We start from the raw sequence: 72,089 nt of genomic DNA, 5'->3' as shown, positions 1-72,089 counted from the left end.
CCTCACCTCGGAGCTCCTTTTCCCCCAGATTCCTCTTCTCCCCATCACTGTCTCATTTGAGCAGTTTGAAGAGGCTGCCAGTTCAATTTAGAATCTTAGGCTTGTTACCATCATTATGGAAACTCCAGGCCCTGTGGCCTGAGGGCACTCAGCCGGGCGGGCATCCCCTGAAGACTTCTGCTTTTTCCCCAGGCCCCTGCGACTTCCAGGGCTCTGGGGTCTTGGGGATACAGTGGGGCTCTTGGGGAGCAGGGTGCTTGGGAAGCTCACAAAAAAGGCATCCAGCTATAGAGTGAGGAGGGTGGCGATGGGGAAGGTGTTGCAACAATGACTAAGGGCTAAGGGTGGGGAATTGGCCCGGCAGGCACAGGGACAGACAGAGAGCAAGCTGCCAGAGATCCGAGATGTAACAGAAAAATCTTGGTCTGCAGACTTGGGTTTTCCCAGGGCTGCCAAGCATGCAGGCAGCTGGGGAATCCGACGGTGCCACTCCCAGCGAAGTACCCAGCCTGCTTTCCCTTCCAGAAGGACACCAACTCCAGCTCTGTCCATCTGGACTGGCTTCCCCATGGAGGGGACGTTATGGACATCAGTCACTTCTTCACCTTGATTCCTGTTGTGTCTAACCCTAAAGAGGCAGGAGGCATGTCACGTGCATGCCTATGTGTTTCTGTGGACACTCAACCTACCAGAGTCAACTCTGAAATTTGTGGTTTTAAAAAATGACCTTGACCACTAAGGAAGGTCACCTGGACTTGGAGCCTAGGGAGGAAGTGCCTGTTCCCAGCAGCTGCTGAGTTATGAATAGTTATGGAGCTAGACTGTGATTAGAAATTGAATGCTCTTCAATGATTTTGGCTAATATCTTTGTAAGCAGACGACGGTGGCCCTGGGGTCGGGAGAGACTGGAGCCTAATCCCGCTTCTCTGCTCTGTGACCCTGTGCAGAGCCGGGCACTGATAACTGAGGGCTAATCTGGCTCTAATGACATCATTCTTCTCATTAGTGCCAGGTTTCTCCAGCCACCTCCACGTTCAGAGAAAGACTCGGCATCAGCGGAACCTCTTCTCAAAATACCTTCACTCCCACAGAGAGTGTTAGATCTGTGAATTAGTGTCAGGGGAGCTGCAAAGTCGACCCCTACGGCCTGGGCAGGGCAGCGGTCAGCACAGGTATCAGGCCCGGCCCTCCATCACGCAGGATGGGGGAGTCACAGTCTGGAGCCCAGCCCAGTCATCGGTTCCGACCTCTGTCCAGACCTCTGTTTCCTTCTGGTCAGAGATGGGTCTTTCCCACCATAAACCACAGAGCATGCCAGGAACCTGGGTGCTCCCAGGAGATTTTGGCTTGAAAAGCAGGGGGTATGAACTAGAGTGGGAGAGTGGGAAAGTGTATGGACCAGACCCCCTGGGCCTGCCTGAGGCTAAAGGTCATAAATTTGGTCATGGGGAGTGGAGGAGTGGTTTCTCCAGCCACCTCCAGCTATGCTCCTGGAGAGGGGAGCGGGCTAAGTGCTGATCTTGACCAGGGTTACCGCTTGCTGGGGGAGCCCAAGGAGGGGAGCTGTGGTGTGTGCCCAAGGCTGCTTGTAACAACTGCAACACGTCACCTGGAGAGGAAAGGGGGTGAGGATGAACCGAGATTGGATTTAACCACACCCAAGCTGTGTGACCTTAGGAAAAAATCACTTAACCTCTCCAACCTGTTCTTTCCTCTTTTACAAAATGGGCATCCAAGGGCCTGTTTCCATGAGGCCATGAGCACTGAAGGGGGACACATGTTCTGGCCGATCAGGGGCCCTGGACACAGTGGGTGAAAGCGTTGCGTTACAGATGGTCCACGTGCACAAATGTGGACTGAGCGTCCCCGGGAAGCACCTGCCAGTGTGAAGCTGAGCCAAGCACTGACGGTCACCCTGCTTCCCCCAGCCCATCTCCTCCTGCAGAGCCACGGGCAGATACCTCCTTTTCCCTCGGGGCTCCCGTGAATGTGTCAGAGGCTCCCATAAACAGGCCTTCTCTCGCTGAACTTGGCTGCTGGCCTGTGGGACCCTCCAGACACTCCTCTGCCTTTCTCATCTCTAGGGCTGTGATCAGAACTGGACTCGAGGCCCCTCAGGTTGACGTCTCTCCCCAGCAGCTCCTTACAGTCCCGCGAAAGGACAGCTCAAACCAAGTGGGCAAGACGCCTGTCTGGGCTGTCCCGCCATCTCTCCCGTATACCTCAGCTCACGCCCTTGAAACACAGGGTGCTTGCCTCAGCCTTTCCTTTATCTGTGCTCGGCCAAGCCTCAGCCTCCTGCCAATTTCCTCCCCTGCACCCGAGCTGCAAGTCCTGTGGACAAAAACAGTCAAAGATTATGTTCTTCTGCCCGCCCGGAGTGGCCATCTCCCAGCCCAGCCCAGCCCACTGCACTGCTTGGCTAAGCCTCCCCAGGTTTCCCTGCTCTCTCTTCTCCTGCCACAGGTGGAAGCTGCCCACAAATTCCTCCTTCCTGACCCCTCCCTCCCGCTCTTGACTTAGACCTCATTTCTGTGCCATGACCTCTTGGGTGACCCCAGCATCATGCGCTTCACCAGTCACAGCAGTCTACCCTCAGGGACTGAAGAGCCTATGAAGATAGAACCTCTGATTCGTTAAATCTCCGGTGCTCACAGTTCGTGGAGAGCCTGGTGGGATGGGGGTGTGGATGGACAGAGTACATGTTGGTCTGGCCCCCAGCCAGGACCCAGTTGGCTCTCTGTTTCCTAAACCCACTCCACGCCTAAGCCCTGACTTCAATGCTGAGGTTTCCAGCCAGGTGTGTCCTTACTGGCCTCCCACACCTGTGTCTCTGTCTCAAGGTGGAGTTCAGCCTGTCCCCACGCAGAGCCAACAGAGGTGCCGCTTTGACTCTTTTGGTAGAGCAATACCTCCCTTTTCTTCCTTGTTCAAAACTAAGCTCCTGCAGCAGTGGCCCCAATTCCAGTCTTTCCCACACCCAAAGGGCCTTTCTCCTTCAAGGACACCTCCAGCCTCTCCAGGACCTCCGTCTTCATTTCCTCTTGACTTGATAACCAGTCCTGTGTCCCTGCTCTGAATAAACTCTCAAGGGACCCTCTCCACCCTCCAGCTGTTGCCTCCTTCCTCATTTCATTCTTGGCCAAAGTTCTCCGATGAGGGACCTGCATCCACCATCTGTCTCCTCTCTCCAGCTCTGATCCAGACACCCGGCTGTAGCCTCACGCTGCTCTGGACACCCCGCTCCTTCCCCTCCCACTCTGGAGCGCCCCTGCCTTCTCGGGAGGCTCCTCCAGGGCAGTGTGGGCACCTGGGCCGCAGGACTGGATAGACATGGATCAGAATTCCATCTCCACACATCTGTTCAGCTGTGCAAACTGGTGCCACTCAATTCCTACCTGTGAGCCTCAGTTTCCTCATCTGTAAACTTGAGCTGATTACAGTTCTTAATGAAATAACTCACTCACGAGCTCATCCTGACCCCATTCTCCTCCAAACACCCTCCTCCCCAGAACTCCAGTGATATTTCAGCCCTTAGTTCTGCTTTCAGCCTGACACTTTTTCCCTCCTAATGCACCTGAAGCTGGCTAGCATCAGCTGAATATTGTGTCCCAAGCCATGTTCCCCACATCTCACTTTCTCAGTATGTGTAGCCTTCATGTAGATACTACAAAAGAACTCATTTAACAGATGGAGGTATTAAGGTACAGAGAAGGTAATAACGACCCAAGAAGATACAGCCAACAGGGGGCAGGACCAGTGCTCAGATCCAGGCCACCCGTCTGGCTATAAGCTCCTTGCTTTTCAGCAGGAGTCCATTCTGCTGCGATTCTGAGTGCTCTGGCCTGGGGCTGGGACTCCTTGCTCCTCCTCAAAGCAGCTCTCCCTTTCCCTGCTTCATTTACCCTCAGAGCTTTGTGTATTTATTCTCACATCTCAGTTCCCAGCCCACCTCCCTCTGGGCTTGCCGGACACCTCCTCCTGGTGGCCTGCGGTCATCTCAGGATCAGAGAACCCCATACTTACTTCAGATCCCTTCTTCTGGCATTGAACAATGTGATCTTGCAGCAGACCAGTGACTTTCTTTCATTCAGCCTTGCAGACTAGCTTCCGGCGAGCTTGCCTGTCTCTTGTACCGGCTGTGAGCTGCCGAAAAGCCGAACTCGGTCCCCTGAAGGCCTCTCTCTGCCTCACATACCCCGGAGGCTGATTCAACTCTCTCTCAGGTCAGATCCGCTCCCAATTTCCCTCATTCTGCTCAGGGATCTGTTACTTATCATTTCTTCCTGCTTCTGAAATGTTGCTCCTGCCCCACCCCTCGCCTCTGTCACCCACATCCCACCACCCAGGTCAGGGCTGCCTTCCAACGGTCTCTCAGGTTCCTCACGGCCGCCTCATTCCAACTGCCCGACTGTCATCCCACCAGACCTTCACCTCCTGGCCATCCCAATGGCTTCCCGGCCCTTTCCCTTGTTTAAATGTTGAGTCTAATAACCTAAAACATGGTAATGTTTAAAAAAAAACAAAAACAGTTACCCTGAATATAGCTGTGGGTCAACAGTTTACTACCTGCGATTTACAGGTGAATAGCTGGAGCTGGCAGGAGGAAGGTCTTTTTTGTTTGGGTTTTTTTTTTTTTTTTTTTTTTGGCTGTGCTGTGGTTTGTAGGATCTTAGTTCCCTGACCGGGGACTGAAACCGTGCCCTTGGCAGTGAAAGCTTGGAGTCCTAGCCACTGGACTGCCAGGGAATGCCATTGCCACCCTTGCATAAGGAGAAAGGTCCTGATGAAAGAGCTTCTATCAAGACCTCAGGCTCCAGAATGGCCCCCAGTCCAGGGTCACTGCCCTCCGGGTTTTCTGGGTTTTGTGCCCTTGTGTAGCTTCCTTCCACTTTGTCTCAAGGTTGGGCTGTATGATTGGAGAATATGGCAGAGGTGATGGCTTGTCATCTTTGAGGTGAGGTTATACATGTCCTTGGGACAGCTCTCTGTCTCTCTGTGTGTTAGCTTGCTCTGAGGGGTATAGGACACTCAAGGCAGCCCATGAGGCAAGGACCCCAGGACTTCTACCAAAAGCTACATCACACGAGTGATCCATCTCAGAAGCAGATCCTCAGCCCCCTCAAGCCTTCAGATGACTGCAGCCCTGACTGACAGCTTGACTGGACCTCATGAGAGACTCTGAGCTAGAAGGCTGCCCTCAGATTCTTGTGCATAGAAACTATGTGAGATAATGAATATCTGTTATTTCAAGCTAATAAACTGGGGAGTACTGTGTTACACAATAGGGGGAGTCCTCAGTGGCTCAGTGGTAAAGAAGCCACCTGCAGTGCAAGAGATTCAGGAGACTTGGGTTCAATCCCTGGGTTGGGAAGATCCCCTGGAGGAGGGCATGGCCCACTCCAGTATTCTTGCTGGAGAATCCCATGGACTGAGGAGCCTGGGGAGCTATGGTCCGCGGGGTTGCAAAGAGTCAGACATGACTGCAGGAACTGAGCATGCACGCATGTTGCACAATAGATAACCCACACAGAGAATGGGATCCACTGGTTCACTTCATCATTTCATACATTTCTTTTGAGCTGCTACTATGGGTACTGGGTGTATAGCAGTGAAAAAAAAAATTAGCCAAAATCTTTACTATCAGAGTTTTTACTCTAGTCAGGGGAGTGACATAATTAAAGGAAAGAAAGTGAAAGTTGCTCAGTCGTGTCCCGCTCTTTGCCACCCCTTGGGCTGTCTATGGAATTCAGTCCCTGGAACTCTCCAGGCCAAAATACTGGAGTTGGTAGCCTTTCCCTTCTCCAGGGGATCTTCACAACCCAGGGATCAAACCCAGGTCTCCTACACTGCAGGCAGATTCTTTACCAACTGAACCATCAGGGAAGCTCTAAAGGAAAGAAAGAGCCATGTCAGATGGTGCTAAATGCTGCGGAGAAAAATTAGTGTGAGGATGAAATGTAGGGCACATATAGGCATGGTGTTGCTATTTTATACCAGTTGTTCAACAGAATCCTCCCTGATTAAAGTGCTATTTCAGCAGAGACCTGAAGAGGATGAGCAAGCAGATATATAGGGAAGAGCACTCAAGGCAAAGGGAACAGCAGGTACAGATGGCTCAGCATCCACCCACTTCTTACCATTTCAGTGCTCATCCCCAGCACAGACTACCTCCCATCAGGCATAAATTGCTAGACTATCCTCCTACCTGTCTCTGATACCAAGTCCAAGCTCGTTCTGCACAACACATGAACAAATCAGGAGACAAGTTGTTGGGGCAAGGAATAATGACTTTATTCAGAAAGCCATCAGACTAAGATGGCAGATTAGTGTCTCAAAAAAAAGCCAACCTCCCCCCCAGCCCAAATTTGGGCTTCTTTTATACAAGAAGCAGGAGCGGGTACAGGGTGTGACTGGTTGTTGTAACCTTGGTGACTGCGGGGACCACTGCGAGGCTGCCCATTGGTGGAGAAGGACAGCCAATGGCTGCCTCACCCTTAATACATTTCCACACTGTCAATATCCATTCTGGAGAAGGCAATAGCAACCCACTCCTGTACTCTTACCTGGAAAATCCCATGGACGGAGGAGCCTGGTGGGCTGCAGTCCATGGGGTCGCTAAGAGTCGGACACGACTGAGCAACTTCACTTTCACTTTTCACTTTCATGTATTGGAGAAGGAAATGGCAACCCACTCCAGTGTTCTTGCCTAGAGAATCCCAGGGATGGGGGAGCCTGGTGGGCTGCCATCTGTGGGGTCGCACACAGTCGGACACGACTGAAGCGACTTAGCAGTAGCAACAGCAGTAATGTCCATTCCACAGTCTTGTGGAAAAAGGGGGTGATGATCACCGTGGCCACTTTCAGCTGAACAGGGGCCACGAGGGGGTGATCATGGAATGGAATCGCTCAGCCTTGGGGCAAGAATATTCTTTAAAATTGTTAGTAATACAATTATTTGTCTATAACTATTTGAACCTATTGAAATCTCTTCTACAATGAGATTTTAATCTCAATGCTTATCTTTTTTGAAGAGCAACCTTAAATCTTCTGAGGGTTCACAAACCCATGGCTCTCTAGGCCTCTCAGGAGTTGGGTCATGTTCTAATGACAGTGGGGCTCCCTTAACTCAAATGGGATGAATCCATGGCTTTCCTGAAGCTAACTTAACAGATGACCATGTGGTAGGTAATGCCACGTGCCGTCCTGTCCATTATGCAGCCAGCTGGTGCTCAGGCCCTTGCTCTCTCCAGGTTTTAAGCAGGACTCAGTCCCCAGGTCAGAAAGGATGTAAGGCTACTTCAGTTGTTGGATATGCACACCTGCTGGAGGTAAACTCATGAACAGAGGTTAACATGATACACACAGTTTAAACATAATTGGTGACTGATGGGTCTTTCAGAGCATTTATAGATTCGCCCACCCAGGCAGACACTGAGAAAGGCCTTCAAAGGGGCTTAATTTAAGCCTGCTTCTGGGAGCCTCTCTGATCTGTAGTAGGGCCTTATTCCAAGTTAAATGGACATATTTTAGCAATGCTCCTTTTTAATGTTATATTCATTTTCTCTGTTTTTCCTGCTGACTGTGGTCTCCAGGATGTACGTAGCTTCCAATTAATTCATAGTGCTTTGGACACCTGTTGGAGAGACAAAAGTAGGCCCATTATCACTTTGAAGAGAGGTAGGCAGTCCAAATTGGGGGATAATATCTTTAAGGACTTTTAACCACTTCGAAGGCTTTTTCTGTTCAGGTGGTATATGCCCCCACCCATCGTGAAAGAGCGTCCTCACAGAGTACAGGTATCTGAAATTTCCTGTGTCCTGGGGCGCTTGAGGCAAGTCTATTTGCCAGTTGTGGATGGGGCAGGTTCCTCTGTGTTGGGTCACCATCTGGGGAGGTCTGACAACAGTCTTCGGGTTATTTTTAGCACAAATCACATAATTTTCAGTGACTTGCTGAAGATGGTCCTTTGTAGGTTACATCCCATTATATATTTTTAAATACTTTGTCAGGTGGCCTCTCTCCCATAATGGGTACTATTATGAATGGTCTGCAGCACAGTGTCCAAGAAGTAAACAAAACAATTCCTTGTGCATGACATTTCCAGCCAGGTGAGGTGTGGTTAAGAGTGAATCCCCAGCTGATGTTTTGACAGGTCAGTCTGCAGGAGTTGATTGACTCAACAATCCCCTTCCTTTGCTGCCTTCTTTGCAGCTTGGTCGGCCAACTGGTTGCCCTTTATTATTAAGAGTTTTGGTCTTCTAGTGGGCTGGGTAGTGCACTGTGGCCACCTGTGAGGGCTTATGGACTGCTTCTAATAGAGACGGCATTTCAGAAGCGTGTTTTATGCCTGTATTGTGGCAAATGAGGTGCTCCCTTTCTTTCCAGATTTCCCTGTCAGCATGCAGCATAGAGAACGCATAGCGAGAATTAGTATATATATTTACTCCCTTCCCTTCAGTGAGTAGTAGGGCTCTTGTCAGAGCAATGATTTCTGCCCTCTGGGCTGAGCTCCCTGGGGGCAGGGCTTCAACAATTCTTTTGAGAGTTATCACTGTGTATCCAGTGCATTACCTACCTACCCTGGCCCATGAAGCTGTTTCCAACTGTAAACGATTCCATATCTGGCTCAGCCAAGGGTTGGCCAGTTAAGTCCAGTCTGCTAGAGTACACCACCTCCATGACGTGTAGACAGCAGTGCTCTGGGGATGGTATAGAATCAACCGGGAACAATATGGCTGGATTTAGGGCTGCTGCCGCTGCTGCTAAGTCGCTTCAGTTGTGTCCGACTCTGTGCGACCCCATAGACGGCAGCCCACCAGGCTCCTGCGTCCCTGGGATTCTCCAGGCAAGAATATTGGAGTGGGTTGCCATTTCCTTCTCCAATGCATGAAAGTGAAAAGTGAAAGTGAAATCGCTCAGTCATGTCCAACTCTTAGCGACCCCATGGACTGCAGCCTACCAGGCTCCTCCATCCATGGATTTTCCAGGCAAGAGTGCTGGAGTAGGGTGCCATTGCCTTCTCCAGGATTTAGGGCTAAGTGACCTGAAATCTGGGAGAAGGAAATAGCAACCCACTCTAGTATTCTTGTCTAGAGAATCCCAGGGATGGGGGAGCCTGGTGGGCTGCCGTCTATGGGGTCACACAGAGTCAGACACGACTGAAGCGACTTAGCAGCAGCAGCAGCAGACCTGAAGTCTTACATTGGGAGGGTCTAAGAGGATGGCTTAGTACTTGTCCATTCTCCCAGAAGTCAGTCAACGGCCCCTGTTTTGTTCCAGTAAAGAAAGGACATAGTTCATCCAGTTCACTAGAATGGAGATGAAGACATAGAGAACAGACTTACAGACACAGGTAGTGGGGAGAAAGGAGAGCGTGAGAAAAATGGAGAGAGCAGCACGGAAGCATATATATTACCATATGCTGTATGGTAGTATATACATACCAATTTGCTGTATGACTCGGGGAACTCAAACTGGGGCTCTGTAACAACCTAGAGGGGTGGGAAAGGGTGGGAAGTAAGAGGGAGGGGACATGTATATAACCTATGGCTAATTCATGTTGATGTATGGCAGAGACCAAAGCAATATTGTAAAGCAATTATCCTTCGGTTAAAAATGTCTTTTTTTTTTTTTAAAGAAAGGACATGGTAAGGGAAAAACACAGTGGTAGATTGGCCCTGGGTACACTTCTTAGCTTCCTGAAGTCTGTCACAAGTAGCTACTACAGCTTGAAGGCAAGATGACCATCCCTTAACAGTCTGTTCAAGTTGTTCTGTGAAGTAGGCAACAGGTGGAGGGACATTCCCCAGAGTTTGAATTAATGCTTGCAGACTCATGTTTTGTCTCTCATGGACGTATAATCTGAAAGGTTTCTTTAAGCCTGGTAGTCCCGAAGCTGGGGCTGAGACTAACTTTGTTCTTGTTGTTTCAAAGACTGGCACTCTAGTCCAAGTAAGGGGCTAAAAATCATGTCTCTTTAAAGCCTCCCAGGCTGGTCTGCTCCCCACCCGTAACTTCTGCATTTGTCTTCTGATCATCTCAACTCAAATCATCAGGCAAACCAGCAGCAGCATCCGCAGTAACACTGACAGTATTGCTCTTAGGGTCACCCTGAAATTGGACTTGACATCGCGCTAATCCCACCTAACCCACAGACTCCTATTCTGAGACCCTCCCTGCCCCTACTCCTACCAGGGGAGAGCCCACTTCGGGATACCCCTGCTTCCTCACAGAACATCACAGGAAGCCATAGAGGTTCCCTGTAGTGGTTGGTCCCCACTTCTGCCCAATGCGGGTGGGGGCTCTGCTGGTCCCCCGGGGCAGGATGGTCCCTGACTCTTGCAGTGTTCTGGCTCAGACACTCTTCGTCCCAATGCCAGGTCAGTGTCACCATCTGGGGATGGAGTGGAAGATCAGCTGGGAGAACTAGCCCATCAGACCCTCCTGATGGTTACAGTCGCTGATGGAGGCACCAGGGTGAAACAGCACGGAAAAAAGCATCAGCTGAAACTGGTTTTGCCTCCTTAAATAGGTTGATTGATTAATGAAACCTTGATTCTATTTTAAAGAAACAGCACTGTGCCCGGTGCAAGACGGGATGCCTGTCTTCAGGATGACCCTGAAACCAAGCATCTTCAGTCTACAGTGCTCAAAGAATAGATAGGATGCCACCAGAGCCCTTTAAAAAGCGAGACGTCCTTCAGTAAGGAAAATCTGGCTTCTAGCAACAGGAATAGCTTATAGGGACTCCTCCAAGAGCAGCCAATCAGCTTTCAAGTTTGAAATTCCCCTAACCTCTTACATTTTGCCCTGAAGCCTGGATTAAGGAGACAGGTTTGAGAGCTTTGCCTCCTGTCCTCTTGCGGGTGGCTCTCCCCCCAGTAAAGCTCTTTTCTCAAAAGATGGATTGGTAGCTGGATAACAAGGGCAAAATCCAGTTAGTCGGCAGGACAGGGCCTTCTCTTCCCACCTTGAGGGCACAGAGCAGGACAATACAGGGCTCTCAACCTCAAGGCTGAAGCCTGAGTCCTGCAGGGTAAGGGTGTGAACTACCGCACAGAGCGGGGAGTGCACCCCTACTTGGAGCCTACACTCCAAGGCTCCTGGGCACGCTGCAGCCCCCAGAGCCCAAAAGCCTTTCTCCAAATCCTCCAGGGCTAGCGTCAGGTTGCCCCGTCCTCATGCTGCATCTTGCAGAGAACAAGTCCCTCTAAGTTCCACCTGGAAATACAACTTCCCTGAAACAGTGCGGAGAGGGCTTCCCTGGTGGCTCAGAGTGTAAAGAATCCATCTGCTAATGCAGGAGACTGTAGATTCGATCCCTGGGTTGGGAAGATCCCCTGGAGAAGGGAATTGCTACTCACTCCAGTATTCTTGCCTGGAGAAGCCCATGGACAGATAAGTGGGCAGGCTAGAGTCCATGAGGTCCACAAAGGGTTGGACACGATTGAACGACTAACACAGGCTTCAGGGGCTCGCTGGATCCTACGCTGTCCCCTTTGAGCTGAAGGATCCCAGAGTAGCCACAGGGCAAAAACTGACCCCTGGGACCCGGTGAGGTGCTGAAGAGGCATCTGGGCAGGAGGGAGAGGTGGGAGGGGGAGTCATGCCTAGGTTTGGGTGCCACTCCCCAGCATCATCTAAAATCACCATCCCTCTTCCCAATCTACTTCCTTACTGCTGCCACCCCCGCGCCTTCCCGTCCCTGTTTCATTCCTCCCCTTCCCCAGGAAAAAGTGACCAGTGACATCCCAAAGATGGAGCTGGCCACACTCAGAGACCTGGGCACCGTCTTGGCCCGGTTCTGCCTGCCCAGCGTCACCACTGTTGGTGGGCGTTGGTAACCCGTGGGCTCCCCTTCCCACGCTACGCACCTGGGGACCCTGAGCTTAAAATGCTGGCGAGGTTATCTTCCGTCTTGTCTCTGAATGGGGGGTGGCTCAGAGGGAAACCCAGAAACAAGGCATCACAGGGTGGGGGAGGGCAGCCTTGCCTGCTTGGTCCTGGAGCGAGGTCCATGGCCCTCCCACCCGGGGTGACCCCAACACCTGGCCCCTCGGACACCTGGGCGGAAACCCAGCCCCAGTGAGGGAACTGCGCCCATGGAAGATCACCTGGTTTTCTCCTCCTTTCATTTTGGCATCGTTTCCCAGAGGTCCACCAAGAGACTCCAGGCCTTTCCAGCAGCGCCACTGGGTTAACTGGGGGAGATTCAGGACTTGGGTCCTATAGGAATGTTGACAAGGAAGGACACTACCTCGTGGTCAGGGTGAAGGTTATTGGAAAGACCTCAAGGGAAAGCTAGGAACCATCCTCCCCACACTAGAAACACCTACCCCTTTTACAGGGACACCCCACCTTCACCCCCAGTTCCATCCTGTACCTGGAGGGGGCCCCAAAGTGCACACAGGGACACTTCAGCCCCCAGTCTGTCCCTATGCTTGCAAATTGTGGTCCCTCGGCCCCCTCTGACCCCAGGGGTGTGCTCACCAGTGCCCATCTGTAGCCTCCAGACATCATGACCAGGGGAGGGCAGCACCCGGGGTTCCTGGGGGTAGGAATTCCTGGGGGCAGGGAATTTCAGAGTCCTCAGCTGCCAAAAGGGGGTTGCCCAGGAGACACATCCCATAGTCCCCAGGATTTCTTACCTGGTTGGGAGAGTGGTGAGTCTAGCGAAGAACCATAACACAGCCAGGCTCTCTGACGTGTGGGTCTTTTGTGGTTGTTCACTTGCTAAGTGGTATCCGATCTACTCTTTGCAACCCCTCAGACTGCATGGCACCGGGCTTCCCTATCCTTCACTATCTCCTGGAGTTTGCTCAAACTCATGTCCATTGAGTCAGTGATGCCATCCAACCATCTCATCCTCTGTCACCCCCTTCTTCTCCTGCCCTCAATCTTTCCCAGCATCAGGGTCTTTTTCCAATGAGTCAACTCTCTGCATCAGGTGGCCAAAGTACTGGCGCTTCAGCATCAGTGGACCTCTTGCTCTGATTTAAAGGTGGCAGTGCCTCTTCCCATCTGTTTCACTTACTTGGGTGTCTCCTCTGCCCTACCCTAGTCCCACCCTAGATGTTATCTTTTTCTCATTCCTCCATCCTTCTCGGTGGCCTTCATTTTTGGGGACCCATTCCTGTCTATCTCATTCCTGCCTCCTTGCCTATCTCCCAGGTGGCCTCCATCTCTTCTCTCCCTTTAGTCCCATTGAGCATGTCCTTAATAATGTTAAAATTCCAAGCTGACTTAATATCTGTGAGCCAAAGACTGCTGTGAGTGCTTTATACATGTTAACTGATTCAATTCCTATAAGAACCTATGCTGCAGGCCCTAGTTTCACCCTTGTTTTTAAGATGCGGAAACCAAGGCTGCTAGAGACTAAATCTTTGCCAAAGACTACGCAACTATTTAGAACTGGGACATAAACCCAGGTCATCTGACTCCTGGGTTTGGCCCCTTAACCGCGACACCCTGCTGCTCCTCTGCTGGGTTTCTTTTCCATTTAGGGGCTTGACTGAGGCAGCAGAAACTTCATACAGAGTTCTACACACAATCTTGGAGCAAGTTTCACTTCTCTGGATCCCATGATTTCTATAGCTCCGTGGGCCTATTTATAACCCATGTTCTTTGAGTTTGTATTTCACTTCAGCATTTGCTAAAGTCCCATTTGAACTTTCTAGTCTTGTCTCAGACAACTTACAAGGAATGAAGAGAGTAGCGAGGGTGAGCATGTCCCTGTGCAGCCCGAAAGTTGGTGGCAGGAAAAGCAGGGTCCCCCGAAGAACAGGCGAGTGGGAGGCCACCAGCTCTGACCTTCCCTCTGCATGCTTGTCCTTCAGTTCCCACCGCAGAGTCTGGAGTCAATTTCATTTCAGAAGAGGGCTCTTTGTCATTACTTCCTATCCAGCACTTGCCAACTTCTTGAGGACTGGAGCCTCACCGGTGAGTCTGTTGTAGCCCCAGATCAACAGTTCCTTCAGGGAGACAGGTTCTCAGGCAAGATCAGGGCCTATTTGCTGAATTCAAAGAGGTTCTTACTCAACCCTTCCTGCGCGGGAGACATGGACCCTGGGAAGCAGCCTCAGGAAGGAAGTTTGATGATGTGTTGGCTGGTCATGCTCTTCTCTGGCTGTCTCTGCAAGAGGAAGAGGGTCTGTCCTTGGACAGCTGAGTTCTGCCATCATCTCCCCTCAGCACAACCCACCAGAAATCATAAGTGGCAGGGAGGCTCTGGAGGCCAGAATCCCCCCAAATGCTGGACTTTCCAACTTCCACCTCCAGCCCATCAGACTGATTTGGGTTGAATTATCTTTTGGAATTTCAGAGGCTGGCACAATGCTTCCTGCGGCACTTGGGGCTAACCTGAAGTGGGCTCTCCTCTGGCAAAGTTACAGGGCATGGATAGGGTCAGGATAGAAGTCTTGTGGGCTTAGATGAGTCCAGCTTAAAAGCAGGTCCCATTTCAAGGTGATCGCAGGGCTACTGGACTCCAGCAGAAGCCCTTGCCTTTTTTGTTGCTGTTGCCTTTGTCATCATGATGATTCAAGTTTAGAAAAGGGGCGGAGTAGCTGCTAATGGTCCGCGTGGGTGGCAGAGCTGAGGTGGCGCCAGGACTGTTAGGTCCCCTGCCCCACACTGATCTCTCTGCTTGGCTACCCCGCGGTGACGTTTCCTATTTTCAATATCAACCCCAGCCGTTACCTTGAGCCTGTTCCCTTTGTGTCCATTAGTACTGCCATCAGTAGTTCCCGCGTCCTCTTACGTATCCAATCTCTCCCTCTTAAGTGGCTCCCCTTGGCATAAAAATGCTTCTTTGGTCTGAAAATCCCTTTCCATGGATCCCGCCACTCAAGCTACCATCCTATGTCTCTCTTTTACCATCTCCTTTTACTTCTTTAAAAAACAAAAAGTAGCTCTAAAAACTAATCTATACTGTTAGGAGTCAGGAAAATTATTTGTCGAGCTGTGGACTATGTACATTTTGCTATATATGAATACACTTGCTATATATGTATCAGGAAAATATTTTAATATAAATACATATATGCATAAAAGAACGTAATTTGAGTATGTGTTTTACATATTAATTCAATGAATATATGTAAATTCTATTTTAATAATGTATAATAATAAACATGCGTGGGTGCTCAATCGCATCCAACTCTTTGTGACCCCATGTGCTTTAGCCTGCCAGGCTTCTCTGTCCATGGGAGTCTCCAGGCAAGAATACCAGAGTGGGTTGCCATTTCCTCCTCAAGGGCACCTTCCCTACCTAGGGATCAAACTGCCTCTCTTGCGAATCCTGCATTGGCAGGCAGATTCTTTACCGCTGCACCACCTGAGAAGCCCGAACATATGATCATATGTTACTTTATTAAAAAGTTCACCAAAAAAGAAAGTAGCCTAACTCTCTTTTCACTCCCCCTTCCTCCCTCTCTCACTCACTCATTATCCTTCCCAGCAATCTGGCTGTCACACCCACCTTCAAAGGTCACCAGGCGCAGCGACCCTTGCCAGACCCTTCTTCCTCACTAGACGCTGTCACTGAGCTCTCCTGTCCTGCTTTTTTGTCCCAGATTGACTGAATGATGCTCCACCTTCTCCTCCAATTTCTCAGGTCTTGTTGCTACCATTGACTCTTCCTGGGATTCCTTTTCTCTCCATCTCTGCCTATCAAGGTTCTGCTTTATGGTGCTGAACTCAAAGAACACCACCTCCTGGAGGCCTTCCCTAGTTCTCCCAATTCTACGTTCTCTATGCTCACTTGGTACTTTTGGGGTTGCTCTGAAATAGAACTCTTCTCATTCATTCAACACTTGCGATGGGTCAGGAACGTGGTACTTTCTGCCCTGTATTAGTTATTGGTACTATTTGTCTTTATTTATTTTGGCTGCACTGGATCTGCGTTGCTGTGCAAAGGCTTTCTCTAGTTGTGGCGGATAGGAGTCACTCTTCTTTGAGGTGCACAGGCTTCTGGCAGTGGTTTCTCTTATTCGTGTTCTGGAGCACAGGCTTAGTCGCTGTGGTGCACGAGCTTCGTTGTTCCATGGCACGTGGGATCTTCCTAGACTGGGGATTGAATCCTGCACTGGCAGGTGGACTCTTAACCACTGGACCACCAGGGAAGTCCAGGTGTTGTTAATACTAACTTTTGCTATTTGAATGCAAGGACCATAGACTAGCTCAATATTTTACCCCAAATACACCGATATTAAGTCATCGGAATTTCTTTTTTAAAAAAATATTTTACAGGATTGATTTTTGTTTTACAAAACTGGACTCATACTAATGGGAATTTCTCATTACCTTGCCATCTAACAATTTGTCTTCTTCTGAGAATAGAAAATAGTATTGGATTTATGACCATAGTTTCTGAGCCAAGTATGCCAAAGCTTATGTTATCCCTTTCTAGTAGATACTTGTGAGTTTGCATCTCCCTACCCCCTCTCACTCCCACTCAAAGTTCTTTTGTTCAGGGATCCTGCTGGCTCACCTATAGTTTTAGGCAGATGTGTTTTTCCTTTGACAATTTAGCCTGGACCCTCTGCCTCCTCAGCTCCCACTTCCTGCAGGGTCAATGGCTTTAGCCCAGAGGAGACAGGACAGCTCAGCCCAATGTCCTGGGCCTGGTGATGAAAGTCCTGAACAACCAATCTTCTCTGCTGGAGTAACCTTTCTTTAGAAGCTGAATTGTCGGTTGTACCCCACTCCCCTGTTTTTCTACCCAAAATAGAAATGAACAACATCAGACTGGACCCCAAGAATGTCTTAACAATGGGAATTTTTCTCCTTTGGCAGAAGATTGAAAGCAACAATATAAAATTTAGATGCAGTTGGGATTGGAGCTGCCACTTAGGGTTATTTCAGTTAAGCACTGCGTGCTGCTCTTTATCTAAAAGGGCACCCTTTACTTCATAGACACCTTTATTATCCTCAAAATGTTTGTGTGTTTATTATTATTGTTTATCACAAAGATATGTGGTCTGTATATTTATTATGACTTCCTGGCAGATGGCAGTAAAGTGTCTTATTTTAAGAGGTTTAGTATATTTTATTCTGCTTCCACGCACAAAGGAAAAATGAGTCAATAATCAAAACCAATAACTGGTCTAACATCATCTAAAATATTTTTGCTTCTGAACAAGAAACTGTTTTCCTATTGATATACTGATTGCTGAGTATTTCAAAAATTAAAAGAAGTCATCATTGTTAGTGTACAGCTAATTTAATGTTTCATGATGCATCACATCATCTCCTGTTTATTTCCTGTATTCAAAAGGTATTGCTGACTTCCCAACATAAATCTATAAGAAGTTTCATTATTCTCTGAGTCACCATCAAACTACATATGCTCAAATGGTCTATAAAATAAATTATATGCACATAAATTAGAGATCACCATTTAATGACCTAGAAATTACATAATAGCAATTACTTATTATGGATATTCTGTTAGTGAGAGTATTAACACTTGACAATATTTATCATCTTGTTGAGTATATATTTTGTATGGTATATACATGTAGGATTCTAAGATAAAATACTAATTGATTTTTAATCAGATTCTATGAAAGCATTTTAAAAATTGATTTCAGAATCAGAAAACAGAAGAAAATGAAAAAGAAAAATTTAGATCATTAAATACATTTTGGAGAAAATGGAATGAGGGGTCAGTCTACTGGATTAGGAAGGATATAGAAGAGAAAACATTGAACTGGAGATCTATCTATCCACATATAGGTATATGTATATTCTTCCTATCCAGGTATCAGGCTATGTAATCTGAATATTTAACAATTTGAATATTAACAACACTCCAGCTGAAATTTGTCTATCTTACGTAAGAAATTATGTAACTTTTTATTAAGTTTATTTTCATCAAAGTTTATCAAATTTAACTATCATCAGTGCAGGTGAGAATTTTTCAGAAGTTGTATATTCATAAATTCTTCCTAATGACCAAAAACCCTACAGTATGCTACCTCTAGGATTTCTGTGTTTTATCTATATTAAAAATTCTTTGGGGATAGAGGAAAGTTATCAACTGAAATGAGAAAACATAAGGAAGGGGGCAGTATGCATCACACACTACTAACGAGCTGATAAATGCTACGACAGTGTTAAGAACTTAAAAGTTGAAATATGTATTTGAACACTACATATTGAGAGAGATGCAGACAAAGGGACCTTGAAAATGAGAAACAACACTGGGGGCACATAGCCTAATTCAACTTTTGGCCAGGCCGCATCTAGGGAGATTACCCAGGAGGCCTCAAGTACGGAGATGAAAATGGCCTTTCTTTGGCAGAAACTAAAAATTCGATAACATAATGGCACATTGATTAAAAATAATGTTATACATTTTTAAAGGCACAAACTATCAAACCAGATCATTAAAATTGTAGTAGATGTGGGGACTTCCCTGGCAGTCCAGTGGTTAAAATTATATGAATTAATGAATTTTGAAAAAGGTAAGAAATGAAATTATTATTGGATTGTTTTGGAAACAACCTCTGGTATAAACCTTTTAGAACATGTCATGTTAGATTTGTGGATTTCCAACCAGCAAGCATTTCATATGTGAATGTCTAACAGAGGAGGTTGACCAGTAGATGACAAGACAAAAGAAAGCATATACATTTTTCCAAGGCAACTTACAAAAAGTGAATCTAAAGAAATATTGGATTCAGCAATGCCACACGTATGTGTAGAGAATGTAATGAATTGCTACAGAAGATTCTCAAAAAACAAACAAACAAAAAAACCCTAGGGCATTCTGTATTTTTTGTTTTGCATATTCTTTACATTTGGCATTGAATGATGTGGCAAAAAGATATTCTGACAGAACGGAATTTTTTATATCATCCAAGAAATTGTATAACTGCTCTTTTTGCTTCAATCAAATGTTGAAGTATATTGAACATGCGTTTATGGGACATAAAATTTTAAATCATTGTTGAATAGGAGATGGGAAAATTGAGTAAATGCCATCTTGCTACTAAAACTTAATTAGAGGGGGTATGCAGTGCTTATTGATGTTACAGATAAAAACAGATTCTCAAATACAAGTCAAAGTACACTTTCGAAAACACTCTCTTTAAAAAGCATTGCTCAGTGTTAACTGAAATGAAGGAAAAATTAATGTTGTAAACAAAATTAGATGGGAACTGAAAGTCAACATCTATTATGCCCTCAAAAGCATAGAATGGGCTAAGAAAATCTTTCAAGAAAAATGAATTTATGATAATTACAAAATATTGCTATTTAACAAGTTGCAAAACTCCAGTACTTTGGCCACCCCTTGCAAAGAGTTGACTCATTGGAAAAGACTCTGATGCTGGGAGGGATTGGGGGCAGGAGAAGGGGACGACAGAGGATGAGATGGCTGGATGGCATCACGGACTCGATGGACGTGAGTCTGAGTGAACTCTGGGAGTTGATGGACAGGGAGGCCTGGCGTGCTGCGATTCATGGGGTCGCAGAGTCGGACACGACTGAGCGACTGAACAGAACAGAACAGAACAAGTTGCAACTTCTTGACATTGATTCCAACTTATTTAATATAGAAACATCGGGGGGGGATTCATTTCAAATATTATTTCCACAATCAATATCTACCTCTGATTCAAACTGATTTCTATTTTTTCTGTAATGGTAACAATATTTCTTTCAAAGAAAGGTTTACCTATGTAAAATAGATGCCAATGGGAATTTGCTGTCTGTCTCAGGGAACTGGAACCAGGGGCGTTGTATCAACCTAGAAAGGTGGGATGAGGAGGGAGATGGGAAGGAGGTTCAAAAGAGGGGGCACTTATGTATACCTATGGTTGATTCATGTTGAGGTTTGACAGAACACAGCAAAATTCTGTAAAGCAATTATAGAAAACAACAAAATTCTCTAAAGCAATTATCCTTCAATTAAAAATAAAAAATTTAAAAAGTTTATATTGCTGAAATAATATAATAGCCTTTACAGTAGCCTAGATCAGTACTTCTCAAATTTTCATGTGTATACAGAATGCCTGGGATCTTTGTTCAGTCACTACGTAATGTCCAACTCTTTGCTACCCCATGGACCACAGCATGCCAGGCCTCCTTGTCCCTCACTATCTTCTGGAGTTTGCCCAAGTTCATTCCATTGAGTCAGTGATGCTATCCAACTATCCCTGCCTGGGATCTTATGAAAATGCAAATTCTGATTTGGTAATTCTGGGATGGTACCTGAGAGTCTACATTTCTAACAAGCTCCTGGTGATGCCCTGATTCTGCACAATTGAAGTAGGTGAGTTCTAGATATCTTGCGTTATTTGAAGAACTGCTATCAATGTGAAGTACCAAAGCTGGGTGGAAATGTATGACTGAAATTGACTGATGAGCATATTGAGTTTTATGCATCATTCATCAATGTACAAAGAACTAAAACTCCAAATTTATCTTTTTATAATCAAATATTCTCCCACCAAAATATTATGTTTTTATGACAATAAGTTACCAGCTTCATTTCCAAATAATTTTGAAACTTTCAAGTTATGACTAATTTTGTCAATATCAATATCAGTGAAGAATGTGGCATCTCAAAATTAAATACGCTAAAAACAATGTTAAGTCTACAGTGTTATAAGAAAGACTGCCAATCTGGTGAACAGTTCTATAAAATATGAACTATATTAAAAAGTAAGCACAAAAACTTACTTTTTTCTGCTTACTGTCACAAAGAATTATTTCTTCCCGGGTATGATGTCTGTCAATTTTATAATAAATTATTAGATCCAAGTGACTTAAATTTCTAATATGATCAATAAACATTTGAATTTTCTCTCATTTTATGTTAGATCACTTAGCTGTGCAACTCATAAAATTACTGTTTTTCTTTAGCAACTATTGAGAAAAAATTACTATTTTCTTTAGCAATTATTGAGAAATAATTAACTTTTTTAATTTGAGGAAGGGGTGGCTTTTTCAAATTCGTATAAAACGCCACATGGTCTGGTGGTAGCCCTGGTCTAGGTAGCAGTAGTAGCAGTGGTGTCAGTCACTAAGTCATGTCTGACTCTTTGCGACCCCATGGACTGTAGCCCACCAGGCTGCTCTGTCCATGGGATTCTCCAGGCAAGAATACTGGAGTGGGTTGCCATGCTCTTCTCCAGGGGATCTTCCCGACTCAGGGATTGAACCTGGGTCTCCCGCATTGCAGGTGGACGCTTTATCCTCTAAGCTACCAGGGAAGCCCTGTAATGTACATAATAAGAAATAAATAAGGTTTGGGGAAGTGTACATAATAAGGAATAAAATGACCTATGAAATCCATTTAGCTGGTCTCAGGGTTTTGGTACCTTTAAATTCCTGTCATGTGATTAAAAGAGTCACACAGTGTAATCTGGCCTCCAAATAGATTGTTGGAAGGATATTGATGGTACTAAGGAGAATAGTATTCTTGGCTCTAGGTCCATCTGCCAGATACCCAGAAAGACCAACCACCAAGACCTTGCGGGAAAAAGAGGTGCTCTGGTCCTGCGTGGCAAACTAGTCCAGGGTGTGAGGCAGCTCAAACTAAAAAGTCCGTTTCTTCTGTCCTCAGCAGTCCACACTCCAGCCACACAAGCGTGACCCATTCTTGCCCCGCCTCCTTCCTTGTTCCCTTCTGCCTTTGCTACTGTCTCTATGTGGGTCAATTCGAGAGAATCTGATTGGGCTAATGCAGTCACTTTCAGTCCTGCTGGACAAAACTCCTCACCTAGAACCCCCTTGCTAACGGGGTGCTAAGAGGACCCCACCGTGGCAGTTCTTCTAAGAAGAGGCCAGTGCATAATAACCCCTTGCTTTCAGAATGGGGATATCTGGGCTGCCTGTGTAGTGAACCTTTTGAAAACAGTCCTGTTGTTTTAAAAATACCTTGATGGAAAAAAATTTTTTATAGAGGGGATCTATTTCCCTGAATATAATAGTGATGCCTGCCTATTTTAGAAAATATAACAAAAGATAAAGAAAAACTAAAACAATCACTTATGATGTATTTTTTCTAGTTAGATATGTATATGTAAGTGTGTGCTTATGTGCTAAGTCCGACTCTGTGTGACCCTATGGACTGTAGCCTGCCAGTCTCCTCTCTCCATGGGGTTCCCCAGGCAAGAATACTGGAGTGGCTTGCCGTTTCCTACTCCAAGGGATGTTCTGGACTCAGTACAGAATCTGCATCTCTTAAGTCTCCTGCATTCTCAGGCGGGTTCTTTACTATGGCACCACCTGGGAAGCCCATATGTAAGTATACCTACATGAATATAGAAAACCTTTATAAAATTTGAGATTACACTTTTTTTTTTCATTTATATTGTGAGAGTTTTTCCTAGGTCATTAAAGAAAAGTCTTCCAAGACACCCTTGCTAACGGTTCCCTTATACTTCAAGAGATGGGCCATTATTAGCTGCTTCACTATTGCAGAACAGATGTTAATTTTTAAGCGGACTTCATCTGTATGAAAATGTTGGAGGGGTGGCTGTGGGGACAATTCAGTGTGTCATGCTTTGGGGCTTTCATCTCTAGGCCAGACTGAGGCAAAATATCTCTGACTTGGGCCTCCAGATCAGTTTTGGCAGCTCAACCTCCATCTGCACCCGTGGAAGCTCAAAGAGGAGGAGGACCTAGCCTGGGGATTTTCTGCACATTATTTCTGGAAAGGAGTTGGTGGTAAAGGGTTACAGGATTAGAGAGCTAAGCTGAAGGGCTGCACCTGGAGGCCGTCCTGCATGCTGAATTTACAACAGGAACCTGGGAGTCGTATAAATGAGTAATGCTTCATGATGCTCTTTTCCAAGCGAGCTGCAGAAATTGGCAGGGCCCTTCAGTGTGTTTTCGATGTGTCTGGAATTCAAATAATTTGATTCTGAGATACCATGACAATGGGAAGGAAGGCATTACCTTGAGAGAATGATGGCAGAGACAGCTGCTACAACCAATATTCATGGAAGATGTGGCACTAACAACTGTTCTCCATCCACTGTCCTCCCGAAATTTCTATCCTGTCTCCTTCCAGTTGCCCTTATGCAAGGGCATTAAATTAAAAAGTAACATCACTGGTAATTCTTCTTTATTTTTTCCTCTAGTCCAGGCAGTGAAGAATGGGGAAGGTGAAATAAAAGCCTTGACTGAAACTGATATGTCTCTTTAAAAAAATGATACTGACATTAGACACAGTTCAGAAGAGTGCATTTGAATATCGGGTAGCATTGCAACGTGTAACATCACTTGCTGCTTCTTTTAAATTTGTCTTTGTTGACTGAACGCGTTAATATTTTTCCAAGGTGTAATGGTTGGGAGGGTTCTATCAGTAATAACAGGAGATCTGGTGAGCTTGTTATCTCTCGAATCACAGGGATTTTGCTTGTGCTGGTTGTTGCTTCTATTAGGGGAGCCGATAACCAGATCCAGATTTTATTTGCCCAAATATATTGCTCATGCTACCTCTTATTTGTAGAGTGTTTAGCTTTTCTGAAGCACTTCTTTTAAGAAGGCTTTTTATCCATGGTGTAGCACTCTGGAGAAGAACTGTGGGCTGTGAGCTGTTGGTCACAGGCTTGCCACTGTGACTTTCTTTCTGTATATCTCCTTTTCTCCATCTAAACATGGAAAGTGTTGGCCTTTTCCTCCACGTCCCCAATTCCCTGACTCTATTAACTCGTTTGACAATTTATTGCTAGTGGTAGCATTGACAAAATTCCCAGGTACCTTGACTCCATATTTCCTACAAAAGTCACTTTTCTAGACAATCCTGGTGGTCCAGTGGTTAAGACTGTGCTTCCACGACAAGGGACACAGATTTGAACCCTGATCAGGGAACTAAAATCCCACAAGTCTTGCAGTGCAGCAAAAAATATATATATATTTATTTAATATGAATTGGGAAAATTACACATTTTTACTCTTTATTAACTTATTGATTAGTTCTGAGAATGTGAACATGTACATAATAATTGTGACCATTTAAGGACCATTTACTCTGTGACCAGTACTGTTGTAATGCTCTATTTTCACAACCCCATGAAGTAGGTAGGTAGGAATTATTATTCCAACTTTAAAATTCTAAGAAGTAATTTGCCATATCTGGTTTCTGCTACAGAAGTACTTTGGACAGACAGTCAAGAAGAGGTAATGAATGGATGAAAATTTATCTATAATATGTCCCCCAACTGTGACTGTGTTAGTCACTTAGCCTGTGTCGGACTCTCTGTGACCACATGGACTATAGCCTGCCAGGCCCCTGTGTCCATGGAATTCTCCAGGCAAGAATACTGGAGTGGGTTGCCATTCCCTTCTCCAGGGGATCTTCCTGACCCAGGGATCGAACCTGAGTCTCCCACATTGCAGGCAGATTCTTTACCATCTGAGCCACCAGGGAAGCAAGCAGATTCAGCCTTTCTCCTGGATTTATGAATTTAGGATCAAACCTTAAGACCTGAAGCCAATATCCAAGGAACAAAGATAAATTCAGCAGTGGTATCAGTTCACCTTCATGAAAACTGTCCAGGAATGTGGTCACCGGTGTGCCCTGAGGAGTTATGATTGACTTACAGGTCTCTTGCTATGGAATCAGTCTTGCAGCTGGCCAGCGTTTAGACCATTATTCCTTCCTAGTTCACAGACACTTCATTTCAGCCATGGCTCTGGGGTCAGAGCCACTGATGTACTGGGGAACCGAGAAGGCTTACAGTTGGGTCTATATTACCAACCCCCTGTTGGCCACAAGCAGCTTCCTTCCATTACTGCAGTACTCCATGTGTGCCAAGATACGGAAATATTAGGAAGCATTAGAAGAAAATTTTTCTTTCTTTTTTTTTTTTCACTTGCTCTTACTGGGAAAGAGAATTCCACCAAAATGTCCATTTCAACCCAAAGTCAGGAATTCCTTATGGAACAAAAGAAGAGAATATCATGTGTAAACCAGAATAGTCACACAGAATAACCCAGATTTATTCGTATTCCATGAGAATGAAGTCGTATTTCATTAGCAGCCCACCCTCCGCCCCCCACCGCCCCCCTGCCACCCCCGCCCCCACCAACCTCTCTCTCTTCAGCACAGTAAACTATACTACTTGTATCCAAAAATATTTCTAAAGACTGGAAGTCACGGGACAGGTGAGCTTCCCTCTGGCATCTATGGCCATCATCTTGAGTTACCGCTGGAGCATGATGGCCCAGAAATGGTGCCAGGGGAGGCCACTCATTTGGGCCTCCTTCCTTCACACCAGGGAACCAGGCCCTCAGCCTCTCAGATCTAGATACGTGATATCATCAGTGTCCCAGAGGTGGTGGCAGATGGGAACGCAACTCACACAAGATTACACTATAACCGAGAATGCAGTTATAACATTCCAAAATTAAATTATCTAGGACTAACTCTCCTTGTTGGAAAACTACCAGAGAAGCCAAACCAGAACAGAAGGCTGTTGTGAAGGCTATTGAAATGAGTCAGACTAGAGGCTTAGAAAGTGTCCCTGAGCTGCCGATTGAATCTTGTGTCAGGCCTAAGTTCTTTCATGCCCGTCTGGAATGAATACCCCCTACCCCCAATCCCAGTTCCTGGCAACCATTGATTTATTTTACATCACGGCTTTTCCTTTTTCTAGAACTTCAGTAAATGGACTTGTATAATACATAGCCTTTTGTGTCTGGTTTCTTTCGAAGCAGTGATTTTTGAGACCCATTCATGTTGCTTGTATCCATAGGCTTTAATTTTTCCGTGTATTGCTGAGTAGCCTTCCATTTCTGCATCTCCTTTAGCAAAATATCTATTCAAATCTTTTGTCTATTTTAGATGAGTTATCTTCAAATATTGAGTTATAAGGGTTCATTAAATATTCAGGATTGTTGTTTAGTCGCCAAGTCATGTCTGACTCGAACTTAATATTCTTATGCTATTTTAAATGGTCTTTAATTTTCTTTCAGATTCTGATTTTTTTGTTGCTGCTACTGCTACAGCTAAGTCACTTCAGTCGTGTCCGACTCTGTGCGACCCCATAGACAGCAGCCCACCAGGCTCCCCTGTCCCTGGGATTCTCCAGGCAAGAACACTGGAGTGGGTTGCCATTTCCTTCTCCAATGCATGAAAGTGAAAAGTGAAAGTGAAGTCGCTCAGTCGTGTCCGACTCTTAGTGACCCCATGGACTGCAGCCTACCAGACTCCTCCATCCATGGGATTTTCCAGGCAAGAGTACTGGAGTGCGGTGCCAGTATATGTAAATACAATTGATTTTTGTATTCTGTTGCCTTGCTAAACTCCTTAGTTCGAAGTTGGCTTTCTGGGGAGATTTCTTTAAATTTTATTCATAGTCAAGCTTTCTGTTTACGAAAAGGCAACTTCACTTCTTCTTTCCCAATGTACTCGCTTTCTATTTCTTTTTTCTGCCTTACTACGCTAGTTAGAATCTTTAACACAATGTTGAGAAGTTATGAGTGGGCATCCTTGAATTTTTTCCAAACTGAAAGTTTCAATCTTTCATATCATGTATAATCTTAATTGTGGGTATTTCATATTATAGTTTTCCTTTGTCATATCTGTCTACATACACACAACACATCCTGTTGGCTTTGTTTCTTTGGAGAACACTAATATCTTGTACCTTTTACATAATATATTGTGTGAAAATTCATGTGTGTGCTTTAATCAATTCTGGGCTATTATCACCCATTATCTCTTCAAATATTTCCTCTTCCTAGGTCTCTCCATTCTTTCTGTTTGGAACTCCTAGTTCAGTTCAGTTCAGTTGCTCAGTCATGTCCTACTCTTTGCGACCCGGTGACTGCAGCATGCCAGACCTTCCTGTCCATCACCAACTCCTGGAGCCTACTCAAACTCAAACTGATCTTTTCCAATTACTCAGCTCTTTGCATGAAGTGGCTAAAGTATTGGAGTTTCAGCTTCAGCATCAGTCCTTCCAATGAACACCCAGGATTGATCTCCTTTAGGATGGACTGGTTGGATCTCCTGGCAGTCCAAGGGACTCTCGAGAGTCTTCTCCAACACCACAGTTCAAAAGCATCAATTCTTCAGTGTTCAGCTTTCTTTATAATACAATTCTCACATCCATACATGACTACTGGAAAAACCATAGCCTTGACTAGATGCACCTTTGTTGGTAAAGTAATACCTCTGCTTTCTAATATGCTGTCTAGGTTGGTCATAGCTTTTCTTGCAAGGAGCAAGCATCTTTTAATTTCATGGCTGCAGTCACTATCTGCAGTGATTCTGGAGCCCAAAAAATAAAGTCTGTCACTGTTTCCACTATTTCCCCATCTATTTGCCATGAAGTGATGGGACCAAATGCCATGGTCTTAGTTTTTTGAATGTTGAGTTTTAAGCCAACTTTTTCACTCTCCGCTCTCACTTTTATCAAGAGGCTCTTTAGTTCTTCTTCACTTTCTGCCGTTAGGGCGGTGTCATCTGCAGATCTGAGGTTATTGATATTTCTCCCAGCAATCTTGATTCCAGCTTGTGCTTCATCCACCCTAGCATTTCACATGATGGATGTACTCTGCATATAAGTTAAATAAGCAGGGTGACAATATACAACTTTGATGTACTCCTTTCGTGATTTGGAACCAGTCTGTTGTTCTATGTCCAGTTCTAACTATTGCTTCCTGACCTGTGTACAGATTCCTCAAGAGGCAGGTCAGGTAGTCTGGTATTCCCATCTCTTTCAGAATTTTCCACAGTTTATTGTGATCCACACGGTCAAAGGCTTTGGCATAGGCAATAACGCAGAAGTAGATGTTTTTCTGGAACTCTCTTGCTTTTTCGATGATCCAGCGGCTGTTGGCAATTTGATCTCCGGTTCCTCTGCCTTTTCTAAATCCAGCTTGAACATCTGCAAGTTCACAGTTCACATACTGTTGAAGTCTGGCTTGGAGAATTTTGAGCATTGCTTTGCTAGCGTGTAAGATGAGAGCAATCATGTGGTAGTTTCAACATTCTTTGGCATTGCCTTTCTTTGGGATTGGAATGAAAACTAACCTTTTCCAGTTCTGTGGCCACTGCTGAGTTTTCCAAATTTGCTAGTGTATTGAGTGCAGCACTTTCACAGCATCATCTTTTAGTAGGTATAAGTTGACACTTCTCATTCTAACTTCCGTTTTTCTTAATATCATTCTGTGTGATTTTCTTAACTCTGTCCATAGGCTCACTAATTCTCTGTTAAGCTGTTAAACCCATTCATTGAATTTTAAATTTCAGTTCTTTTGTTTTTCTTTCTAGAAGTTCCATCTGATACTTGTTCAAATCTACATTTTTTTTAAAAAAATAGAGACTTGTTCTTTTAATATACTAAGTAAATAATATATTTAATATATTCTTAATATATTTAATCATTTAAAAATGTACTTATTTTATATTATCCTTTAAACTGTTTTTCTATGAACTGAAATTCTTGGGGTCTACGTGTGTTATATTTTCTGATACTTGTTCATAGCAGGATGTATACTTTGCATCTTATTTATTTAAAGCTCATCTTGAGTGAGGCTCTAGATTTTCATGGACATTTTGCATAATCTAAGTTTAGTTTTCTGTGGAAATTCTGTATGATCTGCAGGTATGTCGTTTCAGAGAAAGTTGGTGTTTGTTTCTTCCCAGTGAGACAGGAAGAATCACTGGACCAGTGTAGATCTTTATTATAATTTTCTAGGCTGTGTGTGTTTTGTCAATTCAGAATCTGTACAGGCAGTAGGCCTGAGATGTTGAGGGGAAACTTTTGCTTGCTCTCATCCAGTATATCCAGGCAGAGATTACAAAATTCCCTGACATCTCTCTGAGTCTCTGGATAGATTTTTTTTTTCCAGTCCACTCTTTCACTGTGGATATGGCCCTTTGCCATCTCTGCTTTTATGTAGGTTTTTGCTTCCACTTCACAACAATTCTCATCCCTTAATCCCTGCATGGTGCTACACTGCAGTGACCAGTAACTCCCCCAGCACGTCTCAGGAATAACTTGATAAAATTTTTCTGACCCTTATTTCTGGATCTAATCTTTTCTATATTTGTTTTTCCTGCAGTTCAATTTTGCATTTAAATATCTTTTAATCAGTTATATTAAAAAAGTTATAGGTGTTGTAGGTGTTATCTTAGGGTGTCATCTTGCCTAAACGAAACATTTTCCAGTTTAGATTACATCACTATTACACCTTTTGTAGTGTTGGATCTAATGCATCTTACCTTCGCTTGTTCAGTAATGCTGGGTATACCCACTGTTGGGGACCTTGGTTTCCTTATAAACCATGGCAAGCAGGATCCGGAGCTTCGCTTTCTAGTGGTTACCAGAGGGAAAAGGGTTGGGGAGTGGGGCAAAATTGGTAAAGGGCATCACTGTATGGTAATGGATGGAAACTAAATTTTTTGGTGGTAAGCACACTCTAGTATATGGGCTTAGTGGTAAAGAATCTGCCCGCCAATGCAGGAGACACAGAAGACTTGGGTTTGATCCCTGGGTCGGGAAGATCCCCTAGAGGAGGAAATGACAACCCACTCCAGTATTCCTGCCTGAGAAATCCCATGGACAGAGGAACCTGGCAGGCTATAGTCCATAGCATCACACAGAGTTGGACATGACTGAGCACACACACTGTAGTGTTTACAGAAGTACACATGAAACTCATATCATGTTATGAACCAGTTACCTCAACTTACACCATGAAGACAGTGTTTCTTCAACAAAGTAATGATACCCAAGATGGTTAAGGGAGAAGGCAATGGCACCCCACTCCAGTACTCTTGCCTGGAAAATCCCATGGGTGGAGGAGCCTGGTGGGCTGCAGTCCATGGGGTCACGAAGAGTCGGACACGATTGACCAGCCTCACTTTCACTTTTCACTTTCATGCATTGGAGAAGGAAATGGCAGCCACCCCAGTGTTCTTGCCTGGAGAATCCCAGGGAGGGGGAGCCTGGTGGGCTGCCATCTGTGGGGTCGCACAGAGTCGGACACAACTGACGCGACTTCGCAGCAGCAGCAGCAGCAAGATGGTTAAGAATCCCCTATTAATAGTAGTAACAAGAAGACAACCATGTTTTTAGTGCATGCTAAGTAATTTCAGCTACCTCTGAAGTGTATCTTGATCCTATTGACTTTTCTCCATCCTCACTGCAAACACACTCATTCAAGCCACTGTCATTTCTCATTTGGCTTAAGCAATATTCCCCCATCTGGTCTCTCAATAAAAAGCATATTTAATAACAATAGTGATAATAAAATGCTGCTGAGAATCATAGTTTTATTGCTGGAAAAATTGGAGGAAAACTGTAAGAGAGAATTTATTCTCTGAGTAAGTTTGGAATAGATAATTTCAAAAAGCTTTTCAACTCTGGGATTGTATTATTGTGATCAGGGATTTTCAAATTCTCTGTGGAGTAGAATCAGTTTTCGTTTTTAATTTTTCAAACCACCATGGACTGATACTTTGGTAAAATACAATAGAAAGTGAAATGACCAGGAAAATTTAACAATTAGATTCAACAGACATAAGATTATCAAATTGCTCTGAGAGTTTTAAAATGTGTCTTAATTATGGCTTACCACATAATAAAATACCTCAGAACTCAGCGGCTTAAGACAGTTATTTATCTCACATAATCTCTGTGGGTCAGAAATTCAGAGCCAGCTTAGTTGACTGATTCTGACTTAAGAGTCTCTCATGAGCGCCATTCAAGGTTGCAGCCATCTGAAGACCTGACTAGGGCTTGAGGCTCTGCTTGCAAGGTGGCTTCGCCATGTTGTAGGCAAGTGCTGGCTGACAGCAAGAGGCCTCAATTCCTTTTTACTGCATGGACCTCTCCATAGAGCTGACTGAGCATCTCCACGGCATGGCAACCGGTTTTCTCCAGAGCAAGTCATCCAAGAGATAGCTCAGTGGAAGCCACAAAGTCCCTTATGACCTAACCTCAGACATCACGCTGTATCATCTCTGCAGTACACTATTGGTTAGATGTGGTGGTGGTTTAGTTGCTCAGTCGTGTCTGACTAGATGGGTGTGTCTTATGTGATATGAGAGGAGACCACACAAGCATGAAGCTGGGAGGAAAAACTCTCTGGAGGAACAGACTCACAGACTTAGAGAATGAACTTATGGCTGCCAAAGGGGAAGGATGGGGGGAAGGAATAGTTAGAGAGTTTGGGATTGACCTGTGCACACTGCTACATTTTAAATGGGTAACCAACAAGCTCCTACCATATAGCGCAGGGGACTGCTCAGTGCTATGTGGCAGCCTGGATGAGAAAGGAGTTTAGGGAAGAAAGGATACATGTATAATTATGGCTGAGTCCTTTCGCTGTCCACAAGATTATTAACTGGCTATTCTCCAATACAAAATAAAAATTTTTTTAAAAAGAATCTCTGGAGGTATCTTGGCAGACTGGCTGCTACAAATGCTTACTTCCAATTTCCACACTTCCCTGTCTGTAAACCAAATTTTGAGGAGCAAATTCCTAATCTATAAGAAGCTTCTCTTCTTGCAAATGAGGAAACTGAGGTCTGCCTGAAGACATACCCCTTAATTAGAGACAAAAATCAGGTTTCCAGTTTCCATTTCAGCATTCTTTCTATCACATCACATTGACTTCTATCTATTTTACCTACTATTTATCTAAGTGGCATTGGCCTGAGCTTCTCATTAAGTAATGAGAATGAATCAGGTGAGGTGGAAAGGCAGTGAGCGACACACGGAAGCTGCAGCTGTGGGTTTTCTTAGGATCACCGCAAAGCTATCTTCAAGGTATCCATCAAATAGGATGATTCAGTGAGCCTGGTTCAAAAGCTTCACAATGTGACAATGGAAATGGACTTGATTTAGCTTCAAAGATTCTATTAACTCAGAGAAACGATGATTTTCTGGGAGAATTAACACATAGCCACTGAGAGAGGACGAAAGTCACTTTAGTGCTTTGAAACTTCTTTCAACTCAATTCTTAGATCTTCACACAAAACATTAGAGCTTAGATTCCTGGTCCTATAACACGTTTCAGAGCCACATGATTACATCGTGATCCTGATTTCAAAGGACATGTAGAATTTGTAGCAAGCTCATTTTATAAGGTTGAGAAATCACTTGCTCCAGAAACTGGCACTACCAGACCACCTGAGAAAGAGATATGCAGGTCAGGAAGCGACAGTTAGAACTGGACATGGAACAACAGACTGGTTCCAAATAGGAAAAGGAGTGCGTCAAGGCTGTATATTGTCATCCTGCTTATTTAACTTCTATGCATAGTACACCATGAGAAACGCTGGGCTGGAAGAAGCACAAGCTGGAATCAAGACTGCCGGCAGAAATATCAAGAACCTCAGATATGCAGGTGACACCACCCTTATGGCAGAAAGTGAAGAGGAACTAAAAAGCCTCTTGATGAAAGTGAAAGTGGAGAGTGAAAAAGTTGGCTTAAAGCTCAACATTCAGAAAACGAAGATCATGGCATCTGGTCCCATCACTTCATGGGAAATAGGTGGGGAAACAGTGGAAACAGTGTCAGACTTTATTTTGGGGGGCTCTAAAATCACTGCAGATGATGACTGCAGCCATGAAATTAAAAGACGCTTACTGCTTGGAAGGAAAGTTATGACCAACATAGACAGCATATTGAAAAGCAGAGATATTACTTTGCCAACAAATGTCCATCTGATCAAGGCTATGGCTTTTCCAGTAGTCATGTATGGATGTGAGAGTTGGACTGTGAAGAAGGCTGAGCACCGAAGAATTGATGCTTTTGAACTGTGGTGTTGGAGAAGACTCTTGAGAGTCCCCTGGACTGCAAGGAGATCCAACCAGTCCATTCTGAAAGAGATCAACCCTGGGATTTCTTTGGAAAGAATGATGCTAAAACTGAAACTCCAATACTTTGGCCACCTCATGCAAAGAGTTGACTCTGGAAAAGACCCTGATGCTGGGAGGGACTGAGGGCAGGAGAAGGGCACGACAGAGGATGAGATGGCTGGATGGATGTGAGTCTGAGTGAACTCCGGGAGATGGTGATGGACAGGGAGGCCTGGCGTGCTGTGATTCATGGGGTCGCAAAGAGTCGGACACGACTGAGCGACTGAACTGAACTGAACTGAGAAACTGGCACTGAGCGGATCCTCCTGCTACACACATCATTATCTGTATCTGGAAGGAATTGCTCACTTGGGACACATAACCTTTACTTCTAAGGCCAAAAGTGTATTAAAATTGTGACAAACAAATCGTACAATATCACCAACTTCTAAACTAAGGTATTTTCACTCTATCATCTCTCCTGTTCTCCTAATTAAATCAAAAACCTGAGAGAAGAAAAAGTCAAGATTTCTGAAGTTTTAAAAAAGTTTCATTTGTTAAAGAATCAAACTTAAAAAAAAAAGATGCTAGAATAAAAATCATGCACCTATGTATCCTTTATCTAGATTCATTTGTTAACTTTTTTTTGGCTGCGCCTCGCAGCAGGCTGGGAATTCCCCGACCAGGGATGGAACCCACAGCTTCTGCAGTGGAAGTGTGGAGGCTTAACTACTGGACTACCAGGGAAGCCCCTTGCTTTAACATTTTTTTTACTCATTTTCTTTGCCATTTATTCCTCCTGCTCCAACCTCTCTCTCGCTCTCTACACACATGCACACACACACACACACACATATACACATCACATGTGAATTTCTTTTATTTGAGAATAAGTTCCATATGTCATGACCCTTTAGTCCTAAGTATTTCAGTACCTACCTGATAGTAGGGATAGTCTGTTTTGTAACCACAGTTGTCAACCTCAATAAATTTAACCTTTGTGCATTAGTTTGAACTGATCTACCTATTCATTTTTCAGTATTACCAACTGCTGTCCTCTATTACCATGATGTCCTCTATAACTTCTCCCCTCTCCGGTACTGGAGGGAAAGAAAAGGGCCAGGTATTAGATTCAGTCATCAGGTCTCCTTAGCCTTCTTGAATCTGGAACATTCCACAGCCTGCCTTTATTCTTTATGACACCTACATTTTTGAAAATAGAGTTTCATCTCCTCCCTTTTTGAAAATACAATATTCATCAGTTTGAGTTTGCCTGGTAATTTGTCTCATACTTAGAGCCAAGCTCTGTATTCTCAGGCAGAATGCTAAAACAGGGATGGTGTGTCCTCCTGAGAGGATCACATCTGGAGACACACACAGTCCCACCATCCCTCACTGATTACCTGGCCGAGGTGCTGTCCAATTTCTCCACTGAGTAATTATGGATTTCCCCCTTGCAAAGAATAACAATCCGTGGGAAGGAACTGTAAGACCATCCAAGTACCCTGCTCTTTCTCTGCTGAAATTTAGCAGCTATTGATACTTCTTGCTTGATTCTGTCATTTCAGTATGATAGTTTCAGAAGGAGGACTTTCCAGCTCCCACACTCTCTTCACATTTACCAGTCAGCATTCAAAACTCTGCAGTAAACGAGAGCCCTTTCTTCTCTCCATTTATTTATTATCGGTATGAACCCACAGATGCTTATTTTTCCTCCAACACTTTATAACTCATTACTGTCCTTCATGACTTTCGTAATCAAATTGCCCCAGATTTGGCCACTGATAGCCCCTTCAAGCTGGCTTCTTTGTCCTCGTGACATGCCTACATTTTTAAAAGCACTTCCTTATTTTCTAGTGTAATAAGATGTTCCAGGCCCATTTTGTACCTCCCTTGCACCCTTCCTCTGTCCCTCAGAGATTCCTGGGTTTGGATCTTGATTTGCCATGCAGACTCAAAACTGTGGGAAACCCTATCTACCCTGTTTATTTACTCACTGGTCCAGCCCCTCTCCAGCCAAAGGTGACCATAATCACCACCATCATGAAAACTCTGGGTTCACTTGACTGCCTGCTCTACAAGGTCGAGGTCTCTGAGTCTTTGCTCTTGTCTGTGTCACCTCCTTGCTGGTTCAGGGACATTTAAAATGCCCCAAATAGCCACGTGTGGGCCAATTGAACAGTTCCTTTACTTGTGTCTTCATAACATTTTTTACATACCTTTATTATGGTATCATTGTACTTTGGTTACATTTCTGGCTAGACTGAAGTCAAATATTTTCAAGTGACCTGGGGAGGAAGGTATTTTTTCCCTAAACTGCAGATGAGAAACCAGAGGTTCAGGGAGGTGAGTCTAAGAGAATCAGCAGAGCACAGGATGAGGTCTTGATTACAGCCAACTTCTGCCCTGTATTTACTGTAGGACCTTAAGCAGGTGACGAAGCCTCTCTGTACTTCAGTTTCCCTGGAATCAATGTGGAGGATAACGAACAGAAACTGCCACGTAGGGCTGCTTTATGGCTTTAAGGAGTTAATACTTGTCCAGCCCCTAGAATAGTGCCTGGCACATGGTAAGTGATGGGTAAATGTTTGTTAAGTAATTAAGTGATGTCATTGCATCAAATCCCAGTCTTATGATGAGAAAGCTCCTAGCCACTGCTCTGTTGTAACTTTATAGGATTAAGATTCCCTGAGAAGCAGTGATTCTATTTTTGTTTCTGCTTAGTGGCTAAGTCATGTCCAACTCTTTGCAACCTCATGGACTGTAGCCCGCCAGGCTTCTCGGTCAATGAGTTCTTCTAGGCAAGAATACTGGAGTGGGTTGCCATTTCCTTCTCCAGGGGGGTCTTCCTGACCCAAGGATTGAAACTTCGTCTGTTGCATTGCAGGTAGACTCTTAACTACTGAGTCACCTGGGAAGCCCAGTGACTCCAGACAGTAGTTCTATTACAGACAGCAATAAAAGGAAGCTGGTTTGGGGTATAAAACATGAACAAGGTAAGAGGAAATGAAATATCCCAGCTAACTGCTGAATTAAGGCATGGACTGAGGAAGGGTGTAGGTACCTTGTCCTGACTCCAGGTCTTGGGGCACTGGCTGCACAGCTAGGTAAGGACCACCAGGTAAATTCTGGAAGTTGGTCCCTCTCTTTACATGTCCTTGTCTCAAGTCAGTTGTGAGTTAGACTTTTGGCCCCCTGGGGTGACATCACAGAGACTGCCTATGCATTCACAATTCTGCAAGATGGTGCTATAGACAATCAGAAAAGTTAATTATTGCTTTACTGAAGATGGGAAAGGCATTAGCCAAGTTCTTAAATCTTATGTGTGCTGTACTGTTGTGGGGGTTAAGAATAAAATTTACATTTCTAAAGCAAGAATCATTTTTATTCTTACCTAATAGTTTACATAACTAAAATCTATTATTATTATCAATAATGTCAATATGGTTGAAAATGGTGGATTGCATTGTGATTGTTCTGGCAGATGACAACTGCTAGCTGAGTGACAAAATTATGTAGAAGTTTTCAGTTTAGAGACCAGGGGTAGACAGTGTTTGTCTGCATGTGGAAAGGTTACTCAGGGATTAACCATTGTGTCAAATATTAGCTATTAACAATTTAGAGCAGATGCTCTACCATACTGGGAGATGTTGGAGAACATTCTCAAGCTTGAGCATGAGTCAGGAGCATTTTTAGGGCTTTTTAAAACAAAGATTGTTGAATCCTGTTCCCAGCATTTCCAACGCACTCTGTCTGGGATGGAGCCCATGAATCTTCACTTTTAATAAGTTCTCAAGTGACGCTGATATTGCTGGTTCAGGGACCACAATCGGAGAACCACTTCCCTCTGTTGATTTAGAACAAACATCCCCTCACTGGCAGTCCCTTCCACCACCTGATCTGAAACTCAATATAACTAGGTTTGATTTAAACAGGCCACCCTCAGCAGTCAAATTTCCCAACCACTGTTAGTATTTCACAGACCAAGGGAGCCATCACTTATTTCTCCAGAAGAAAAACAAACAAAACCCAAGCAAACCTTAACGTTTTTAAAGGAATATCACAGTTAATTAACTGTAGTACTAGATGCATGTTTCTGATGTCTTGATAATCAAACACATTAAGACTTCGTGGTACTTGCCAATATTTTTACGTAACAATTGAAATACACCTCTGTTAGTCTGTCATTGGGACATTCTTGAACTAGAGACCTGAGAGGTGATGACCAGCAGGTGGCGCTCTGAGCCAACTCATGGTGGCCTGGATGCAGTGAAAGGCAAACATCCAGACAAGGTGCCTGCTTTAAATCCTCAAAGCAAGGTTCTTTTAACCGCTTGTCATAAAACACCCTGAGACACACGTCTTGGAAAATCGAAGTGTCAAGCTCAGCATCTTTGCCACATTTCAAACTAGGTAATTACCTTCTCTCCCAAAGGGAATCTGTTTTATGTATTTGCGTCCTTTCTAGGTTACAGGTTTCCCAAAGGCAAAGATCTTGCCTTCCATTCACTCCAAACAACGCTGAAGTGAAATGCTTGTTTTACAATAGCAATCTAATTATTCTACGTCCCTCTGAGCTTACATGATGACCTGTTACATACTAATTGCTAGTAATATAGAAATGTGCCTGCCTCCTATAAACCCCACACATAAACCTAAGTTTTATTTGACCTAAAGGTACATTGCTTATTTATTTCTCCTTTTTAATATAAAGTCATTTTTCTGCCATCCCAAATTGTAAGTCATTGCCAAATACCCAACACTGCATTTTAGTCAGTCATTTTTATTTTCCGCAGAATTTTTTTTCAAACTACACACAACAAATACTTTGATATAATCTAAGATAATAAAATAGTTGAACAACTTTTTTTTTTTTTTTAGATTTACATTTGTATAGAAACAATCTGTGGAACTCCTCACTTCAAAACTAAGGTGTCTAAAAACAGTGATTCATCAGCATTGCTTTAAATAATTGTTTGGTTAAAAGTCGCAATTTTCATTCTCAACTAAAATGTTGTCTCCATGCAGTATCCCTTGGGTCCAAAGCTGAAGGCCTTGGGAAGGTGGCCAAGAAGAAGAGGATGGCCACTCTTTATCTCTGTCCTTCTCTCGTGTGGAGGACAGTGGCTGGAACAGGGTTGTCATAAAAACCAGGGAGAAAATAAATCAATTGCACATCTCTAGTTTTCAAGGGTCAAAGACATAACAAGTCTGGGCAGAACATATCCCTCTCTGTAGATGGAAGTCCCATTATGACGGCACCGCAGCCCCCCACAACTCTCTCCTTGGCTAATCATGTCAGTTATTTCCCAGAGGCTGGGACCGCTGTCCCTAAGTTCTCCCCCAAGGCCAGTCATTTTGTGACATTTAAGTTTTTCCCTCTTGCATCATGTCACTTGGATGCTGTGTCTTGGTTCTCGCTGCCCAGTTAGGGTCTACCATCCCCTAAGAAATGCCTCAGCCCACCCTCAAATCCCCACAATGCCCAAGAGCGTAAGACCCCACAGAGACAGGGGCTTTTCAGTGAGTCTCCTCCCCGAGATGCTGGGGCCCCTGGCCTATATCATCCCATTGATCTTAGTCCACTCGTAGATGTCCTGTTCACACACTATGTCGGAGTTGATGAGGAGGTATCTGTCACCCACACAGAAATGCTTCTGACAGGCAGCACATTTGAAACATTCCAGGTGGTACACTTTGTCCTTCACCCGCATCGTCATCTCGTAGGCACGGATCCGCTTGTCACAGGATGCACAGAGACCATCTTGGCCGAAAAGCCTGGGGGGAGGAAAGAGAGAGAAGCTAAAAAGGCAGGGGCAGAGATGAGACTGGAAGAAAGAGCCTGCGGATGGGTTCCATGATGTAGGCTGGATTTCCAAGATGTCGCGAAGCAAGGAAGAGCTGGGTCCAGACAGACGGCCAACTAATTCATGCACCTCACCACAACTGACTGTGAGTAATTCATAGTCTTTCCTAGAAGGAAGAGGGTCTTCTGACATGAAACCATGCCTGGGGCATTTGTGTTTGGCATAACTCGCTCCTCTTCCAAGTTCTCTCCCTGCTTCTAGGATGCCCCAGGACCTGCTTCTGTGAAAAGAGTCTTAACAGAAGTGATTGAAGAGGTTAGCTGTGTGTAAACTGATACAGCCGTGATGGAGAAGAGTATGGAGATACCTTATAAAACTAGGAATAAAACTACCATATGGCCCAGCAAGCCCCCCGACTGGGTATATACCCTGAGAAAAGCACAATTCAAAAAGACACATGTACCCCACTGTTCACAGCAGCACTATTTACAGTGGCCAGGAACTGGAAGCAACCTAGATGTCCATTGACAGAGAAATGGATAGAGAAGTTGTGGCATACACACACACACACACACACACACACACACACACACACACATACTGGAATATTACTCAGCCATAAAAAGGAAGGAATTTGAGTCAGTTGTGGTGAGGTGGATGAAGCTAAAGCCTGTTATACAGAGTGAAGTAAATCAGACAGGGAAAAACAAATATCATATATTAACACATATATATGGAATCTAGAAAAAGAGGACTGATGAACCTGTTTACAGGGAAGGAATGGAGACACAGATGTAGAGAACGGACACAGCAGAAGAAGGAGAGGGCGGGATGAACTGAGAAAGTAGCATTGGCACACATACACCACCATGGGCAAGATAGATTCTATAACACAGGGAGCCCAGCCGGGTGCTCTGTGACAACCTAGAGGGGTAAATCAGGGCAAGGGACATATATATATATATTATATAGTTTTACATATGTAATTGTGACTTACTCATGTTGTATGGCAGAAACCAACATAACATTGTAAAGTAATTTTCCTCCAATTAAAAAAAAAAAGCTTAGGTGTGGATTGTGTGTTTCCTCCCAAGGGAACTTTTATTTTAGAAGGGGAGCAGGAGTAAAGCCCAGGGGCCTTCTTGAGAGGAATGCAATGAAATGGGCATCTTTCTGAGGCTCCCTCCCACACACTATCACATCAAGGGTTCTAATTCCACCCATGGGGAGGGCTGGTCATTAACTTCTCCAGAGCCACACAGGCCATTGCACACAACAGCTTCTGGGAGATGGAGGGAGCTCAACAGTGAACAGTCCCTCAGCCACCAGAGGGACGAGCAGTATCTCTCCATATAGAATGGAAGATCCTAATCCAAGATCCTCGCTGGCCCAATGGCGTAAGTCTCTGAAAAACTTCTCTTCTGTCATCAAAATCAAGACCCTCCCAAGTCTCAGTTGGCTGGTCATTTATTTTAAGCAATATGCGGTGTCAAAGCAGGAGATGCACTATGGTGGCACCGAGTGCATGCTGAGTTGCTTCAGTCCTGTCTGACTGTGCGACCCTATGGACTGTAGCCCTCCAGGCTCCTCTGTCCATGAGATTCTCCAGGTAAGAATACTGGAGTGGGTTGCCGTGGCCTCCTGCAGGGGATCTTCCCAACCCAGGGATCGAACCCACGTCTCTTACATCTTCTGCACTGGCAGGCGGTTCTTTACCACTAGTGCCACCTGGGAAGGCCGGAGCCTAGCGCAGTGGTTCTCAACGTGTGGTCCTGGGACCAACCGCACTGCATCCCCTGGGAACTTGCTAGAAGTGCACACTCAGGCCCTCCTGATTGAGATGCTCTGTGGGTAGAGGCCCAATTCTCTGTCTGGTCCTGAATACGGTCAGGTGATGCTAATGCAGGCTGAAGTTTGAGAATCAGCCTGCATGAGTTGGATAACACAAGTGCTGGAATCAGAAGACTCAGATTCAGGCAGGACTGGCCCTGAGCACCTAAGCGACCCTGCTGAGACCTCTGCTGACTGTGAGCTTGTGGAATGACAGTCATCACAGCATCAACCTCACCCGGCTGTTGGAGGATGGAATGCAGCAAGTCAAAGCACCAGCGTTCAAGGGTGAAGCCAATACTGGCTGGGTTTTAACACATCTTGGGGGTATTCCCAAAGGGGCCAGTCTTGCTGCCTGATTACATGGCATGTCAGCAGGTCTTTTCCATGGGAAACCTTCAGGGCAGTTTTAGGTAAATGCCCGTTCTTCTCAGAAGTTCTTAGGAACTTCAGAGTAGCAGAGAATCAACTGGTAGGTTCTGAGAGGATGTAGGGGCGATGAGAGCAGTTGAGAAATTTAGAGCAGAATGAATGAAACCAGGAAGACACGGTCGGTGGGTACAGAGCTCGCGGTTACAGCCAGGCTGGCTAGTTTCCCTTCAAATCCCGCTCTCCATGCGAAGATCTCCGAGTGTTTTCAAGGCCCCACCTGGGAGCAAACTCATTACTGGGGGAAGAACACTTCATCCCAAGACAGCAGATGCTGGAACTGTTGGGAACTGCCACCTTGGAGGTCATGGGGTGGAAAGACAGTTCTGATTTCCTGATTGTTCAGTAAGAGGAGTTTGGGCCTGAGTGAGAATAAATGACTCACGAAACAGCATGCATGGAAAGCAGCCAACCTCCTGGGGTGTGTGGCCCTTACGGAAGGGGAGCATTTATTAAAGGGAAATCGGGGGGTAAATTACAACACACGTCAGGCAGTTCATGACAGGAAGCATGAAGGATTAATATCTGGAGATACCTTCAGATCCCGACATCACCTCCAATCAGCCAGTTCTCCTGGAGCCAGGCACATCCTCTGCCTTGGCTTCTGTGTCTTAAGCTGTAAGACAAGAGAACTGGAAGGGAAGGAAGGCCTCTACAGCCCCTTCCAGCTCTGGTGTGCTGAGACTTCACTAAGTGAAAATAAGCTAGGACTTGACATCTAACGTGCACATTCACCTCTGGCACCAAGAATTGGTTACTTAGGCTGACTATCCCAGAAACTGACCCTGAGGCCAGGATTTACTAAGGATGTGCCATCAGGGAAAACAGGTACAGTGGCAAGGGAAACCAGACAGAAGATGGAAGGCAGGCCAACTTGCAGTCTTGGGCCAAGTCCCCCAGAAGGGAGCTTTGGCCTAAATGCACGGCGACTCTGGGGTGTAAGTTATGTCTCCAAGTGGCCTTGGCTCCAGGCAAAATTACTGGACTTCGGTCTCTGGCAGTGCCAGCCACTGGGCAAGGTCTTCTGGGCATTGGGTGAGTAGGTGGTGGTACTGGGCAGGCTTCTGGCTTTAACAGAAAGGTGCTGTTGAAGGTAAAACAATAGGGGGTGGGGGCTGCACTGAGCACAAAAATTGTAAAAAGGGATCTGGACTCGGTACTGACATTAACAGCTACTGTTAAGTTCCCAACAAAACAACATAAATAGCACAGGGTTTATTTGGGTTCAGGCTTCCCTGGTGGCTTAGATGGTAAAGAATCTGCCTGTAATGCAGGAGATGTGGGTTTGATCCCTGCGTCGGGAAGATCCCCTAGAGAAGGGGATGGCTACCCTCTCCAGTATTCTTGCCTGGAGAATTCCATGGACAGAGGAGACTGGTGGGCTGCAGTCTATGGGGTCGCAGAGAGTCGGACACAACTTAGCAACTAACAGTTTATTTAGGTCCTGCATGGGGATCTCCTGATTATGTGAGGCTAAATGTCTGAAAAAGACTTTAACAGGCCAGGCAGCAACTGGAAACCCTGGGGAGAAGCTCTCCTGGGGTGACGGTAGGTGGGGGGGTCGGGGGTAAGGACTGAACACCATCCCAGGACACATTTCGTCACTCCTCCAACTTGCCTTTTGCAAAGGCACTGTCAGCTACGTTAAGAATGCAAGCAAACAAGTCCATGGCTGAAGGGCCATGCCTGCAGCAAGAAATGATTTTTCTCCTCTGTCAAGAGGTGTCATGTCTGAAGCTTCCACCTGCCCATTTTAATAACAATAATATAAATATGAAAGGATGGTTGGAAACGCCTGCGCTAACACAGAGTTAATTAACATGTTGCCTAGGAATGTAGCAGGGAAAAGAATTATTTCATGTCACCAAGACACAAGTTAATTAACACTGGGTTCTCCCAGACTATTTTTTTTCTCTCCTTTTTAAAAATGCAAGAGATTAACAAGCCCAGGCAGCACAGGGTTTTCTTCTTGAATGTTATATAAAACCTCAGAGATAGGGAGAAACCTCGGCTCTTTTGACCTTACTCTATCTGTACTTCACTTAATAAGATTCAAATGATTTGACAGGGATGTAGTCAGGGGGCCCAGTGGGAATCATTTACCCGTCTGCTTTTCTGCACTGACTTGGCAAACTAGTAGCGAGCAGAATCAGGTCTCTATTTACCCCAGTTCTATGTTCTTGTTCCTTAATAATAATAATAATAATAAAGGATCAAAATTAAAATCATGATCCTTGGAAACTTGACTTCTTTTCTCTGAACCACCAAATTTGCAAGGACTTTAATCAGGAAATTTAGAGGGGAGAAAATGCTTATTCTGTCAGTCTCTGGGTAAATAGATAAGCTTGCTTCACCATGGAATTGCCTGCAATTTTTTTTTAATGTAAAATGCTCTGAGGGCAGGTTTGGGAGAAAGAGCTGGCCTGGCAGCCAAGGGCACTGGAGTCTAAACAAGCTTCCCTGGGTTGGGTGGTCCTAATGTATTAAGGCTGCATGCTCCACAGACCCTGTACCCCACGAAGATGGCAAAAAAACTGACAGCTACACAGTCAAGCAGATTTGACAGCAGAGGGCATAGAGTTACCTCTGCCGCAGCTAATATGAAACTGGAAATTTCATATGAAACTAGAACATTCCAGGCAAAGGCACTCGTTTGAGAGTCGGAAAATTCACATAGCCAAATGTATGACCCAGAGTATCTGAGATATCTTCAGTGCCTCTCTCAGTGGGTGTTCTAGAGTTCCTCTTCTGCCTTTCCCTCCTTCCATCACTTTGTTCATTAGGTCGGGAAAGACTCTAATGATAAACGTCATGAGGGTTACTGAAAGACAGCAGCTAACATCTATTTGATACCCATGTACCACGCCAAGCACCTTACATGTACCACCCCATCTAATTCCCACCCCTTTCTGGAAGCAGGTACTGCTATTCTATAACCCCATTTTACAGATGAGGAAACTGAGACTTAGGAAGGTTATATAACCTGTCCAAGGTCACAGAGCTAGAAAGCAGTGGTGCCGGGGCTCAAATCTACAGCTGACTTCAGGGCCTTCCTGCTGTGACCAGAACTGCTTGGAGTGCTGGGGTGAGATTGTACTTTCAATTTTTTTAAATTTATTTTTAATTGAAGCATAATTACAATATTGTGTGGTGTTCTGCCATACATCCATATGGATCAGCCATAGGCATACACATGTCCCCTTCCTCTTGAGCCTCCCACCCCATCCCACCCCTCTGTGTTGTCTCAGAGCCCCAGACTGAGTTCCCTGAGTCATACAGCGAGTTCCCACTGGCTATCTATTTTATATACATTAGTGCATATGTTCGGAGAAGGCGACAGCACCCCACTCCAGTATTCTTGCCTGGAGAATCCCATGGACGGAGGAGCCTGGTAGGCTGCAGTCCATGGGGTTGCGACGAGTCGGACACGACTGAGTGACTTCACTTTCCCTTTTCACTTTCATGCATTGGAGAAGGAAATGGCAACCCACTCCAGTGTTCTTGCCTGGAGAATCCCAGGGACAGGGGAGCCTGGTGGGCTGCCGTCTATGGGGTCGCACAGAGTGAGACACAACTGAAGCGACTTAGCAGCAGCAGCAGTGTATATGTTTCCATGCTACTCTTTTTAAATATATCATCACATTATATCGAGATCTTAGAAAAGAATACTTAGAACCTATGCATATGTTTTTGAAGCATCAAATGAGTTGCTAGGAATCTACCCTCAAACTTACAAGCTTCAAAATTCCCAGTTCCCTTGGCATACCCTGTGTCTTCCTCCTCCCACCCTCTCCCCTTGTCTGACCTCCAGAGGGAACCACTATTCTGAATTTTGTGCTCGTCACTCTCCTGCCATTAAAATATGAGAACTGGACCACACAGGCATGTGTCCCCGAGAACATGCTTCTCTAACAGGAAGAAAGGTCAACTGCTCCCCTGCACAGGGCAGCTGAGACCAACGTGATCTTGGCTGGCCCAGGAGGCAGGCGCCAGGGAGACAGAGCCAGGGCCCCAGGAGGGCGGCGAGGACGCACCTGAGATAGTCTCGGCGGCAGAGCTTCCGGCCCAGCTTGTAGTAGAGGCGCCGGCCCACCTCGCCCAGCCGGCACCCGCAGAGGTCACAGCTGAGGCAGTCCTCGTGCCAGTACTGGTCGATGGCCTTCAGGAAGTAGCGGTCCCCGATGTTCTGCTGGCAGCCTCCGCATGTCAGCAGGGACGGGGGCATCTGCAGCACCTCGTCCACCGGCTCCCTGGAAGGAAGGCCACGCATTAGGGATGGCCTCACCTCGGGGAGACCAGCACCAGGGGCTCAGGAGTCACACTGCGCCCCGCAGAGAACCTCACTCAATTGTCTGGTGACATCGGAGGAAGGAGGGGAGGAGCATACACCTAGGGCCGACGATGGGCAGAGAGGCCCCGCCAGCCTTGGGTTAGGACAGGAAAGGGGCTAGCCCCTACGTTCTAGATCCTAGAAGAAGCAAGGGCGGGGCACCAAGAGGCACCCAGGCAAAGGGTACTGCACACCCCCCTCCACCTACAGCCCAGCCCCCTCCCAGACCTGTGGTCTCTCTTCTTCTTGATCCCCCCTCCCCTCATACTCTACCTTCACACCTCATCTCTTTCCTCCCCCCATATCCCGGAGCCAAGGGCACTGCCCAACCCCAGAGGAGGCACCAGGACTCTAAGAGCTGCTTGTGGCCAGAACAGTGACTAACTAGCGGATTAAACATCTTCAAATTCCCTTTTGAATCTCTGCGCCACCTGGACTCCATCCCTTTCCTACTGCACGAATGTAGAGGTGAAGAAGAAAGGGTCCCCAAATTATTTTAGGTTGCTTTCTCTTTCCCAAATAAAAATACCATCAAGATATAATAGAAATTCTCATTATTATTATTTTTAACAGAAACTCCACATCCTATCCTTCTTACTGAATGAGTCCTTGAGGAAAAAAATCTCAGGTGTTGATTAAAGCCACTGTTATATTTATAAAGGAGATCAAACAGAACTTTTTGCACACGAACACTTTTACAGCAGCAAAACTGATTCGCATGAAGTTGATTTAGGAAAGAGAGTGGGGGGAGAGTGTGGAAGGCAATTAGACACTGAAATCTCCTCCAGGCAATTGTTAAGAGTGAGCCTGTGACATGTGTTCTTTCATTACAAAATCATATAGTGTCTCCAGTTCACTTAACTGGAATCTGAATCCTTTTGTTTTACATTTTAAAAGAAATAACTTTACTTGCCAGAAGAAGATAAAAAAATAATAGGGTGCGAGAAATGATTCCTGCACCAGATGGGACATGGGAAAAACTGAGTACCTGTTGATCTGTAGCAATTAACAAATGCTCTCTTGAACTTCACTCAAACACAAATCTATTTTTCAAAAATCTGTTATGTTTGGAAAAATGGACTTGCTTCTAACTGTGAAACTCCCAAAAGGAATTTCCCCCTTGGTACCTTGAGGATATAAATCTGTGTCTCCTATTTCCAGCTAATGCTGGCTTATTTGGTGACCTTGCATCCTGACTGGCCTGTGCCCACAGCATTTAAGGCCCTTTATACTTAGGAAGGATGAGGCTCAGGGAATCAATGTTGATAACACACTCTGACACCTTCAGAGAACTCTGTCTTTAATGTGCACACTTCCCTGTGAATATTCAAGCATATTGAAACCGAGCCCACCCTTTGCAGAATGGGTATGAGGGTCCTTTGTGAGATGATCTCCTTTTACACCAGGGAACTGTAAAACCCAAACTAATTATCTCCTAAAAACTCCAGACTTTAAATAAATAGAGTTTTAAACATCCACTGAAGCCTGACTTGTCTTTGTTTCCACAGGTTATGTATAAGGACTTCCACCCTCCCTCCTGAAAAATAAAACACGCAGCATTTCCCTGTGCCTCAGAATCACTTCTCTTCCCTTTTCACAGCCCGTGGCCTTACTTTAGGCTTTCAGAAACATTCATGGAACCTCACCACCACTGGATGCCCTGATGCAGATCCTGCCAACCAACTGTGAAAGAAGAGAATTTGCACTTAGCTGCTGCAAAACTGCCTGGAATTGAAATGAACTGCTCCTGTTATTCACAGGGAGGCAGTAGGGGCCACCGACGGCACAGTAGAGGAAATCTGGTGTGTGTGAACTCTGGCTGTCTTTCTGTCTAAATGTTTCATTTGCATAGGCCTAGGCAAGTTTCTGGGTGTAATTTGGAGTTGCTGATCAGACTGACCTCAGTCACACTGACCCAAGTATGTACTCACTGAAGCATCTGGTAGGGTAGTGGTCCACAGGAGAAATGTTAAGCCAAAAAGCTACTGTCTGTGATGGCCTAATATGAGATAGGAAAGGACTGAATAAGATATTGGCTCTATCTTTCTATAATTAAAGATAATATCACATTATCTTTGGTGGAGTTTCCAAGCTAATAACTGTGGGACTCACCCTCTAATTAATATTTTACATTCTCCTAGAGCCTATCTGAACATTACACCTCAATACACTTTGGCCTGGATTTCTGGGATAATTTCTCAACAGTTTCCAAGAAAGATATGGGGGGAAAATGTTCTGCAATAATTTCTCAGCTAGCTGGTCCATCTCCAATTAGAGCGTATCTTCACTGGGCAAATAGTGAAGCTAAGGATAGAGAAGAGCACCCTACTGAGCATCCTTCCCCAGATGCCTGCTGTGTTATGAGGTGAACATGTTTCAATTTTCCAGTCTCTTTGTGAAAAAGCACAAACTTTGAAAGGAGCAAACTTCCTTCAGGGAACTGAAACCTCCAGATTTATCTTCTAATAAAAAGATTAGTGACTGAGTTCTATTGATCGAAAAGGCATTAGGCACCTTTCAAAGGTAATTCATCCAATGCACTCTCTTATTGTATTACTATCATCTTGCCCAGGCTCTGAAAACTCAGGGCTAAGTTGTCATTCTAGGTTTGTGGAAAAAAAAAAAAAAAAAAAAAAGTGAGCAAAGCACCCTTCCCAGAGTTTTCCTAAACAAATACTTAAAAAAAAAAAAAGCAATGTTATTTTTTTCCCTGAGAATTTAAGGAAGCTGGGTTTTTGTTAGAACAAACCTGACTGCTTGTAGATCTGGCTTCTGAACCTTCAAGATTGAATAGTGATGTTTATATTCTCACTGGATCATGGTTACTTCCTGTGTTTTATGAGAACACGCTGAGCTTTTATGCTGGTAAAACCCAGGTATATAAACACCATAGGAGGCTGAAATTGGGAGGAGGAGGTATTTCAATCAGGAAAGCACAATTCTTTTAAAGCAGGAAAAGAAAACAAAACAAAACAAATGCCTCTTAAAAGCACAAATGGACAAGTCATTAACTAGCTCCTTTGGTCTGTGTAACAAATCCCTTCAAAGGATTTAGATGGGGACTTCAAAGGAATAAAAATTCTCAAAACCAGACAGCTAATGAATCTTAAAAGGGCATTTGCGCTGACGGGAAAATGACATCTTAAACATCTCTTTCTCCCCATGTTAACACTGAGCAATGGGCTGAAGGTAAAGATTGGGAAGAGGAGAATACTTCAAGCCAGTCAGGGGCTCAGAAAACAAATGCGGTTCATTTAGAGCTCTGTTTCCCAGACCCTAAACCCTTTGAGATTGTGACAAAAGCCATTTAAGACTCCGCTCTCCGGAAAAATTCACCTATATCCAAAATGGTGCACTAACTTTGGAGGTTCAAAGGTACCCATCGGTGGACTCCGAGGGGAGAGGCGTGTCCGCGTATCCAGACTAACTCCCGTGTTGCTCGGCTGCTCTAAAGTCTCTGGAGGCCTGAGTGAGCTCCGAGGTGAACTCTCACACCTCCTCACCCGTGGGTCCCCGGCGCCGTGGGCAACCGCTCCACCTGCGGACCCGGAAGGGGACCGTCGGGGACCCGGGGTGGGGGGCTCCACTTGTAGTGTCCCCCTTTCCAGGACCAAACGGACAAAGAGAAGGAACGAGAGGGGAAAAGGGAGCAGAATCGAGTCCTGAAGGCTCTCGGGACTGCACCGGCGCGCCTCTGACCTCCCCTTGTGCATGCTCCTGTGCAAACTTTCTGGCCCGAAGTGGCTTTAGGGAGCGTCCCAGGGAGCCGCGAGGGGCCCGCTGAGGCGCCGGGCCGACCGCATTCCTGCCGCCCGCCACCAGCCCCTCTCCCAGTGTCCCCGGGGTCACCCAAGAGGATGCGGGAGCCCCGCGCACGGCAGAGGGAACCAAGGGCACGCCGCGGGCGCGCACCTGGAGCCTTCCCGCCGGCCGCCCGCCCCACCCCGCCGCCCCGGGTCGCGAGGCCGTGGACCCTCGGTGGCAGGGGCGTCGCACTTACTCAGATGGGTCCAGGCTCTTCCTCTCGATGGCCGAGGACATTGGGGAGGGAGGTGGCGTGCCAGGCGGCGGGGGCGCTCCCTTTGTGGCGCGGGGCTGGCCGGCTGCCGGGGCTCGGACCCCCTCGGGTGCTCGGGCGCCGCCGCCGCCGCCGCCGCTCCTGCGCCTCTTCTTGCTCCGGCGCTCTGGCGGCGAGCTCGCCCCTCCGCGCTCAAGGACAGTCACCGCGCTCCCTTCAAACGCCAAAGAGAGAGAGCGAATCACCGGGCTGCCGGCGCGCCGCGGCCGAGGAGGGGACCGGGGCGCGCAGCCTGGCCCCGGGCGGCTGCAGCTGCTACTGCTGCTCAGGACTTAACCTTCCATCCCGGTCCCGCCGCCGCCGCCGCCGCCGCCGCCGGGTCTGGCTCGGCTCGCGCGCTGTCGCCGGCTCCGCGCCGCCCTCGGGGATGGTGCGCGCCCGCCCGGCCGCCCCGCGCCCCTCGCACCTTCAGCCGGGGTCGCGGCGCGCAGCTCGCCGCCGAGGGCAGGGAGGGGGCGGCGGCCTGGGGGCGGGGAGGGGACCGCGCCTCTCTCCCCCGGCTCCCTCCTCTCTCGGGAAGGTCTATTTTCGCTCAGCTTCCCTCTGTCTCTGGTTTCATTTCCTTTTTCCTGATCACGATTCAAATACAATAGAAGGAAATCACATTTAAAGAGACAGCTGCCCGGTCCCCCCCGCCACCACCATCTTTTTTCTTCCCTTTTTTTTTAAACGGGGCTCCTGGGGATTAGCGATACAAACAGCGGCAGCCGCAGCAAGACTGAGTTGGCTTCTTAAAGGGGCCAGCGTCGGGGACAGGGAGACTCGCTCAGAGACCACCTCTCCTTGGAGAGGCGGCTGGGTTGTCTGTAAAGCATTCTTTAGGGCTTTCCCTCTTCGGCGTTCCCCTTTTGGTTAACTAAGATTGAAAGTGACCAGCGGGCCGCTCAAGGAAGAAAGAAAAAACGAAAATGTGAAATAAACACATACAGAGATGTACGCGTTCCAAGTGGCTTTCGCGCGCGTCCGGGGTTGGAGGTCCCAGGTCCGCGGCCAGGGAACGCGGAGATGCCCCCAAGACAGCGCGGCTCTGCTGGCTGAGGACTTGTGACTGCGTCCGCGCTCCAAAAAGACGACGGGAGCTGTGCGTGCAGGGACCGCACGGGCTGGGTACGCCTCAGCAGTACCAGGGGCAGCTAATCCCGAGGGAGGGTGTTTGGGAGGGACCAAGCTGGTCTGAGTCTCCTCTCCATCTGCTGGCGGCAGAATTCCCTCCCTCAACATCTTTAAAAATCGGACCCCTACAGTTAAACTGGCCCCGTAAAGGGCCAATAGCACTCTTCACAGAGAAAAGTGCCTCTCCAATGATGGAGAGCAATGCTTGGAGACTATTTTGCCCTGGGTCAGGAAAAGAGAGAGAACGCAGACTTGTTTGGTTCAGGCTTCCCCATCTAATCTCAAGGGCAAATTCCAAGAAGAGAGGCGAATGTAGAAGGGGAGAGGAGGAAGCTAATAGTCTTCTCTTCAATAGAGCAAAGCTTTAGGTCCCTTGGGCCTCATCAGAGATCCCTGAAAATAATTGCATTCAGAAATTATTACTAAAGGCCTTGAGGGTGCCACAAGTCTTGTAAAGAAGAAACTACCAGTATTCTCAGGATCCATGGTTTTATAGGAGCAGTCTAGATCATGGTCATGGACACTGTATTCCCGTTTTAAAGATGGCACTGAAGGGTCTGGATGAAATCACCCTGGAAGGTGAAGTCAGAAGTACATCCCTGTAGGCTTCGTTTTCCTTGTTTAAAGCTGATTCTAACTTCTTACATGCATACCTAGACTTTACCATTGTCTGCATGCTCTTGTCCTTTTCTTATGTCCATGTCCAAAGCTTAGGTCCCTATGGGTATAATGAAAATCTCTCCCTAATTCCTCCACTGTCTCCTGTGTGTGTGTGTGTGTGTGTGTGAAAGGAAGTCTTAAGAGCAGCTTTGGGTCCAACTCAAGCCTTTCAATCTAAAAAGAACTTCTCCTGCTCAGGTCCTTGTTTTTAATTAAAAAAGGAAAAATGTCTAGTATTTTTAAGTCAGTCTAAATTATGTGATAAACATATAACCCACCATTCTACAATCAAAAATGAAAATAAACAAATAGGCTGTGATGAGCAATTCACCTGCTTACAATCAATCAGTGTGGTGGTGAAATGCTCAGACTTGGGCATTGGACTGCCTGCATTTGATTTAGGCTCTTACTTATCAGCTAGTGGAGCCTATCTAGGAAAGTCACTTAATCTGAAGAGGCAGTATTGGGTAGTGGCTGTGGAGTCAGGCTGCCTTCATAACAACCCACACTTTCCTACCTGTGAATCTAGTGGAAGAGCAGGAATTTATAAACTCCCAGGATCCTTATCTGTCAATAGGGGTACGAGAGCCTGTGGCATCAACTGTTGTAAGGATTAAAAGAGTAAATGCATGCAGTGTGGCCCGTAGACCTGTAATGAACTGAGGATAATAATGGATATGAGATTACATGCCTGCAAAGCATTTGGTGTATATTAAGCACTCATAAATGGTCATTTCTGTGTTGTAGAAAAAAATCGCTGGGAGAATTTAGAGAGTTTGAAATTAAATTCACAGGTGAAATGGAGGTTAAAAATAAGAACTTCCCAATTTCCCACCTAGGTTTGAAAACCTGTCCCATTTTTTAAAAGCAAACAGAACAGTGTCCTTTCACTTTACCTCCTTGTGCTCGTATACAAAACATACATGCATTTTCCAGTTTAATGTTCACTATCTTGATGACTGCGTGATGTGTTTTCATCTGCTTGCTTTTATTAAATCTGATAAGTTGCTTCCTTCCTTGCTATATAGTTTTGCATGGAGCCTAAGTTAGTTGTTAAATTAAATATATCCTTGGGTTTCAGGAGGTAACCTCCAAACGGCCAACTTTGGGACCTGAAGTTTCCTTTTAATAATATGCTTCTGTTTTGACCCAAATGTGTAAAGAAAGAGTGATTACTGATGACTTTGGGTCAGTTTCTTATCTTTCACCACTCTTTGGGGAGAACTTCCTTAGAGAAAGTGAATATTTGAAATGGTATCTTAAGATTTCAATTTCACACACAGTGGTTGTAAGAAATAACTGCCTGCCGGTGGGATTTCATTTCTATTCAACGGGCAATTAAATTGCTCAAATTTAAGTTTAACATTTAGAATCGAGTCTCAAAATGTGTTTTCATTATGAATAATTTTAAAGCAATCATGACCTTATTGTATCCTTCCATAGCAACCTTATGCTTTATGTAGAAGAACGACTCAGTAACTAGGAGGCAATTTGAACATGTAAAATGGTTCTTGAGAGTTGAGGAAATCTCGACTTGATCCCTCCCCAGTGGGTTTGCAATTTAATTCCTTTTACCCACCCTTGACTCCTTGCAAATCTTACATACCTTAAAATTTAGAAAATTTCCAAGTTTTCCTTCCTGACTGTGAATGTCACAGGAAGACTGAATCAGTTGGCATGATGATTCTGACTCTAGGTGGATTACTTTCTTTCTGTTGGCATTTTCTATTCTTTTTGCTTATTATATCTACAATTGTTTTCTCAGGAAGAGCAGTTTCAAGTGACTAAGGCTACATTTCTTTGCTAAAATGGGCTTCTAGTAGAAAGGAAAATGTAAATGTCATTGGGAAAATGCCAAGAATGACAATTTACCTCTTCTATTTTTTTTTGCAACCTTTAGAAGCCAAGTTGCATCATATACCTGTTAGTTATGACATTCGCGTATAGGGACAAAAATAAAGATTTGTCTTATTATGGCTTCAGCTCCCATGGAAACTCCTTTAAACAACTCAGTTGTCACAGGAATCTGGTTTCCAAACTCATCTCAGAACATTTCAGGGCATGTTGATGGACATATTTTCAGAATGTTAGATCTGTCAGTAACATTAGTGAAAAATAAACCAGTTTTCCTATATAGGAGAAAAAAGCCCCACAAATCTTTTTCAAAAATCTTTATCAACTGAGTTTAGGAGATGAGCATAGGTGTCAGAAGGCATAACTCCACTGTTTACTAGCTGGGTGACTTGGGGGAAGTCATTTCACCTCTCTGAACCTCAGATTCTATATCTCTCAAATGGAGGCAACAGTAAACTCAGCAGGGTTGGGACTAGAGTAAGGTCACAGGGATATCTGCTTACTTCACAGGGGTTTTAAGAGGATTCAATAGAGTCTTGTGTATAAAAATGCTTTGCACAGTGATGTAAATGCTCAGAAATGATACCTGTTGTTATTACCCCATCTTTCAGAAGTCGTCACTACTCTATCAGGAAGCAGCAATCTCCTAGCCAGTCAGGACATCCACCAAAGAATGCTGAGACTGGGGTGCTGTAGAAAAAGCTGAAGTGTACCTAAGACATCAGCTGGCTTCAGGCTTGGGAAGCCCCCACTTTCCAATCAGAAATTCAGGAATGTGACCATTTAGGTCCTAGGTAGGCTGTTGACAGCTTCATCACTTCCCTTCATCTGCTTCAGCCACATCCCTAATTGCATGTTTCTGATTTTCCCCTTTCCAGCAACTTCTAAATCACCTGTTAGGACTGAGATGAGAGACAAAGTCAAAGTGCTTAAGTAACTGCCCCCAAATGTCACAAGTCCACAGCGAGGTCTTAAGCAGAGTTAAACTCATGGCATGTCTGGGTGGAAGGAGCCTCTGAAATGTGGTTTCCGAGCTTGCTCCTTGGAGCAGTTTGAAGTGTTTCCCTAGTAGCCTCTACCCGTTCCTGCTCCAGCCACAGCAGCTCTGCACCTATTGACATGTTGCTCAGCCTCTCTGGACTTCAGCTTCTGCATCTGTAAAGGGGGCATATTCAGGGTACCTATCTCATGGAACTGCTATAACAATTCTGTGAAATGAGACATATTATATAAGGTACTTGGCACAGAGTAAGCTTCTGCAGAAGATTCAGCTTATACAGAGAGATTCCAGCTTTAAAATATTTGAACACCCGTTGGTGATTCAGGGCCCCATTGATGGACAAGGCAAGTGAGACCTAGAGTCAACAGTTCCTTCTTGTCTCTGTCCCCTTCAAACCCTCTCCCACCTTCTCTCTTGGGTACCAGACCTTGAATTTATTTGCTGCTGTGAATTCAAGGGGGAGTCAGAGCTGGGCGAGCTGACTCACAAAGCTGTCCTGATGCCCTTTGTTTATGAGATTCATATCCTCCCTTTAGTTTCTCAGGTGCAGCCCTACCTGAGTGACACAACACAGTGCCTAGGATGCTCAAACAGCACGCTTGAAATCCAGCTCCTTTCTGTGGCCTTGAAAGCCTTATCCTCTCTGGCCCCTTCTACTCCTTTTCATTACAACCCCTTCGCTATGCTAGATCCACACTGATGTTTTCCCTAAAGTTTAAAACAAACCAAGTCAACTCCTACTGGAGGGCTTTTGCACCTGCCCTTTCCTCTGCCTGAGATGCTCTTCCTCTAGAGCATCCTATGGCTCCCATGTACTTCATTCTGGTTCAAATGTTTATCCTTATAAGAGCCTTTTAAAATCCCATTTCTTATCATCCTCCATTCCCTTATCCTGCTTTATTTTTCTTCCTAGTATCATCATTACTTCTACTTTACTACATATGTGTTTGTTTTTTATGGGTTTGGTTTTGACCTTTCTTCCCAGCTAGAATATAAACTCCATAAGAATATGACTTGTTTCCAGTTGTGTCTTTAGGACCTAGAATGTGCCTAGCACACAGTAGGCTTTCAAGAACTGTTCATTGAATGAATGAAGGAATGAATAAATGACAGCCCTGCTCCCTTTGGCCAAAGTATGCCTGCACTATGCTCTCCAGGTAAAAGTTGAGAGGGAACTTGAAGATCACTTCTTTCCCTAGAGCATTGCTATTGGGAGAAAATAAGGGCCCATATACCATTCAGATTCAGACCCAGGAATTTGGTTTGGGAACCAGATCAAACTCGTGGCTCCTAGGAACACACAGATACAGGTGGTGTCAGTAGCAACAAGGACCTGCTTTGAAGCTTGATTCTCCACTGCAGGTCTCCCATGCCCACAAGGAGACGTGGTTACAGTGGGCCAATGCATAGAATACAGTCAATTCTATGGGTAAAGGCACAGGCTTTGGATATAGATCGGCTTATGTTTTAGTCCTGGCTCTTTCAGCTATGTGGTTTTAGGCAAATCATTTGATAGCTCTGAGCCTTAGTTCCGTCACGTGTAGAATGAGGATAATTATATCTTCATCACAGGGTTGGAGGAATAAAATGAGATCATGCATGTCAAATGCTTAGCACAGTGCTCAATGGATGGCGGCTATTATTAGAATTAATGAAGCTAAGAGAACCTCAGAGGAGGATAGTCAACCAAGGCAGGCCCTTCTTGACACACAGGTGGATAACTGGAGTTATGTTACAATATAGGGCTCAGTCCAAGCAGGTGGGGTCAGCCTCCTTGCCTGGGGGACTCCTGCCTTATCTCACCAGCTCGGGCAACCCCCAACCCCCAGGAGGCTGGTGGGTTAGACTCACAGACAGCTGGCCCAGCTTCACACTCAGATAAGCAACAAAAAGAGATGGCGTCAGGAACCTGTGCTGGTCACTGGTTCTTCAAAGTTGGGGGTCTCTGGTCTGAGACATCTCACTCCAGATAGACCTTCCATTGGAGGAGGGGCTGGGTTGCTTCTGGGGAAGCAGTGTTTTCTGGCATTCGTGTCTAGCTGAGGGCCCTGAGCCTGGCGGGGAAAGGGAGTCTGACCTTCCTGATGACACTTGACTTCCTAAGCTCCAGACCTCAGGTGAAATGAGTCTTGTATGTGATGCTCCTGGAAATATCTGTAACTGAGGGAGATATCTTTCAGCCAAAACCAGGGAAAGAGCTGCTTGCTTCTTAGTGCCAATTTTCTCTGCTTCCCTTCAGCTAGCCCTCATGTATCTGGCTGCCTGACTAACCCATCTGGACTACTCTTTACTTCACTGTCACCACCCTGCTCAAAAATTTGCAATGACTCTGTTGTTGCCTGTGATCATTGGCAAGTAGCTTAACCTTTTGGGATCTTGATGCTCTCATTTTATAGAAGAAAGAGGTGGACTGAAAGGTTAGAGCTGCAACTCTATGTGAGATTCTGTCCTTCTAGAAGATCAAGACAAACTCTTGATGATTCCATGAAAGATGCTTGTGACCCTGCCCATCCCATTGAATCAACTTCATATCCCGAACCCCTAGAGCCTGATCCTTCCCACCAATCAGGCTGCTCCTCTTTGACCTCAGACATCTGGCTCACGCCCATTTCTGTGCACTGTTTTATTCTGTTCTTTCCAACAGGAATGTCTGCTTTGTCTGTGCTCCAAAACTTTGGTGCCAGAATTGTACAGGGGTTAAGAATAAAGATTAATAAACCTGGTTTCTAGTCTCCACTTTACAACTTACTATCTGAGTAATTAATCTTAGGCAAATCTCTGTGCTTCAGTGCCTGCAGTGATAAAATAGAGGCGATGATAAATATAGGGTGAAGAGGCATGGCTGAGATAATGTATGCAGCAGGCAGAGCACAGAGCCTGGCACACAGTGAGTGCTCAGTAATAGCAATCATCCTGCAGTTTGTATAAAATCCTCCCCAGTCTTCTCTGCTTCTCCAGATTGTGTCCATCAACCTGGAGCCCACTCAAGCCACATCTCTGCACTGAAGGTTTCTCTGCCCCCCGAACTCAACTCCTTCCAGCTCTTGGTTCTGGGGCCTGGGTGGGTGCTCCTTAGACTCCGCCTTGCAGAGCCATGATTTTATGTGTGCATATCATCTTGCCATCTCGTAAGTGACTTATGTTCTTAGAGAAGAGAGATCATAATTTTCATTTTTACTAAGTTTGGAGATATTCAATAATTCCTTTTGAATTAAAGAGTTCACATATCACCACCATGTTATCAATTTCCCAATTCCTAGCTTCATACTGACATTCGTCAAGGTGTGAGGGTCTCCCCGCTATCAGTATTGAGGATGGCCCATGCATTGTCAGTCACAGACCTCTTTAAAAACCTGCCAACTCAAAACTATAAAACTCATCAGAAAACACAGGGTAAAAACTACATGATGTTGGATTTGGCAATGACTTCTTGAATATGACACCTTTTATTGTCACAGGCTACAAAATGAAAAACAGACAAACTAGACTGTAGGTTAAAAATTTTGTGTATCAAAGGACAGTATTAGGAGAGTGAAAATGCACCCTATGGAATGGGAGAGAATATTTGCAAATCATATAGCTGATAAAAGGTTAATATCCAGAATATTTAAAGAACTCCTATAATTCAACAGCAAAAAAAAAAAAAAAGAAACCCAATTAAAAAATAGACAAAAGACTTGAAGAAATATTTCTCTAAAGAAGATATACAGATGGCCAATAAGCAGATAGAGTTTCGGAAATAATAATCATCAGAGAAATGCAAAACACAGCCACAATAAAGTACACTTCACATCCATTAGGACAACTATTATCCCCCAAACAGAAAATGACAAATGTTGGCAAACATGTGGGGAAATTGGAAATTCCATGGTCTGCTAATGGGAATATAATATATATATATATAATATATAACATATGGGCTTCCCTGGTAGCTCAGCTGGTGAAGAATCTGCCTGCAATGCAGGAGACCCTGGTTTGATTCCTGGATCGCGAAGATCCCCTGGAGAAGGGATAGGCTACCCACTCCAGTATTCTTGGGGTTCCCTGGTGGCTCAGACGGTAAAGAATCTGCCTGTAATGCGGGAGACCTGGGTTCAATCCCTGTATTGGGAAGATCCCTTGCAGGAGGGCATAGCAACCCACTCTGGTATTCTTGTCTGGAGAATACCCAAGAACAGAGCAGCCTGTCAGGCTATAGTCTATGGGGTTGCAAAGAGACACAACTGAGTGACTAGGCACACGTATATAGTATATATTATATTATATAATGTATTAATGTAATATAATTTATGGTATAAGCATGTTCTGCAAAAAATTAAAAATAAATTAATATGTGACTCATCAATTGCACTTCTGGGTATATACCCAATAAATAAATATGCATAAAATGTGTGCACACTATCTTGCCACCTCATAAGTGACTTAGATTCTTAAAGAAGAAAGGTCTGCCTTAAAAAAGAAATCCTGTCACATGCTACAATATGGTTGAAACTTGAGGATGTTATGCTAAGTGAAACAAGCCAGTCATAAAAGGATAAAGACTATATGCGGTACCTAGAGGAGTTAAATTCATAGAGACAAAGAGTAGAATGGGGGTGGCCAGGGGCTGGGAGAGAGGAGAGTTATTTTTCACTGGATATCATATTTCAGTTTGGGGAGAATAAAAAACCTTCTGGAGATGGACAGTGGGTGACAGTTGCCCAGCAGTGCAAATGTGCTCAGTGACACTCAGCTATACTCTTGGGAGTGGTTAGAATAGTAAATTCTATGCTGTGTATATTTTTCACACACACACACACACAAAACCTGGTAAAAGTTAAAGACCTTTCCCTCGGTGCGCAGCTGTCCAAGGTGCAAAGAATTTTGCCTTTCATTTCAGGGAGCTTGCAACCTTCTCAGGTTCATCCATAGATATATTTAACAACATCCAATGTTATGGTGGTGATAGTGGTAAAGAACCCACCTGCCAATTCAGGAGATGCAAGAGATTCGGGTTCGATCCCTGGGTTGGGAAGATCCCCTAGAGGAGGTCACGGCAACCCACTCCAGCATTCTTACCTGGATAATCCCATGGACAAGGGAGCCTCGCAGGCTACAGTCCACCGGGTTGCTAAGAGTCAGACATGACTGAAGCGACTTAGTGTGCACACACACACGAGGTTACAGTGAGCCCTGTTGCATGAGCTCTGAGACAGTCTTTGGGCCCCTCAATGGCAATCCCTGCCCACTTAGGCCCCCATCAGCAGTGCTGGTCCCTGACTTCCAGATGATGTTCTTTGCAGGCCCACTAGGCCCCAAGGACAGAGGAAAAGGGGGCAGTTTGTTATTACGTACAGCCTCCTCCTTAAAGGGACTCCTGCTCTCATAGATTCCTATCTGCCCTCTCCTCTGAGAAACCGAGAGTTAGCATAGCAGGCACAGGCTCCACGTGGAGTGATGGTGGCAGGATTGGGGGGTGGTGGGGGGTGCTCCCATAGTAGAGCATCTTGAATGCCCCCTTCAGGGCACAGTCTCTCTCCAGACGCCCCTGGGATGCTCATGGGCCAGTGCAGCTCTCCCCATGATATTAAGCTACAGTCCTTCCCATCACGCTGCAGAAACTGCCTTGGTCACAGCCTGCAAAGGAGGAGCTGTTAAAAACTCTTCCATTTGTATTTCCTGCATGGCTCTCCATCTGGAAATATCTTTTATCTGGCAACTTTTGCAAAGCGAACTGAATCTTGAAGGAGGTCCTGGCAGGTTTATGCTGGCCTCTCCATCACTCCAATAAGTCATTTCCATCCTAACCTTCACCAGAATCGAGGAATCGTGACTTGGTCCCGAAAACAGGACAGGCATGGCATGGCAGCAAGTCTTCCCGCCCGAGGCAGCTTTTTAACCCTGAAAACACCCACTGGGAGGGCAAGAGTGAAATCTAGACGATTACACTATATACACTCTCTCAACTCAAACATTACTTCAGCAGGGAAGCCCCCAGCCCCTCATGACTGTATTAGGACCCATCATTATATGACCCCGCTCCCAAGTTTTTTGTTTTTAATATTTTTTCCTTTTTATTTCTTTAAGTAGAGTTGATTTACAGTGCTGTATTAACTTCTGGTATACCACAAGGTGATTCAGTTTTTCTTTTTTTTTTTTCAGATTCTTTTCCATTATAGGTTATTATAAGATACTGAATAGTTCCCTGTGCTATTCAGTAGGACTTTGTTGTTTATCTACTCATTGCCAGTTTGGATCACAATGGATAATTCTATGTTTTGTGGTTGTTAAGTACTGTTGGGTTCCCCCAAACACTGCAGGCTCCTTCTGCGTTGGAAGTGAGTCCAAGAGCCTAGCCCAGCATGTATTAAGCACCCAATAATTACTTACTGAAGGAATGAATGAATAAAATGCTCTTACCTGCCTCTCCACCAGTTACTTCAAGTCCAGGGTGAAAAAGAGCTTCTTTTCAGAGTCGGTGTTACTGAAAGAAAAGGAGAGGAACTTTCTGGTAGGTAGTTAGAAGTAGAATGGAGGGAGAGGGGGAAAGAGTTCTTTATCTTCAGTTAGGGAAATGTTTTCACAGGTCCCTGATAAACTAGGGACAAATACCTCCAGGGCTTTGCGATGGCCTGAGCGTCCTTGATAGTGTGGCTGGGTGGGGCAAGTTGAGCTTTGGCATCGGGGCAAAGGGATGGATTCTAACGGTTTCTTCACTGGTTGAAAAGGCTGCTTCCTGCCCAGCTTTCTTTTTTTTTTTTTCTTCGTTATGTACCAGCTCAGCTTTTAACGAGGAGGAGTGGCCCCCTTCTCTAAGTGAGTGGAGGCCGGCAGAGCAGGAGCCATGCTTACCACTGCTGTTGGGCCGTCAGCTGGATGGGCCAATTGCTCTGAGAAGGCAAGTGTCCTGTTTGTGCCTCATACTTTGCAAATCTCACATCCCTGCAGGTCTCAGAAATCCCCCCATCCCTGCCCACCGACTTAGAAAGGCAAGTAGCCAGGCTCCCACTTGATTGGAGAGGAAATTAGAACAAAGTCCTTCCAAACCTGAAACCTGCCTCAACTAGAGTGCCAGGGAATATATATTCACAGGACTCTGGCAGTCCTGCTGACAGGAAGGTCTTTTGACAATTTATTTTTCAAGAGGAAGAGTTTCATTAGGCAAAAATCAACTAAAGGCTATATTCAATACCTACTAAATGGTACTTGTTGGGTCTGTTTTTTGAAGATTATAATTAGGAGTAGATGGGCCTGTTGTAATTAATAGCTGCCTGTCACTGAGCATGCACCATGTGCCAGGAATCCTATATGTTTTATCTTAGTTAATCCTAATATAACCTTCTGCGATGAGTAGTAGTAATATTTCAGTTTAACAGATAAGGAAATTGAGGGTCACAGAAATTCAATAACTTGCTCAAGTCACACAACTATGTAGTAAGGAAGTGGATATGAGGTCTTCTGACTCCAGACATTCACTCTTACCACGCTGTGCTCAGTCGCTCAGTCTTGTCTGACTCTTTCCAATCCCATGGACTGTAGCCCACCAGGCTCCTCTGTACATAGAACTTTCCAGGCAAGCACACTGGAGTGGGTTGCCATTTCCTACATTTTCTTGTTAACAACACATATTCTGGGGCCCGCACTGAATCTACCAGATCAAAATCTCTCAGAAAGTCCCTGGACACTCAACCTCCTTGCCAGACACTAACACAGCACTATTTTATTTTTATCCCTGTACTGATCACTATCTGAGATCTTCTCACTTATGAATTTGCATATTTTCTTTCTTCCCCATTAAGTGACAAGTTCCACAAGTGCACCAACAGCACACCCAAAGTTTTCTCTCCAGAATACTAAATAAGAGTAGTATCTAGTAAGTACTCAACACGTAATTACTGAATACATTAGTAGACACTGTCCAAAGCACTGCGCTAAGGATGCTGAGTTTGGAGACAGGTTAAGAGGAAGACTAGTATTTAATTTATTGTTAAATACTAGTGTCTCCCAAAGCTATGGGGTGGGGAAATGTTGGCACACATGCCACATATTTGCCACATATTCCAGGGAAAGAAACTCAATCCTAAAATACTTAAGTGCAAGATGACATAGCATGTCAGTGGGCGAGCCAGGTATAATGTTGTCACTTCCTCAAGGACCTTTATCTCTTACTTGAGAAGCCAAAATGAATGCATATGTAATGGAGAACAGATATATGGCTCACAGCAAGGTGCTGAACAGAAATGGAATCAGATTAATTGGATTAAGGAGGAATTGGAGTGGAAATAGATGTGGAAGGTTTTCTGGAGGAAGCATTAATAGAAAGTGAGGTACCCTTGATGAATAAATACCTGGGTATTTCCTTTGTGTCAGACATGTACTGTGGGCTTTACCTAGAGTGGGGTATTCACATCTCTTACAACACCCTAATGGAGTAAGTATTGTGATCCTAACTTTATGGATGGGGAAACCGAGTCACAGAAAGGCTAAGAAACTTGCTACAGGTCACAGAGCTGAGGAATGAGTAGGGATAAACAGCAGAGATTTCAAAGCCCGTAGTCCTAAGCACCCAGTGAGTGAAGCACGTGTGACTGGCAGGAAAGAGCCTGAGTAAGTGTCTGGGTGTGGGGTCAGGAGTCGGAGGTGTTGTTCTGGGGGTAGTGATGGAATAAAGACAGGTTCAGGTTCAATTTCACTGGAATATTGTTATGATTCAACTCGACAACCTGTCTGCCATTCCCGCTTGTTTAAAGACATTGCCTGTCCAAACACACCACCCTTGGCTGTGATCTCAAGTGACTCAAAGGTTGATAACCTAATCAGACATTGGCAAAGTGAGGGGAATCCCTAGGTGAGCAGCCCCCTGACAAGAGAGCTCCCTAGCCTCTTCAGGAAGAGAAAGCCTGGTCCTGGGGACATCGATATAGGACAGGAGCCCACCTGCTGAAAAATGCCAGGAGGTGATGGAGAAGAGAGATTAATTTCAGGTGGTCTGAAAGATTAATATACTTGACTATGGGCTGTACTGACTTCACATAACCAGTTCAGTATGTGAGGTCCACTTTCTGGTGGGAGGGTCCCTGGAGCAGGTCATCCCAAGAGGCAGGGAACATTCAGAAACTGGAGACTTCAAGGTACTTTGTATAAACTTTGGTTTTGGTTTGATGGTGCATCTGCTGGGCTATTTAGATGACTTTGCCTGCATCACTTATCCACACATAGCAGGAAATTCCCTTGAGGACACATACTCCTCCTCTTTGAGGGTGCATATATTACAGTGGTCGGATCATCTGGAGCTAGTCCGTCATCTGCCACTCTGGCAGTTAGGATTTTTGCCCTTCAGTGAAAGCCTCAAGTGCTGCCACTGTTTATGTTACACTGTGAATGTCACAAGGTTCTAACAGAACCTCAGACATTCCTCTGCTGCACCTGCTATAATACATTCCTTATGTAATCAAGCCCTTAATCCCATTCCTCTAGCCCCAAGGGGTCACTTTTATATCTGGGGCCATGCACAGGGAAATGCTCATCATTTCTGCTGGGGATTGTGACCAGCAGGGTCCCCTCACGGGGTGGTTGGAAAAGGTTAAGAAGATCAATGGAGTCAGTAGCGTGTGCGGGTGAGTTTAAGGAGTTGGGACATCAGAAGTGAGTTATCTAGGGGAGGGACACTGGAGAACCAGGTTCCTTCTATAGCTTCTAATCACTCATATTTCTTTACTATCTGGGCCTTTACTATCTTGGAGAGCTGTGCCTCCCATCATGTTGTGTGGGCCTGGGAAGTCACCAACACAGGCATGTGGATTTGAATGGTTACATGATCCGGACTCATGGGCCAGGGACCAAACTTGATAACATTCAATCAATGTCCTGTCGGGTCCTGGGTAAGACAGAGCAAGACATAGAGACCTAGACCAGTAGCATTAGTATTGGTGGGTGTAGCGGGGAGCCTTTTTTCATGAATCTTGGGTCATCTGGCATGGTGTGAATAAGGAAGTGGCTTGCTCATAGGGGCTGAGTGCACCCAGTGACTGGGTCTCTGGGATGTAGCCTTGATCATGTGTACATACAGACTAGCTTGGGGAGGGCCTTAAGCAGGAGGCTTGCTTTAGGAGGTTTAGGAGGGGAAGTTTTAGCCACAGTGGTAATGGGGTTTATTATGCCCAATGGGGAGGAGAGGGTTAAGTTTGGAGGTCTGTCTGGTGTTCACCTCTTTTGAGTACATGCTGAGTGGGCTCTCCCCTGAGGGGAAGATCCCTGTGTTCTGGCAGGGGCACCTTGGCAGATGATGTGGGTAACTGGGTAGTCATTCTCTGAGTGGTGGTTGTCTGGGATCAGGTCATCACCTGGAAGGCTGTGATGGGCTCCCTGGGCAAGTGCAGCTCTTGACCCAGGTCTTGGATGCATAGGCTGATATTAGAAAGGCTGTCACAAGGATGCACAGGGTAGAAGGCATGTTAGAGGGCACAAGTTGTTATGTGCTGGGCATCCAACTGGGCATTGTAACTATGGTAGAGGAATCTTCAGAAGTGGACACTAAAATGCAGAGTCACATTCCTTTTTTATTTTCCTGCTGGCTGCTTAGGATAATGTAATCTGTTTGGCCGGTGGTGCTGGGAAAGAAGAGTGGTACACTCCAAACAGATAGGAATGCCAGTGTGGGTGCCACATTGCCCAGTTGTCCTGGCATTGAGTAGGAAAACTGTGTCCCAGACTGAGCCTACATCAGCCATATCAGGTGGAGCCAGCTAGTGAAAACCTACAGGTTTGGCACTAACATTTTCAGATGTGTAGGCACCCAGTGGTATTCAGGGATGTCATTCATAATGCTAGGGGGCATCTGTATCCCACAGTGTGAAGGGCTGTCCTTGCTTCAACATCGTGTGGTAGGGAATAGAAAGCCTCAGACACGTTCTTTTAGAACATCAGTGTTGAGGATCAGGATCTCTTTTGCTTTTCTCCAAGATCCACATGGTGGTAGGTGTTGGTCCAAGGGCTTTCCCTACAAGAAGGGTCTGAAATTAGCCAGGCTTTAAATTCATCATAAATTCCATCTTGGGGGATGTTTTAGAGGCTGGTGGTGCTTGTTCACCAGGCTAGTAAAAACATAGTATTGGGGATTTTACTGTACTGCGTATGGCCAGAGGGTCCCAGTTTAAGATGTGCCCTTGGTCTAGACATTAATCCTTTGTGGATTGAGTGCTGATTGAAAAAGGATAGAAGAATGGAGGACCAGGGGCGCTTGCAGCCGTTAGATACAGGAATTTATGACTGGAGCCTGGATCTCCCATTAGAATCAGTAAAGGCAAAATGAGGTCATTTTGTTATGGGTGAGGGGCCCATAGGAGCAGGGATCAAGGGAGATAAAAGTAGTAAAAGAAAACTGATTTGGGAAACCACATGCCATTTTGTAGCTTTAAGAAAAATAAAAAAGCCAACTCTGTAGACATCTTGAGTTTAGTTTTATAATAAAAACTGTTTGAATAATTAGACCTTCACATTCCTGAAGATAAAATAAACATGTACTCTTTTATCTCATCTTGCTCAATAAAATTGTTCAGAAGATCAAACATGGTAAAGACAATGTAAAATTTAACATTTTAATACTGACGTAGTACACTGTTTTACTTAACATTTTGGGGAGCAACTGCCTCTGACTTCAACTCAAGAAAACACTTTTTGTTGCTAATGTAATCAGTTTTTGTAATGGCATCAGCAAATAAAGGGATGCTTATTATTAAAAAAAAAAAAAAAGATGCATTATCGCCCGCCGAGTCCCTGGTAGCGCTATGGGAGGGGCGAGCCAGTAATAGACAGGGGTCCTGTCCACCATGACCGGCACGTGCGAATCTGGCTCAGGGAACCTGGGATAAGGGCCCATCTCAATCTGTTCGTCACTGGGAGTGTGGTCAGGCTTTTGTCCTCAGTCATTCTGCTGAGACTGACAAAGCGCACCCAGCTCTCTCCCCTAGGATTAAATATTTCTGGGAGAGCAGTAGAATATGGCTGGAAAAGGTGAATGTAGCCTCATATTGGAGGTGGTTCTGAATGTCAGTCTCTAAGACTATGAACTTAATGAGCCATTAGTTCTTTGCAGACTTTTGAGCAGAAGAAGGGATGTGACTGGATTGCACTGGGGCTGGACTGGGATGGGAGAGGCAGGAGGTGTCTTTGCTGTCTTCCTCTCCCTGGAATCTTATTCTCCGGATGCAGGTTCTCCTTATTAGAAAGGCCTCCCTTCGTCCCCAGAATAAGACACTGATAACCCTGACTGCCCACTTCCTTTCCCCACAGCACATGCACCATCCAACCCCCTATCTGTTCACTGGCCTATTTGTTTAGTGTTGGTCTCTCTCTCTCTAGTTTGCAGGTACCATTCAGGCAAGAGCACTGTTTGTTTTGTTCACATAAATGTATCGCGGGGGCCTAGAACAGGTCCCGCCATGTCTTAGGCGTCCTAAGGTGAATAGGTGAATAGAGTGTATTATTGCCTCATTTGATGAAAGGGAAAATTGATGCCCAGCAGAAGTAAGCAACTCATCCAGATAAGACAGTTAGCGGTTGCCAGAGTCAAGATTTGAGTCCAGAAAAGCCTGATTACAAAGACTGCTCTTCCCATAGGGTACAATACTCCAGAGGAGACTTAGACCATTATAACTGAGAAAAAGGGTCTTTAATAAACTGAAGTGGGAACCTCGACAGAAGAAAAGGGTTAGGTGGTGATGGAAGAGAGATGAAAAATCCACTTGACTCCACACTTGGAGTCCGGGAGGACAGGAGAGTCCTTGGATACCCATCTGAGCATGCTGTGCCAGGCACAGTGCTGGACACCAAGGATTTAAAAGTAAACAAGACACAGTCCCCATCTTGAGAAGCTCACCATGCAGGGGTGATGTGTCGAGGGTACACTTAACTGAATTCAGGGAGCAGGAAGGATCCCCAAGCCCCCCCAAAGCATCACATGGGCATGCTGCCGGCTCCCTTAGCCAGGCATTGGCTGAGTAGCAGCATCTCATGGTCCTGTTCATCTGTTCAGTACAGTCACTGAACACGTGGGTTGTACCAGATGATGTGGTGATATTACAGATACAGAGGTGGGTTAGACAAGGGTCCATTCTCAGGCGCATACAGAAGCGAGAGGTGGCAAAGCTTTCACTCTGATTCATTTCCCAGCTAGAAAACAAGTGCCTCCCACGTGCCAAACACTGCTAGACTCTGAGGATAAAACAATGAACCAAGTAGTTAACATCCCTATACTCAAGGAACTTACAAGTGGTACATAATTGTATGTGGTATTATTGTTACTATTATTAATAACAGCAATGACTGGCAAGGGCTAAGTGCCAACTGCTGTCAAAACACTTATGTGATTTATTTCACATATCCCTTACAATGAGCCTATGGTTACCCCAATATTACAGAGGAAGAAACTGAAGCTGCCATCTCCCTAAAGTCTATGATTTTCTGGGAGCACAAAGGAGAGTGTAACTAACTGTGATAAAGTCAGAAAAGGTTTTACAGGATTTTTCAGAGGGCACCTAAGGACATACGAGTATCCTCGAAGCAGAAACACTGGGGCAAGAATCTGGAATGGTGAATACCATTACAAATGGTGAATACCATTTGAAGCATAATACCTGCTTCAAAGGGTAGTTGAGAGAAGCCATCAGGATAAGATATGTGAAACCTGAGCCCCGTGCCTGGCAAGAATTCCATATTCTCAAATGTTTGCTCTCCTTCAGGTCCCCCGTGGTGGCCGGAACACGTGACCACTCTCTCCATGCACTTGGATTTTTAGAAGACATACAAGTCATCTTGCCCTTGGAGGTCACTCCGGGACGATCTCTGCCCTCAATTCAGAGTTGGAATGTTTGTCATTGCCAGCCAGGGCAACTCTTCATTGTATGAGGTCGTAGTACAAACACACACACACACACACACAGGGTTCCCGGGGAGTTTGTGGTAAACACCAGCCTCTCTTTTGGATCAAAATAACTGAGTGGTCTTTGTGGCTGGTCTAGAGGAACACATTACATGAGTAAATTAGCAGTTCCCCCATGACACGAGCGACCACGGGGCGCACACTCACAGACGCCTGACTCACCGTGGGGCCTCTCCAAGTCACAGCCCATGAATAGATGCTCTTCCTTCCTCCCAGAGAGAAGCCAGGGTGCCAGATACCCCGGAGAAGCTTAAAGGCTTGTCCCTGCTATGGAACAGTATTATTTTACAAGACAAATCTAACGATCACTTCTTCTGGCTCCTGGAAGAAGAAAAAAACCGTTCCCTCTGGACACTGCACTCATCGGAGAGTTAATCAAGCCTACTCACCGGCCGATGATGTAATCCTGGTGACTTCCCCAATCAGCTCTAGGCCGCCTGCCCCCGCCCCCCCGGACGTCTTCCCAGCTAATTGCCCTGCTTCGCACCTGTTCCTTCTTGGGAGGCTCTGGCACCCTAGCGCCTGGGGCCTGTGCTACCTCCTGTCTCTGCCAGGACACCCGCAGGCCCTGGTGGACAGCCAGGCCCACTCTACAGCCTGGGGCTGAGCGGATACTTCCTTCTCACTTCTGCTCAGGGTCAGTGGCTGTTCTGCGAGGGGGTTGGAAGCCCACAGCTCGGGGGCTGGGCCTGTGGGCCGCCTGGGTGTCTGTCTGACCGGATGGAACGTGGCTCCCGCCGTGAGCTCTCACACCATGTGTGCTCTGCGTGGCACCCCTGTGTCTTCAGGGCAGGGCCACTGCAGACGGCACCTGCCTGATGGCGCACATCCTAATTCAGACCCTCCTTTTCTGCCTCAGAAACTGGAGAAGACTCATGATTACAGCTTTGAACCAGCTCCAACAGGCCCTCTGATTCCAAGAAGCCATCCTTGACGCCGTGCCTGCATAGCAACCCCCCCTCCTAGGGCTCCTCCTGTTGCTCTTCTCCCCTGCACCTCCGGCCGGTCTTTACTTTTTCCTCAGAGTCAGACACAGCTGAACATCTAAGCACACTCACTCAATGGAGCACCCTATTATTCCAGTACAGGGATGCTGCAGGCTATCCCTAGAAAGTTCAGAGGCTCAACACAGGCTTGGATCTGAAGCCTGGCTCAGCCACTTACTAGCTGGACCAATTCAGATAAGATACACGGTTTCTCAGAACCTCAGCACCCTCATTTCTAAAACAGGGACAACGGTCCCCACCTTGCAGGGCTGTCGGGTGGATTAAACGAGATAAGGCAAGGAGAGAAAGAGCTTGTGTGAGTGCCAGTACGGCATGACCCAAGCAGGACTGTCTCAGGCAGCAGTAATTTCAGTGCATGGATTTGATCTGCTCTTCATTAGATGTGAAATTCTAACTTGGCTCTTCCTTTGAACCCCTCAGGGTGTGTGTGTGTGTGTGTGTGCGCGCGCGCGCGTACTCAGTTGCTCAGTCTTGTCTGACTCTTTGCAACCCCATGGACTGTAGTCCACCAAGCCCCTCTGTTCATGGGATTCTCCAGGCAAGAATATTGGAGTGGGTTGCCATTCCCTTTTCCAGGGGATCTTCCCGACCCAGGGATCGAACCCAGGTCTCTCTCATTGCAGGCAGATTCTTTACTGTCTGAGCCATCAGGGAAGCCCCAAGGCACACGAATAGGCAAACAGAAGTCACTCATAAGTAGCTGGGTTTGTGTTGGCTGCATGTTGATAAAAGAGACTCCTGACTCCTACCTCTCCTTGTCTTTTTTTTTTTTTTTTAGCTGTGCTGGATCTTAGTTGGGACACCAGGGGTCTATTTGCGGCATGCAAGATCTAGTTCCCTGACCTGGGATTGAACCCAGGCTCCCTGCATTGGGCACATGGAGTTTAAGCCACTGGACCACCAAGGAAGTCCCCTCACCTTCCTTTGTCCTCACCACAAGGCTCCTATCAGCAGCTCTCTAAACCTCGGCTCTTTGGCCCTGGGCTTTGGGGCCACATCAGGCTCTCCTTTCTTTGTGCCCCTAGTGAGCTCACCAGCTCTTGAGGCCCTGGTTTCCATGCTGTCGTTGTATCCGTGAAATGGCTACTTCCCCATGAGAGCCTTGTCTCTCATCTGCCTCCCCAACATTTGTCATCTGTCTGCTGGGCCAGGCCCTACCTCAGGTTGACAGCTCACCAGGCCTCACCCTCCAAGTCTCTTCTGAGCATAAGCAGCCCAGCCTGGTCCAAAGATAACCTTTTATAGCTGACGGTACCGCCTACCATCCAACTAGGAGCTTGTCAATAACTGGGCCATCGCTCTTCCTGCAGCGGCTGACAACACAGGTACCCACCAAGTCTGCTCTGGGATAGTGGAGTAAAATTATTCTGGTGGTGGAGGTGATGCTGAGCACATGAGTTGGAATCTAGGTGAATCTGAATCTAGCCCAGCCTCCTTGTTTTGTGAACAGACGCCTCATCCTCTTAGGATCTGCCTCAATAAGCGCAGCCCTTGGCATAGAGCAGGCACTCAATAAATAAACACAGGGGAATTGAAAAGACCAAGGACACATTTTTTCAAACTAGCAGGCTCCCTTTCTCAATGCCTGTTGATGTCCAATTCATTTCTCTAGCAAATAAGAAATTTCTTTTGCAAATAAAGTTAGCTCACGTCTAATCTCTCATAATCTTTCCTTCCCTTTACTTCTATGGTTGAAAATAAACTTATACCCGAAAAGAAAGAGATCTGATCCCTTCTTCTTTCCTCTTTCATCTTCTCTTAATCTTAGGATCATGGCTGGGCTCTCTGAAACTCAGGGCCATTTTCAGAAACTAGCGCTGATGAAGGAAATATGACACAATCGAACATTTTTCTTATCTGGCAGTGTGGTCTGGTGGTTCGCACAGAGGCTCTGCAAGTCGGAAGTCTGGCTTTCTATTTCTGGGGCTTAAGTGAAACCATGTAACAGCAGTCTTTGCAGCGCTCACTCTTGCTTTCTCTTTCTCTTGTTCCCTGTAATGAGTCCGAAAGGGAATGGCTTTAGCCACAGCAGTTGGTATTTCAACCAAGAAAGGAAGCGTCCCACCCTGCTGGCCCCCGCTTCAGCCTTGGTTGAGGCTGTGAGGGTTAGTGGTGAACAGATGAAAGATAATCCAGAGAAGTGGAAAGTGAGGGTGATGTACCCCAGAGTGGTTTGGGGCTGAGAGTCTGAAGACACCGTGATGACTGGTTTAACCACATCAAACTAAAGCTTTACTCTTGCTACAACCCAGAAGCCTGAAATTGCCAGAGCTCTCAGGGTGGGGGCTGCGGTGGGGATCTTATTCGGCTAAGGAGCACCCTGTGTGCCTGGAAAAGGAGATGGGAAATCACTCGGTTTGCCTTCCAGGGAGTAATTTCAGAAGTGAGAAAATGGGGAACTCCTTTGAACTGCAGTAGAAAAATGGGAAGAGAGTGGGAGAAAGATCCAAAAAAGAGGGGGTATATATATATAGTTGATTTACTTTGCTGTACAGTAGAAACTAACATGACATCGAAAGCAATCATATGCCAATAAAAATGAAAACAACAACAAAAAGAAAAGAACCAAAGTGACAACAAATTTAATGAAACCAGAAAGGGACAAAAAGAGGCAGGTATTAAAATGAGATCCTCGGAGGGCAGAAGACTACGAGGACACACTTTATTGCTGGCCTAGGAGAATTTACATGGTGGCTTGTGAAGGGCCTCCTAAGAGGGTATTTGTGTCAAACCAGCCTAACAGAGATAGAGGCATAAATTTCCTAGGAATTCTACTATACCCCAAACTTCGAAGTACTTCAAGTTTTGAACAGCCTGAACCTTGGCAGAAAACTTTCAGCCTTTGATCGATCAAATTCTCCCACTATAACTATGCAAGTTCTGGAACTGTATCTAGAAAGAATAGGGCCAGTTGGGGGAAAATAGTCATTTAACATGCCATTTCCTTCCTCATTTCTACTCCGCTGATCTTTAGGTCTCAATTCCTGCTACTGTAGTTGTTGTTTTAACAACCAGGAAGCTATGAGACCTTTTGGGTTATCTTTAGAGTAACACCCTGCAGAAAGTTTTAGGCTGAGCCTTGGGCTGGGCCATCAGATGGCATTTGCCATGGGCTTATTGCTTTGAGGTTCTCTCTACTGGGAAGGTTTAAACGTTATATTTTCCCTGTTAGTTATATGTGCATTTTGTGAAGTCTCAGACTACGGTGGGAATATGTTGTTTTATGAGCTCTCAGTGGTAACACACAAAGAAGGAGGCTGTTTTGTGTGCTTTGGGGGTG

At 45.5% G+C, this 72,089-nt stretch overlaps 1 protein-coding gene across 2 annotated transcripts; it reads right to left on the bottom strand.

Moving 5' to 3' along the window:
* LMO2 (LIM domain only 2) lies at window positions 37,547–50,435 on the bottom strand. 2 transcript variants are annotated; one of them, XM_018059258.1, is made up of 4 exons: window positions 50,185–50,435; window positions 49,180–49,411; window positions 44,884–45,099; window positions 37,547–38,561 (listed from the first exon to the last, which is right to left on the bottom strand). In XM_018059258.1, exons 2-4 carry the CDS (start codon window positions 49,218–49,220, stop codon window positions 38,342–38,344), a joined length of 477 nt encoding a protein of 158 aa, XP_017914747.1. In that variant the 5' UTR covers window positions 49,221–49,411; window positions 50,185–50,435; the 3' UTR covers window positions 37,547–38,341. The 2 variants fall into 2 exon arrangements, with proteins under 2 accessions (XP_017914747.1, XP_017914748.1); XM_018059259.1 differs by lacking the exon at window positions 50,185–50,435 and adding an exon at window positions 49,535–49,895.

The sequence above is a fragment of the Capra hircus genome, chromosome 15 (genome assembly GCF_001704415.2).
Source record: "Capra hircus breed San Clemente chromosome 15, ASM170441v1, whole genome shotgun sequence".
In the NCBI taxonomy this organism is placed as follows: Eukaryota; Metazoa; Chordata; class Mammalia; order Artiodactyla; family Bovidae; genus Capra; species Capra hircus.
This window is presented reverse-complemented; position numbering and strand designations above follow the sequence as displayed.

Coding starts and splice junctions, on each gene's coding strand:
- LMO2 (XM_018059259.1), bottom strand. Junction 45,100..49,179: donor AAGAGCCTGGACCCATCTGA/GTAAGTGCGACG, acceptor CCTTCCTTCCAG/GGAGCCGGTGGACGAGGTGC. Junction 38,562..44,883: donor TGCCGCCGAGACTATCTCAG/GTGCGTCCTCGC, acceptor TCCTCCCCCCAG/GCTTTTCGGCCAAGATGGTC.